Raw genomic sequence first — 70,860 nt, 5'->3', positions numbered from 1 at the left:
TATTTGTTTCAACATTTCAGTCCTATTTGTTTTGTTTTAATTTTAACATCCATCTACATTGTTGCTCCACTCCACAGTAATTGATGGTTAAATGTACCCTTTGTAGCTATTACACTGAAAACATCCTTTCTTCAGAGTTTCTGTGTTCTACAGGGAACATTACTTTTTTGTAAAGCATTGAATTTGTCACTGTACTTATCTTCCATGTGTTATAGATAAGTTTAAAGCCCAGTGTAAGTGCAGACTGATTTTCTGAGCACTACGGTTGTCTTTTCCTCAGAAGAAGACTTGCTTTTTTTTAGCTCCACAGTGTACAGTGAACAGGTGTTCAGATCCTATAGCCCAGTGGGAGTGTGATGTGTGTGGGTGGGTGAAGTTGGGGGGCTTCATCTGCTGTTTTAACATGAGTGACAATACATATGGGCCTAATGTTAACAGAATGTGGTTTGTTTTCCAATAGTTGAGCATACATTGTCTCTGGTTCCTGCACCTTGGATAAACTGTAGGGTTGTAACAGATATTATTATTTACCCTTTACACCAGTGAGAGGCTCCCATTACATGTTCATCCCATCTGTTTTCATCTTCCTGTTGTACCTCTCACTTCGGCTGCCAATAATCACTGCCATGAACTGAGGATTTTTCATACAGGCTTCACAATACATTTGGAGAACCCTGAACTCAGCTGTGTTCTGCAAAATAAATGTCCCTTAGCCCACAGAAAATATGGTATGTGCATGCTGGCTTACTGTCACACGGTCATGGCTTACTGGGATACCTAGTAACCCTTTGCTTTTCCTACTATGACAAATTAAAATGTCCTTTGTGAAAACAGCCTTTTGTATTTAGCATTGAGGCTATTGTGACATAGGTGTGTACAAGCAATTGTAAGTGTTGTACTGTATGTATCATGCCACTAGATGGAAGCAAAGCAAATAATACTTATGTTATTTTAATGTCTAGCCTGAGGAAGAGCTTGTGGATTGAAACATTGCCTTGAAAAAAAATTTACCTATTTTTTTGGAGCAGTGTAATCAGTGCAGAGGACAGTGTGTAGACCTTTCTTCTTGCCCTGCAGTAACATATTTTCTGTCTCGCACCTGGATATCTTTGCCTGGATGTGCGCATTATTGGTCCCTGTTCTAAAATGTGGATGTGCCATGTCTGTACTCCAAACGTCTGCACTATTTATCATGCATGCAAAGTGACTGCATTGTTATTTTATTTCTTTTTTCCCTCCTTTGTCTACTACTATCACCTTCTGCTTTGGAGAACACAATTCCCCCACTGAGATCATTAGTCCCTCTCATCCCTAAATATTGACAGTACTACATTATATTGCAATATTACACAATATATACGGTGCCTTCCCAGGCACAGATGTTACTCTGCAAACTGTCTCTGGAGACATGAATTTTTAATACACAAAGCAAGTTTATAGGCATGTTGTTGCCTATAATGGAATATTTGAGCATGTTTGATGTCTTGCTCAAGGAAATCTAGATATTAGTTGGTGGGACAGCGTTAAGCTTTCACATCATACCATTTAGAATTTCAGATCAAACAAAACCTCCTGTCTGACCAGTAGCATACCAACCTCAATCTGAATGTCCCATCTGACAGATTCCAGCCCCAGAAAACCAATTCACCCCCATCACACCTTTTCTTTGTGATTTCAAACTTGACATTTTGTGACAGACATGGTGTAGCATCTCCTTACTAGGGTTTTTCAAAGCTTCCTTTGATCCTACCCAGTCCTTTCATCTTTAGATCTATAGAAAAAATTCAAGGAGCAAGAGCCAATTGCACGAGTTGTTTGTATGTTTAAATGTAGCCTAGTTCTAAGGTAATTGTTTACTAAGTGGAGTTTTATGCATGACTAAATTGAAACAGACTAATTCTTACATAGAGATTAGCTGTTGCTAAATATTTACTCCCACTAACTTCTTTTTGTAAATGCTGTAGCTAAATGAACCAATGGACAAAACTAATATTAGTTTGCATACGGTATGATCTGTTTTGGGTAAACAGAATATAATAGGTATGCTAAACAGTTACATTTAATCAGGAAACTTTATGCCAGTTACATTTGGCTTAATGAGTAACACACATATTTCTCAGTGTGTGCAGATATAAATAAAACAAAGTAATAAAAAGTAGATTTATGAAGAAATATCTTTTGTGTAATTTTTTGAAGTTACTTTAGCTTGTAATGCTGCAGTGACTTCCTGTTTACATAGTTGATTAAGAGTGTATCTGTCCTAGCTAAGACATTTCCTAAGTTTTAGTGGTGCAACCACATTTAGTAATTCAATAGTTTTAAACTAGCTAGTTACTAAGTTACAAAGGACTTACTACTTACAAAGAACATAGTAATGCATTTATGAACAGCTGATGCAACCCGATCCTGAACATGAATTCACGAATCCTGCAATGGCAATGGCATGATGAAGGCCCTATAGTGACTCTGATTGGCATAGCTGGACAATGACGTTTATCACATAACCCAGGAAGTTTATTGCTGTTATGCTGTTTTTGGAAAATTAGCAACATTGTTGAGCCATAATAATTTCTTCTTTAAGTTAAAGCATTCATGATTTCATTCCACATCTTAGGGGACTCAGTTATCCCAGGATTATTAATGTTTTATAGCAGATTAGATAGTGATAGGTTATTCATTTGTCCATTAGCTATAATTCCTTCTCCCATTATACACTTTTTTTTACACCTGGCTTTGTAGATTAGTTTACGCCAACCGCTTTGTGGTCGTAATTGGGCTGCAAGTACTAATCCCTCAAACAGGGAGCCCCGCCTTTATCCTTTAGTCACAAGATTGTAGACAAGGATTCATCTTTTGTCCAAGGTTTCTTTCCCATCCACTTTGTGTCTAGTAATTTGTCCTCTGCATGTTTTCAACATTTACCGCACCGAAACTGACTAGACTTTAGAGTTAACAAAAAGAAGCACTTACTGCTCTGACATTGCATTGAGTTTCTATTTCAGCAACATAGGTCAGGAAATTTATAAAAAGTGGGTGTCCAGTCAGGTTAAAGACACTATTACATTAAAAGCTAAAAATTGAGATATCAAATAGTCACAATAAATTTAGCCTTTTAATTTTGAGCTTCCCACAAAAAATGCAACTTGCCTTCTTGGCAATTTTGTGCTCAGACTAAACGGAGTTATATAACTAAGGTTCAGGACCAGGACCACGCCTCTCTCACTAATTCAACCACCGGCACCTCATTCAGTTCCACCAATCCAACCATCTGTGCTTCACTCGTTTCATCCACTTGTGCCTCTCTAATCCAATATAAGCCTGTCTAACCCCTTTCTCTCCCGTTTCTCAGTTCTCACATCCCTCCCCCCAAAACCCTGTTTCTCACCTCTTTCAATGGGCAGTACGGTGGGCCAGTGGACAGCACTGTGGCCTCACAGCAAGAAGGTCCCGGGTTTAGACCTCGGTCAGCCCAGGCCTTTCTGTGTGGAGTTTGCGTGTTCTCCCCGGGTTTGCGTGGGTTGCACTCCGGTTTCCTCCCACCATCAAAGACACGCATGCTAAAAATCCATAATTCCGCCAAAGTAATTGTTCCCTTTCTACCACAGGAACCACAGGGGGTTGATAAGCAAGCCGTTTATCGAGACAAGCCCCCACACTGAGTCTCGACCCATGGGTTCCTAGCCGCTCCGGCCACCAAACCTTAAACGACCCCTTCCTCCCTCCATTCTTGACCCATCCCTCTTCTCTCGACACCTTCATCCCTCTCCCCTCGGTCCCTCCATCATAAATACTCCTCATTATCCGAATACACTACCTTTTCATACCTCACATTGCCGTGGTCTTTGTTAGTGAAATGACTCATTGGATGGATGTTTTATTGCAGTGTGTTCAACCCTCATAGCCCATTTCCTATAACAGTGTTCTTTTTGACAAATTCACCAACAGAGCTATGAATAGGGTTGACCAATCATCTTCATGCGTCAGTGCAGTGAAAGTTGATTGCACATTAGGTCAGTCAGGGTAGACTACACAGCCGTTACACACTGCTCTATAAATTATGAGCCTTAAAGGATACGGCTGGTGATATTTTTCTTGTTAACATATCCTATAAAAAAAGTTAACCCACCTCTCAGTATTTTTCTGATTTCCTTAACCTGTCGGTGGCCCTTAACCCCAAGCCCATTTCTTCACTCTGAAGACATAAAACTCTTTAAAGGGCTCACTTATAAATACTTTCTTTAGGGTAATGTGAAAGAAGTGAGATGACTCTCCACCTGCCAAATTCCTACTCCAAAGAAATAGGGGGCAGCAAATCAAATCAGTTCATAGCTGCTGTTAACTTCTAGTGGGTTCAGTTAGCCGTGAAGCAAACTGAAAGGTCCTTTTGGCTGACTGGGCACCAGAACAGCGCAAGCAGGAAACGGAGCCAGGCTCGGCAGCCTTCCAGTGAACACAGCCAGACCGGGACAGAACACAGCCTCTGAGACCAACGGAGGCCAGTTTGATGACAGGGATCAGCATGTAGGGCCAGAATATTTTCACATATAACTTTAAGGGTTTATTTCGACCAAACCAGACAAACCAAAAATAAAAAATATATATAAATATTTATATAAAAACATACTATACATACTATAGCAATCAAGAAACACCAATTGGATGTCTATATTGATGAATGCCATGAGGGAGAATTTGATTAATATGAATCATGTATCATCATGGACACACCATATGAACTGTAATTACGCTGCTTTACAAGCATTCAAATCAGAATCAGAATCAGAATCAGAAGGAGCTTTATTGCCAAGTAGTGTTTTACACATACGAGGAATTTGCTTTGGTGATAAGGTGCTACACTTGGACAAACATACAGTCGTAGAAATATATAAATATGGAATGGAAGAACAACGTTGCAGATATGTGCATTATATGTACAAATGTGTTTTCAGCATCACAAACCTATAGGTCCAGTGCTTGTGGATGCACACGTTGTATCCTCTGTCTGAGTCTCACACTCTGCTTATATGTCACCCTCAGCCTCACTCTCTGCCTCCTCATCTCTCTCCTTCCTGCTCTGAGCCCTCACTTTGAAAACCAGTCTCTCCACCTAACAAGTCCTCTGGCTTTCTCTCTGTGGTGCTCTCCACATGCTGCTGTTTCTCTTCAGTGCTCTCAACACCTGGACCATCTGGCTCTGCCTCACTGTCTGCCTCATCATTGTCATATTTATTTGTGGGGGCAAAATAGGACCTAACGTCCTGTTTTCTCTTGATTTTGATAACCTACTATAGAGAAAAAAAAAAACAACGGAAAGGAATGCAACCCAGAATAGCGATTATATTAACTTCCAGTTGCTTGTTTGATTTAATTTGTGTTGTCGCAGCCTTTGAGCTTACACTTCACAACTTTGAGCTTACACTTCACAACTCTATAATAGCAAAACCGAGGAAAATGTAATGTAATGTTATAGCATCAACTCATGCTAACAATTCATGAAGAGAGAGATTTGAAAGCTTACGAGTAACATGAGTTACTGTTATTAATGTAAGTAAACAGTTAGCGTTAACTGTGTACGCTGGCTGCAACAATATTTCCTGAGCTAGATGTTTTGCCTTGTAACAATTACACAAAAAATACCTTTGCTCACCGTCAATTCTTCGTGGTAGTCTTGCAACATTTTTCTATGATTTTTGCTTCTGGGCAGAGCTGTCAGGTGGTTGGTAGCCTGCTTTCTTTCGCGCTTCTGTGCAGCGTGGACAGTGGCAGTGTAACATCCTAAAGGATTACGACTAGAATGCTGAGACACATTCTACATTATTGTGATAATTGTAGACTTTTCGTTGAGAAGGGGGCAATGGGGGGGGTCCAAAGTCACTGTTGGCCCCCCCCCCCAAAACTGCCACAGCAACGTAGATAGAAATGGCTCATTCTAAGGTAATAAAAACAACGAACAATGGTTCATTATGTAAGGTCTTTATACACTAAACTGAAAGCATGGTTATGGATATTATGTATTTTATGTAAAGATAAAATACAACAACAAAGTTTTATGTGCTGAAGTCCTTCAGGCCAAATGAGAACCAGACCGCTGTCGGGCAAAAACATTGTCAACATCAGAAAGGCGTTTGAGTCATTACTTCACCAGCTGATGCTGGTACTGGTATTATGTTAAAGTGTTGATTTTAGTCAAGAAATGATATGACAGTACATAGCAAATGTGGAATGGTTCTTTTCTAAAACAATGATGCAAGGCAGGGGCATCCAGCTACATGAGAATGGATCTGGCATTGTTTGCTTCGTAACATTCAATTTAGATTTATTGTCAATATACCGATACTCAAGTACACAGCTTCTTCGCTGGTCTCACTTGCTGTAACTTACGTGACCCACATAATATAATAACAATAATCAGAATGTTTGTGGTTTGATCCCCCACTCCTCCAGTCTGCATGTCGAAGTGTACTGAACCTCAAATTGCTTCTGAAAGCAGTGCTATCAGTGTGTGAATCTGTGTGAATGATTTGTTCTTTTCTGATGTGTCTATTTACCAATATGAAAAATATAGAATATCACCACACTGATTCTTTACCAGCCTAACTGATTGGTATTTGATCAAGGTGATGATGTTGCTCCCTATATTTCTCTCACATAGCTGTGTATTTAAAGTAGATGTGGATAAGGAAACCTTTATCTCTGATACAATAAAGATCACTGTGTAAAAGGATGTTGAGGCACACTCAAACATGCTGTAATCACAGTGGCATAGCATTGTCTTGTAAATACTGGTGCTGGTGTTGAAAGTAGTGCATCATTTATGACTCTGTTTCCTGGCTGGCTGAGGAGGGATGCAGGAAGATCAACATCCCAAGTAAGTGCAGCAAGGGAAACCAGAGAGACTGGGTGTCTAGTTGGCTTCAAATCAGTATGGGGTAACTCAGGAGGGTTAGGTAGCACATCACTCAGGAAGTAGTCATGTTTTGTCAACCTGATTGGGTGGAAAGGATGAGCAAGCTGCTGGCCCAGGTATATCTGACTATGGAAGTAAAGACAGAGATGAAGCGCAAAGAAAAGCTCTTGACCTGCTGCTTGATCTTTTTTTTTCAGTTGCTGTTGAAATTGAGATTAAAAGTTCAATTTCCTCTTGACTGTAAAGTAAATGTAGTCACATTAGCTAGTTGTCAAGGACTATGTGTACATTTAAAGGAATAGTTTAACATTCCTTTAAACTAAAACTAAACATAGATCCTGAAATACACCTGGGAAGTGCTTGAAGGAAGAAAAGAAAATGCGTGTGTTGCTTCCACTATAAAATAAAATTTTCCTGAATGCAAATATTGAAACACTGTTACTATTAATTTTATTAGACTTTAACTTTAAGACATTTGCTAGAAAAAATGTAACTGTAATCTAACTTGATTTAGTAATAAAAACATTGATTTTCATGCAAATTGATTACTTAACTAAGTACCTTGAACGTCTCCACGTTTACATTGCAGCAGATTTCAAAGTGCAGTCGAGTTCCTGATAGTGTTGACAAATCTCAAAAGGTCACTATAGATAATGCCACCGTGACATGACAAAACCAGTTACCAATGATTGTACCTCCTTGCATCTGGAAAATGAGGGTTGGGCTGTACCCTTAATGACTTTCAGCTATCTCTGCACTTTATCTGCACAAATGAAATTGGATTAGTCTTTATGGTAAAGTGGTTGAACTGCATAAAGTCTTGAACCCGACAAATCTGCCATTACTTGAAATGGACTTTTACAAAGCAAAAGATTTTTGTTGACTCCTTCCTCTGAATTTAATTTAAGGTGATGCTTTCTTTTCCAAAATGAAACCCTAGGACCATATAAAAACGGCACAGAAAATCACTAACTTAGTGATGAGGTTAGTGAGGCTGCAAAATATGGGCTCAAATAACTCCAATGGGCTCATTCAAGCATGTCACTGCACAAAGAAAAAATGTCCTGCAGTTTGACATACTGAACAGTGTGTGTTAAATGTTTTCAACAACATCTGAGTAAGACAGTAGGCACAGAGAATATACAGTAAGTCATCACTACAGGTACGTGCTGCTGTTGTAGTTTGTGTACAGTAAGAGCAAATGTATTGAATCGATGTGGAGGAACACACCTCCAAGGCCTAATCACTAGTTAAATATGAACTCTACTGGCCATTAAAATTCATTGAGGCTTACAAAGCTAATTTACTGTAGGCAAGAGAATGTATTCAGGCTAATAATATCTCAGTTAGAGACATCATCTGACCTCGCTGACATAATGTGAGAAAAGTGAATGAGTGTATGCCTTGATTTCACCAGAGGCTGAAAGATCTAGTCGAGAGCAGTTGGCTGATTCAGTGCTATGAAACAGCACAATGTTAAACTAATTCTGGAAGGAAAGCATTATTTACACAGAGCCACTGGTCTGTAACACTGGACTGGTTTCAAGCGGCTGTATATACTGTACATAACCAGTACATCCGTGTGGGTTTCATGTAGTTGAGTGCATTGAATTGGCGGATGCAATGAGGCAAACACAAAAAATACATGTTTCTTAGCTTCAGCAGCTGCCCTTCAGTGAGCTACAGGTACGTACATCTGTTTTATGAGCGGTACAACTGGGATAAATGTTGAAAGGAGGCCTGTGTGATGATGCGCTCATCAGACGATGTACTCCTCTCTCACTAGAGGAGATGTAATAGGAGTGGACAGGCCTGGGAAGCATCAGTGAGCAGTGAATGAGTTGGCATTCTCCAGCTGAGAAGAGATGAAAAAATAATACGGGCCAAGTCCAAAAACAATGTAAGCAATAATTTACAGTCAAACCCACACGATCTGTCAGTCAGGGCTGAAAATAGTATTAGACTGAAAACAGCATCAGTATCAACCAACCAGATTAAAACAACAGTATTGTTATGTGTGTAATAATGTATTTCTTTCTTTAAGCCAACGGCATTTGGTTTGTAAGGACAAAGTAACATCATCGCCCTTGACCAGATGTGCTGACTGCTCTTATAACAGCGATGCAGCTTCAGGGTCTCATGAGGATTCAGTGGTTGCAAGATAACAACATCAGTGATAAAATGTTCTGGGCTTACAGATCTAAAGGGACTCCCTTAGACACTGACTGACAGAGACTTGGGCCATCCACTTATTATTATCCTGTCCAACGAATATGTCTTCATAGGCAGTGACACAACAACACAATCCACTTTACTGTACCATTATGGGTTTTAGATTGGTTCATTCTACTAAAATTCAACTGTATCAAATTTAAATAGAGGTGATACTTCATACACAGCAGACTGGAAAGGGAACTATTTGGATTAGTTACCTATATTTTTTAATACAACAAGTGGTACATTGTTGCACAGCTAACTATATGGTTTAAGGCTTTTTTTTACACAGTGAGTAGATATACATCTCACATAGTAGAATATATACTGAAGTTTCATACTAGGTTACATCAATCAATACTCCTCTGCAAACTCTCCCTGGCCAGAGATGTTGGCAGTTTGGCATGACTTAAACCTTCCTCAGATTATCCTCCCAGGTAATCGTGTCCCAGTGCACTTTTAAAGAGAGGCATCCAGGTGGCATCTGTCATGGGTGCCAGAGCAACAGGCTTTTTTTCCTCAGATTTCTGAGCTTGCCATAAATCTCCTGAGACACATCATTTTGGCTGCTTGGATCCCACGCTCATGGCTACAGGCTACAAGAAAGGGTGATGGTTGGAATAAGGATTGCTCAGTTAAGTACTGTACTAATAAAGATAATTGGGATAATAAAGAGTTTTTCCCTGTGGCTCAGTTTTCTTTCAAGGTGTACTTTAGGTATGTTACAATAATGTCTTTGTATGTATGGATTCAGCTTCTAGTAAGCTAGTGAAGTTTCACTTCTTCTGACTGTTTTCAGGCACGGTGTCCCAGTGGATAGCACTGCGGCCTCACAGCAAGAAAGTCTTGGTTTCGAACCTTGGTCATCCCAAGCCTTTCTGCGTAGAGTTTGCATTTTCTCCCAGTGTCTGCTCTCCATGTCCTCCCACCATCCACAGACATGCGCAGATTAATTGGTGGCACTAAATAGCCCTTAGGTTTGAGCCCTGGCACAATTTTTATTTGTATTAAAAACCTGTTGTCTGATTTAAGAAAGCTTTCCTTGGTTTCTTTCTTCCCAGGAAATTACAAACTGTGTTACTCCCCGCAACCCCTGCACATTCTGGGGACCTAACATATCTGGGGGCTCGTCCAGGAGCTCTGAGAAAGGAGATGAGTATATTTATCTGGTGGCAATTTTGTGTGTTGGCATTATCTCCATGGTTATCATGGTAAGTGCTGTTGTCTGGGTGGTCATTGTCAAGCCTTAACTATTAACCTCTCAGATAAGATGCCTTTCAGCCTCATTTCTTATTTTGTCTTTTTCTATTTTCAGAGCAAATCCTGTAAAAGTTCTCAGATGGGGGTAGGCATGATAGGGCTCCAGTCACTGATGTTTTTTGCCTTAGGGCCCGTGTCCACCAAAGCGTTTTTTACCAGCTGAAAACGCCACCTGCTCTTCAGAAAACGCCTAGCTGGGAGCACTAGGGTGCGTTTTGAAGGCGCACTGTTTTTTTTCGAGACACTGTGGTTGCTATGATACCCAATGTCCGTGGAGGTGATGTGCTGCAAGTAAGGTAGGCTACTTACTTTTACTGAATGTAAAAATGTCACCACAAAGTATGTAGGCCTGCTTGCTTGCCTTTGCTCTGCATGAAGAGAAGGCTGAAACATGAGAGCACAGTAGGCTACGCGGGTTCATGAGATTTCACAAGGAAACACCCTCTGCGAGGAGGCACATCGTTTCGTTCAAGATCGGATGTGCTCGGTGTGGTGTTTGTCCCGCACCTCCTGCACTGTGATTGGACGGCTGGGTAAAAAGTGACATTGAACATTTTTCAACTCTCTGCGACTGGAAAAAAACGCTCTGCGCCTCGTCACACTCCTGCCGTTTTTACCAGCTAGTAAAAACGCGGCGCTCCCATTGCAATGAATTGAAAAAAGATGCTGCCGTCAGAAAAAAACGCTTTGGTGGACAAGGGGCTTAACAAGTCGCTTCGTACCCAGCATTCTCCAGAAGACAGATAAGTTAAGTTTGGGTTAGGCAAGATCTGAGGCACTGTTCAGTTAGACTTGATATTTACCTGTTGCATGTGTGACAGGGCTTGTTATAGCTCGTAGTTTTCTGAATTGCTGTGCTTAAGCTGCGGCGTTTTGGTTGTGTTGTTGTGATAACGGCAGCCTTTGATTTGGATATTTTCGTGGCCAATCCAACTCTTGATTCCGTTTGTATGTAGGAAATGTGATTTGTGTGAAATAGCCAAGCATTATGGTATAACTCTCTAATACAGCTCCCTTGCTAAGAAAGAACCGAGAGTGACAATTTTCAGTGGCTTGGTTAGCGAAGGCAGTTTTTGATTTACCTGTTATTGTTGAATCTCCTTGCTTGGTGGCCAGAGCCATGGCAGCAGTGTCGGGCGTGGGCCGCTTTCATTCTTTGGGGTGGGAGGCGGTCAAGCAGCAGCCAGTCACGCCAGTCTTTAAGAGTAAAGAGGCAGAGGAAAAGCCTTTCACATTTCCCCAGTTTGATCCCATCTCTCTCTGGAGTCATTTCCTGGCTGTAGGTTAGAGGCGCGTTTAAAAGTGCATTTAGCTTGTCTTCAACTGAAGAAAGAGGAGAAAGAGCTGGAAAAATCAGCCCCGGAGTTGAAGTCTAGGAATTTGCAGAGACAGCTATGGAGTTATGGAGCTATGGAGATGGAGGCAGATAAAGCTATTAGAACGTGTCAGTGTAAGTTAGCTGGTAAGTCAGGAGTGTTCTTTTGTGGAAGATGGTTTGGTCTACGGAAAGGTTGAAGGCGCTATCGAGAGCGTATGAGCTCTGTGTGTGAGTGGATGTTAGTGGAGGAATTTAAGTGTGTCAGAGATTACTGTGGTTAATAGAAAAGAAAAAGTAACCGCTATTTCATCCGGCGAGTTTGCACGCACCCACAAAAACATTTTTAATCTGCATGATTCCTCCCAATGTGACTCTTCTTTCCACTGTACCACAGAACAGGTGATGTGCATGTGACACTGATAATGATGCTTCGCCGGGTCAAAAGGGTGAGGAACTCTGTTTATTCTTTGGAGGGTCACCTAATTTTTGACTGTGTGACATGTAAACAGCAGGGTCCAGCTTTAAAGCAGCCAAATGGGATAGGGTACGTTAAAAAGTGTCTCCAGTAGCCAGCCACCTCTTCAAAATGTTTCAAACCATCTTGTGTCACTCAAAAGCTGAGGTTCAATGTCCGGTCACTGGTCATTTTTAATGTGTTACTCCCCACAACCCCTGGACATTCTGGGGACGTAACATTGTCCAAATAACTGCAGCTCAAGCACACTACCACTGACACAACACAACGCTTTATACTAACTCGATATAGATGAACACTGTAACCAGCAGTGCATGATCTTTTGTTAAAAATATCATTCATTTGATGGATGCTTTTATCCAAACCCTTATCCCTGGCTCTGTTAACCTACTGAGTCATATTGAGTTCAAGGATTTATCTGATATCACCACCTAGTCAGTGAGTCCCAGAAGTGAGGCAAAACACCAAAGCATTCTGGTCTGTAATCAGTGTGTGCCCTTTTATCAGAAAGCAGAGAAGGGACGTGACTCAGTGCCTTCTAATAATAACAATAATAATGCATTACATTTATATAGAGCTTTATCATGGAAACTCAAAGCACTTCACAGTGAAGTTGGGGGGCTCACCTCAACCACCACCAATGTGTGGCACCCACCTGGGTGATGCACAGCAGCCATTTAGCACCAGAACACTCACCACACATCAGTGTAACGTGTAGCCTATAGCACAGAGGTCACCAATTTGCGGGCCGCGGTCCGTATCTGGACCCAGCCGTTGTCCTCTCCGGACCCAGACCAATAGCCGATTTATTATTGAGAATTACTACCTTGTGATCGTTTTCTATTTTAACCCGCTTTTCTAGCATATACTGTACTAGTTTAGTGGGCCCAGAAATCCAACAGACCAATTGCATGTGTTCCAGTCGTCTCATGTGATGCTGCTCAGCCAATCAAATCTGTTCCTCACTGAACAAGAGAAAGTATGAAGTGGTTTATGAGAGGGAATGAAAGAGAGGAGGAGGTATTAAAACTGTTCAATTGTTAAAATGTTTGCTCCAGTTTGATGTGAAAACTGACGAAATGACTGTTGAAATATTATTTGTCAGTTGTTGACTAAAACATATCTTGATACAATTATACATTAGGCTACTGAATAATAACCAAAATTAGTCGTCAAGATGTTCCAGATCGTTGCTTTGGGAAATTTTCTCTAACTGGACTTTTAATTGAATACCCCTGTTATAGCTCAACGTTAGCTTGGCCACACTGGCCTAATGTTCGCTAGCTAGCTAGAAAAGCATGCACTTGCGGCCATAGAGCACATCAAAACTAAATGCCACTTTTAATACTCTGAAAGCTGCATATAAACGCATTAAAAAGCAATCTAATATTTTACATGAATAAATAACGTGCTGATACTTTTGTAAAGAAGTTTGGTGTTGCTCTGGAGAGCATATCAGCGGACTTTAGAGGGTCATACATAGGAACGTCTTGTAAGTCAGCAGGTATTAAATCATTTAATAACGCAGGCATTTCGAGGAAGAAACTCTGCCTTCTACGGTCACAGATCATACCACAAATTGCATTTGTCATACGAAGTGGACCAGTGAATTAAGTGAGCGACAATTGCAAACATACAGCTTATGTTTACAGAATCCGTATGTATCTTTATGAATTAATTAATTAATGTATATATATCCCTACATTCTACCTAAAAAAGTTCAACATATCAAAACGTGTATATTGTCCTCCATAGCCAACAAAGACTTGATGACACTTACAGGTAATCAACAAGATACTTTTCACAAATTATCACCATCCATTTAAAAATTTAGTTCACGACAATAGAACCCTGTGGTAAAGGCTAAACAGTGTTCTTTAGGAAAAACGAAATCCATAGCACTTTGTTTCCTTCTTTTCGGAGGGCAGCTGTGTACTAGTAGAAGGTATCCAGTCCTACAGTTTTGTCAGTGCTCACGTTTTGCACAGCTAGCAAAATGGCAGAGAGGAGAGCCTTTATGTTGTGGAAGTAAGTAAAGAATTGACCTCTGGTTTCTTATTGAATACTGATGTACTGTTATCTACATGAGCCTGTGTTTTATTGTTTCCAGCTCTGCCGTATATACCTCTGCAGTTTGCAGTCAGATCATTACCAGCCAAAAGGCTGCATAGCTGCAACCTGTCAGGTACCCTTGGTTTCTGTTTACGTTCATGTACTTAAAATAATTAAACTGACACGATTTATTCATTCACCTGTTTTGAAAACACACGAAATAGCTAAGTTGTTAAACCTTTATTGCATTAAGATAATCCTAAATCTAACTACAATTTTCTTTTCTTTTCTTGCCTTAACTAGACTGGTAACCAAACTTTTAGCATCGCACTTAGCATAAATGTTTGCTTTGTAGACATTCATTTTGTGATGTAGAGGGAGCACAAACTGCTGTGATTAGTAGCCCAGTCTCTTGCATGGCTATTAACCTCTGGTGTGTTAAAGATTTGGAGCTCATTTAACAGAATTGTATGACACAGAGTTGGACCTGTTGGAGCAACCTAATGCAACCATGCAAATATATTTACTTATCCAAGGATAGACTGGAGATAAGAGCATATCAAAGACACAATCTTTACGATTCAAGATTAAATCTAATACATTGTCTATTAACTGCGTTACCAATAATTTGGTAATAAGTACTAAACTGACCATTAGCCCCATCACCGTTAATGTTTGTTCTTTGTTGATGCTACACTGTAATTACCGCCTGGAAGTAAATTTGATAAAACATTTACATTTAAACAAAATGCTAAAGCTCATAAGCTATATTCCAGCGACATAATTTTCCTTGTAAGATTTTTTGTTTTAGCAGACACATGCTCCATACCATAGCAAAACACTTGAAAAAAACTTTATAGTAAAGGTGGGATAGGTAACATTGAAGAAACAATAAGAGACAGATTTTTTAAATATATATAATATCCAACCGGGGGAAAAAATCCCTCACCCTACCTTTGGGCCTGCCTCCAAAGCCAGTCAAAACACATTTTCATGTGCAATGAGTGCACGGGCATAGTGTGTGTGTGTGTAGGTAGACAGGCACGTAGGACGTTTTCAATCAGGCTGAAAGAAATGATTGGCTGGGCTTATTACAGGCCTGCGACAAGAATTTCTTTTATTAGTGTAATCTGCATTAAAAGTGAATGCAGTAGCACAAGCCCCCTCCAGCAGTTGTCCAAACATAAACCGGATCTTTAAACCTGAAGAGTGCAGTCAAATGTGGAACTTCTAAAAACATTTGTTGAAACTGTTTTTGTGTCACAATATGACGAAAGAGAACTGTTGGGGAGGGGACGGTGCAGTGAATAAGACACATGCCTTTGGTGTGAGAAACCCGGGTTCAATTCCCCACTGTAACAGATCCACCAATGTGTCCCTGAGCAAGACACTTAACCCCTAGTTTCTCCAGAGGCGTCGCTTTGAATAAAAGCCTTAGCTAAAATTAATAAATGTAAATGTTGTAGTTAAGTCTGTAATACAAAGTGAGATTGACAGTTTAACCAGGGAATGGATTAGATATAATCTGGTGATTTTGTATCCAGTTTGTTAAATCTGTGGTATCTGTAGTATGTCCTTGATTGATTTCTTAGCAAAGTTTGTGGTTCTACTGAACTGAATTTTCTTCATTGTCACGATTTTATCTCTTCATTACCATTCTCTTCCTTACACAAACAATGTTATGGATTATGGCATACAAACAAAGGTCAGCCAATTTCAGATATGATTGCTGTCTGACTGAAATGACGCACGTGGTTCTTTGTTCTTTCCTAAGGGAATGGACTGGATAATGCATCTCTAAAAAGCCCATATTTTATTATTTATTTACCTTTTGCAATTGCCTACTGTTGCTTATGTTTTGAGTGCTTGGAAAACACTTTGTGCTTATTGGCTGAAAAGTGCTCTATAAATAAAAGTATTATTGTTCTTAAATCCTCAACCTCAGAAACCTCAACAGTCATTTGAGGTTTCCTAGTAGCCATGTAGGCAGTGTGTAACCACATATATGACCTGGAAAGCACTGTTGTGTAACCTGACAATCTTCTAGTTTTCATTTATCCCTGAAGCTTTTTCCAGACCCTGGTGCATGTATATTACATATGGCAGACTAAAATGGGAGCAATTTACATCACAATCAAACAGCGCCAAATACATTTACTGTGTTCAGAAAGCTGTTATATAACTCTTAAGTAAGATGGACAGCCTCAAGCACCACACAAACAAAGATGCATCTAAGTGACGGATTTATTTTGTTTTCATACTTATTCTACACATGCATGTTTGTTGTGATTGTGAAATAAACATCCAGTCCAGTCTACAGATAACACTGAAAAAAGGTGAAATAGTTCAATCAGTTCAATAAACAGTATTAAGTTCTGGTTTGTACTCGTTTTTCATATCATCATATTGAGCTCTCAGCACTGAAATGGCAATTTTATCCTCCTTCGCCTCGACTGAACAGTCAGACACCTGCTGTCAGAGGCTCAGCCTGTCCACAGTTGCCCTCCTTTTCACCAGTGGTCATCCCTCTTTTAGGGGATAAAGCAGTGGTAGTACATTTCAAAGACTCTGTTTTCGCTGTGTTAGTTTCCAGGGCTGACATCACTGGGGCTTTGCGGCAGCAGCTCCTCAGCCCCTTGCGGAAACGTATGGCGAACAGGCCGTAGATGATGGGGTCCAGGCAAGCATTGAAAAGCCCAAAGATGAACAGGATGTGGGTGAGGGAGTGAGAGACTTTTCCCTCCAGGTCATCTGGGAAGAACCAGTACCACAAACCCAACAGGTAGTATGGAGTCCAGCAGACTATGAAGCAAATCACTATGACAATGCTCATTTTCAGAGTTCTCATTCTAGCTTTTGGGATGTTGTTCTTTGAGCAACGGAGATGTGGCTCATTTGAGGACACTGGAGGAAAGAAAGAAAGAAAGAAATCAGGTAATAATGGGCAGCTGAGTTGTGAGCATGCAAAGTAATAACTTCAACCTTTTGTTTAAATAAATGCATCATCTTTTTCTGATGCACTCATCTATGTTCTCACCAACCAAACACACGGCTTAGCTGTGAACTTACAGTCCTTTTTTGTCATCCGTTTGGAGATCTGGATGAAGATCCTGGTGTAGCAGATAATCATTATGACCAGTGGCAGCAGGAAGAGGCAGGAGAAGGTGAACATGTTGTAGGCTGTTTCCTGCCAGTGAGTGACAAAGCTCCCCCTAGTGGTGCACTGAGTAAAGTTTGCTGGATAGGTGATGGTCACATTATGGAAAATGAACATCTGTAAAATTAAAAATTCATTAGGATAGCATTTAGCTGGCAGCAATATGATCTGTGCCCTGTCTGTTTGGCGGAAGTGAGATAGAAAGATTAAAGCATTAAGAAATTCTGATATCCCAGTGGTTTGAGCAAAAGCCCAGTATCCCCAGGAATTACATTCATGAAGGTCACATGATCCAAATGCCAGCATTCGATGGAAATGACTAATGTGTCCTTTACCTATTGTGGCAAAAACTAAAGATGTGATTCTCGAGGTGGCTGATCAATTGATTGTCTGAGTTCACATGGGGGAAATTTGCATGTTACAGCAGCATGTTACAGAATAGCAGTAAGTTGAAGTGAAGCAGATAATGAAAAAAACACAGTAGAAATCCAAACATATAAATAATAAGAAATTGTACTAATAATGTAACTTCATACTAGATTATTCTGTGGTCTTACATGTTATGTCATTTCAGCCCGCACAACTGACAGACTGGAAATGAGAAGCTGCTTTTGTCTTCCTCTTTCTGAAATAAAAGAGCTACTGTTTCAAAAAAAATTTAATGGTAACTCTGCCACAGTAATTGTTTTATAGTAAATTTATGAAGGCCTACTGTGCGAAAATGAAAAGTGTAGCAACAGTAACTATGTGGTGCTTAGAGAACGATTGGTTGGTGTTGACTTTCTGAAATATTTAGTCATTTCAGGATAATTTTTCATAATTTTTGCCAATTATTTTTTTGAATAATCAGTTAATAATTTTATCTATAAAATGTCCAAAGATAGTGTAAAAGGGCGCATTATAATTTCCCATAGCCCAAGGCAGGACGTATTTGACCTATTAAAATAGCTTTTGTGCTATATGACAAAATCATTAAATCCTCACATTTTAGAAGCGGAGGACAGGGAATGTTTGGTATTTTTGCTTGAAAAATGACTTAAAATGATTAATTGATTATCAAAATAATTGCAGATTAATTTTCTGGCAATCAGCTGATTGATTTATGACCTAATCATTTCAGATCTAATCTTATTGTATTTGCTATGAGTAGAAAACAGAATCAGATATCAGCCAATTGGCAAGTAGGTTTCACATGCAAGGAATTTGTCTTTATATTTTGGTGCACTGTTACTAACAAAGACAAAATATCGCAATATGTAACATATATTTGTATCACCACACTTCTGCTTTTATCTCACAGCAGTGAAGCATCTATTCTGCCAGGATGAAGGATTCCCATCCTCCTGTAATTCAATGATAGAGCCAGTAATCCCTAGCAGGCCCCGTGGGGCCCTTAAATCATGCATATTTTCGTGCATCTCTAGAAAATGCCACATTTTATGTAAATACTCAGACACATGTAAATAGAGAGAATGATGAAATATGTATGAGAATTTATTTCAAGTAAATGTAAAGCCAGATTTGAATGACCTCTAACATGCGTAGTTTGCCTACAGTTTAATACCTGTATGAGACAGAAAATATATGCAGATCTAATCATCTGTTGCCAGATGTAAAGGTATAGCCTGCTCACTGTAATATGTACAGAGCATGGAGGAGAGGTTTCAGTGGAGCAAGGAAACACAAGAGAGAAACAATCTCTCCCATAACATACTTCTCTCTAATCATTTGCCTCAAAGTGTCTGTGTTTCTTGTCAAACCAGTGTTACCTGGCCTTACCTGAGGGATTGAGAACAAGGCACTCATAGTCCACGCGACCATCAGCATGACCCTATTCCTTTGGCGGGCCATGCTGATGGCCAGAGGGTTGAGGATAGCCGACTGTCTGTCCAGACTAATCACCACTGTGACAAATGCACAGGAGTACATGGCCTGTAGCTTGAGGAACATCAGGAACCTGCAAGCCAGGTCGCCGGCCAGCCACTGAACCGTAATGTTCCAGACTGCGTCCACGGGCATCACAATGAAAGTAACCAAGAGATCAGCTGCAGTCAAGTTGATTATCAGCACTCGGACATGGGATTTGTGCTTGTGACCATTGGCTGCCCACAGCACAGCCAAATTACAGAAAGTGGAAATGCCGCACAAGATGAAGGTAATGATCACTCTGACTTTGGCCGCAGTGGAAAATGTAGGCAGCTGCGGCGCACTGTCCCCTGATGTCCAGTTACAGTGAGGAGCAGGCCGGTCACAGCTGGCATTGAGCTCAGATCCTGAGCTCTGCTGATACATGATGACTGGAGCATCACAACAGGAGGAGGCATTCATTTTCTGACCCTCACCAAGGAGTCAGCAATTTGTTCCGTTACATGGAGGCTGGTGAAGCCAGAGGGAGATAAGGCAAAAATATTTACATGAGCCTTAAGCAAGTTGGTGCAAAAGATTAATCCGCATGCATTTGCATAAAAAGACTACAAATAAGTTCTGTGAGCAGTGGCTGACAGAGAAGGGGCACATCTCTCTATTACCATGCCGATAGCCTCTAACAAATCACATGGTGTATTTTAAAATGAATTACACTCTAATGACAATATTCTCTTATGTAACAAAAAAAGAAGGAAATGGTTTAAACAAATTTTGCTCATGTTTATTTTCTGTGGTGAGATTCATCCTGGTATTTATAATACAAAACATTTCCATTTAGCAACCTTGTGCCATACAAGTCTTGCAAAGAATAAAAGCTTAATAATGACCTCTAATTTGCAAAATGTATTTAAAGATTAAATCAACAGTTAGTACTCACAAAATGAATGATGTTATTATGATGGATTCTATTTTGCTCCTACGTTGAATACCAAAAAATATTTAGAAACCAAAGGGTTATTTAATTGTGTTACTTGTTACTTGACGCGTTACTTCACACTATTACTGCGTACTTCCTCTCTCTCTCTTTGTGTGTGTATGGCAATAGCGCAAGAATATATGTGTATTAATAAATGAATGCAAGAAATAGCTGCAAGAAACTCACATTAACGTCCGTGTTATCTTGGAGCGATGTACTTCCCACATCACAAAGTGAAATCCTCTTTATGGAAGTTCCAGACCCTGCTGCGGCTCCATCTCCCTGCTGGACTCCTTATGATGAGTACAGAGTTTCTGAGTGGTCTGTTAGTCAGTCTGGAGAGTTCGTCTTTTACATCAGTGTTTCTGCGGGATTTTTGCAGACGCATTGTGTACCTTCTCCCTTCGCTGTGCGCGCCAGTCCCCGGTGGGCGCGGCTACGAGCGCCACCGCGTCCCAGGAGCGTCGGTTCAATGAGCTCTAATACGAGCTCTTCTAATTTTAATCCTGTCAGACTAAATGTAATGAGACACCGCAATCCCTGTTAGCGGAATTTTCATCGTGAGACCAAACCTGCTCTTATTAACTGCATTAATTATGTCTGGCAAGCCTATATGCTACGAGTGGACAAAATTACAAGAATATAGGCCTATGTACAAAATAAACTAATGCAATCCAGTCTTAAAGCTGTTGTTTAGTGTTTGTTGACACTAAACAACAGCTGTCAGTGAGCGGTTGTTGAATTTACACTGTAGTCGTTTTTTTAAGGCCATATGTTGTATTGTTGCATGACAGAGCATATCCGATGTGATAAGTTCCATCCGTAACCCTTTTCTCATAGGCTACACAGTGTTCTTGTTTTCCTTGTCAAAGCAGAAACCTCTTCCTGGCTTACATTCCTATTCCATTAGTAGCATTGCTCAAATAAGCAAATAACAGAAAGAATATTTAGAGGAGATGGTCCTCCTCCAGCTGCTGTTTGCCATCTGCTGTGAGGTTTACTGTGAGGAAGTAGCTCAGTACACAGTCTGGTTCCCTCATTGTGTTGACCATCTTGATACAGTCTCCACAGCACAAAGTGGATCATCACAGTGTAAGGAAAGAAATACTTCACTATACTTTATTTTATTTCCAGTACATCTACAATACGACTCAGAGTATTAGGGGGTGGCTTCAAAGTAGTAGTATTATTATATAATTTATATATATGATTGCACTCTTTTACAATTCATTTCCGGGCTGACATTTGCAGCCAGCCACTGCAATGCCTTGCACTAATGCAGTAGCCTACTTGACGTTTAACTGATCTTAATAAGCCAGGCAGTTATATGTAATAGATGCAGAAATGAGTGAGTCTCGTCACACACGCAGTGCACTTGCCCATTTCAGCTCCTCGACACATTGCATAATCTGAGCTCTTTATATGAAGTAACAAAAGATGTCTTATATGTGCCTCCCATAGCATGCAGGCGCTTAAGAAAAAAAGAGGGACAAAAACAGAAAAGGTGCTTAGTGGAAGACATTGCTGATAATACCACAGCAAGGAGTTACAGATTTAGTTCAGTTTATAAAAAAAAAATAGTGCTGATGTAAACCTAGTTATTTTGATATCATTAAAGATGTATAGCTGATGCAAAGTTTGAAACCTTAAGTCTTGTTTTTTTATTTAGAAAAGGAATACTATATTAAGGTCATATTATGCTCATTTTTAGGTTCATAATTTTGTCTTAGAACAGGTTTATATGGTTTCATTTTCAATAAACACCATATTTTTTCTCATATTGCACATTGCTGCAGCTCCTCTTTTTACCCTGTGTGTTGAACGCTTTGTTTTAGCTATAGAGTGATACATCTTACTTCTACAAGAATTTTGTTGGGAGTTGCACATGCACAGTACCTAGTAAAGGACTACTAGCCAATCAGAAGCAGAGAAGGGCGGCTCAGTGAGAAGCTGGTAAACACGGCTTCGGTTCAGCTGTATATGTTCCCCTTACCAGCTTAGCAACATGGACTGGAGCAAGAGTTTCAGAGTGGTGAGTAATTAATCTGTAACAAAAGTATCTTTCTTGTATCTTGTATCACGGTAGCAATTTTATGTCCATTGACTGCCTGGAGGGTAGCTAATCTAATGGAAGGGAGGAGAGGCAGCCAGCGGACTTCTTGTCACTGGGGGTGGCTGTGGGGCAAGATATTGAACCCCGAACTGCCCCTGGTGGCTGTTCCACCAGTGTATCAATGTGTGTGAATGGTAAATGTGATGTAGTGTAAAAGCGCTTTGGTTGCAAAGACTAGAAAGGCGCTATACAAATACGGAGCATTTACATTTACTGTGTGCTGCAGCTCAGAGTGTTTTTCCACCGGTGTTTTTCAGGGAGTGCCTGACTAGCCACTAGGCGAAAATGATGTGTTTTTTAATGTTTTTTGTGACGTTGGCATATAGCGGGAGAAAAGTCGGGACTACAAACGAGCTGTTTTCAGGCAGTTCAGAGCAGAGTTTTCTGTGGGAGATGGGAACACACTTTGGGCTGGACTTTGGGCTTTTTCACTTTGCAAACCTGTTACATGCACAAAAAAGTATATAACTCAATAAAGGACAGGAAAAAAGCCTAAAAGCATAATATGACCTCTTTAATGTTTAATAATTTTCCACTTATTAGACAATAGAGAAGAGCGACAGAAATGATGTTGAGACAGGATGACATTGTGGGAAAGGTTATGACCTGGATTCAAACCAACTAGGCTATGACGTAGACTGCTAAGCTCTCACCGTGCTGCCCTTGTGTTACTGTGGATGACTGTTGACAACATGCTAAGGCATCAACTTTGAACAGAAGAGAGGAAGGAATCTGTTTATTCCCCTCTGACCACAGATAGTGGCACCTGAGCACCAACGCATGAGATAAAGTAGTAATATATGTAATATAAGAGCCACTTTGGTTTGAATCTATAAGGACCTGCATGTCTTTCTGTCTACAAATGTTGTTTTTGTATATGGTGTGCACTGAACACTGTAGTCTGTGTCTGTTTTTAGTTTTTTGCTGAGCTCTTTTTGTTAATGCTTGTTGAGAGCATTGTAAGACCGAAGTCAAATTCCTCGGATCTGTACCTGGTCATTAAAACTGATTCTGATATCATTCAGTTTCTACCGCACCTCATAACAGAAAGTAGTTTTGACATATTTGTTGTATTCTTGGAAACTAAACTAAAACGCTCTTAAACGAGAGGAAATTATTAAACCATCACATATGCTGTTCAGCGAATTCAGTCATGTAAGCGCTCGGTAATTCTCCGTCTTTGTCCAAACTCTCTTCAGAAATTCAAATAAGACATTCAATTACAACATGCTGTCTTTCATCTAGGTAGAATCTAGTACTTCATTTAACCACCACCAACCGGATGAAAAAGGTTCTTTGATAAATAAATGCACATTTTTAATTATCGGACATGGGACAGTAGCCATGGAGAGGATAAAACAGACATGATGATGTGTCACTGCCTTACCTCAGCAACACGCCCTCCTCTATTCAATCCACAGCAGTGGCTTATCAACAGACTAGCCGTTCAAAGGGATGGAGCACCTGATTTGTGCTGGCTGTTGGTTTATGCAGATGTCAGACTATGGGCTACTGTCCAAACAGGCTGTGACCTTCCCAGCTCCACAGACATCAGACTCATTTTCATGTTAATCCAAAGCAATTGTGGTAAGAGCATTAAGGCCAAGTATTTCTCATTGCTTCACTGTGCTCTTGCTGAACCCCCTCCCCTTCCACAACCAACACTTATGATCTGATCTAAGTAAATCCTTAGTAATTGTTTAAATAATAGTTGGCCACAAGGCAAGGCTTTGTAATAATGACCTACATGTGTGCCAGATGGGATTTAACAGACTAAAACCGCTGATATTATATCATAGCATCAGACGTCAGATGTGCACTCGCAGTACATGCCTAAAAACACAAGTGATGAATCCAGTGCTAATCTGACAAACGTGATTAGCCCATTTTATCCCCGATAGCACAAATGTGTACATAGAGGATCTAGTATGAAGATGTGAAGCTCCGATATGTAGTTCCCACCTGCATACGTCAATTTCAATAAAATTTCCTCTACCGTGCATGTAAGTCCATCCACAATAATTTGTTGTTGTTTTTTCAACTGATGTGTAACAACCACATCATATCATTGAATCAATCAATCTAATAAAACCATTATATGTTGACGAGCCATGACTGACCACAGTTGTTGGACAACAACGAAAACTAAATGGCAAAGGTAATACAATTATTATAACATTATTATAGGAAATTCAATACACTGATCAAATTGTTTCAACAGCAACCAGAGTGGATGTGCCTAAAGAAGCTGTTCCACTAATGGACATCAGCTGGTGACGCCTCAAAATCTGACCGTATTCAACCATCCATGTAAAACACTGTAGCAGCATTAATGCAGCGTTTACAAATCCAATCAATCCAATAAATAAACATTTTAAGACTGAGCATTTCATTATCTGTGGACAGGCGATTCCTGAATTGAAGGTCACCTGAATTGAACGATTTTATTGAATAATTTTACATTCAGCCTGCTGGAGCAAAGTCAAACTTGACTAAAAGCTGAGCTGACATGCTCAGCGTAAACAGATTTGCTTTAAAGTGCAGCGTAATCACATTGAAGAGATGGGCGGCCAGGATGAGCCAAGGTTTCTTAGCCTATAACAGGTACTCTGTTTGAGGATGTGAGGAGTTCTCCCATCTTCAGATCTGTCTCTGCTATATTGTCTTTATTTTGCAGGTTTGTTTGGTGCTTTTGCGTCTGCCCTTATACACATAGTGCATTGTACTGTACAACTTACACTTTCCCCACCTCCCTCTATGGAAGCTGTGATGCAGGTACTTGAGGCTCAGCACTGAGCAAGGAACTGTTTATTTTGAAGTGAGTGGACTTTTTGTTCTTTTTTCTTTGGGCTGCACACTTAGGACAGTTTGATAGATGGCTGGTAGTTTTTTTCTATTAGCCTATTTATTTTATATCACTAACCTCAGCTATCATTTCATCATGTTGGGTTATCATTCTGTTTTCAAATGGATACTTGTTTCTCCTATAATAAGTCTTGGTACAGTGACCTTTGACTACCTCTTGCTGCTTGTAATTTTACTTTAGCCTATAGTAAGTGAAGATTATTCTAGTATTTGTAATGTTATGATGTAGAATGTATATCGCACATTACAGAGTTTACCTCAATGACATTAAGATAATCCATTGATAATCCATAAGACATGGATATAAATAATAAAATACTTAAAGAAATGACAAATGAAAGTGAGTGAAGTAAGTTCAGAAGAATCCCCTAACCATCCCAGTGCCTGTGCAATAATATGAACTATACTGCAGTGTACTATATGAACATCTAATGCTGTTTTAGGAGGTGATTGTAGCAGAATGGTAATCAGAGAGGTAAGATAGGTCAAGATGTAAACAGAGCATAAAATCAACACTAGTACATACTGTATTTTATAATCAAAAGAATAAGAATTCAGGATTTAACAGAGTTTATACTTTTTCAGGTCAACCTGGTCAACCTAATGGATGCAATGCAATCTAATCTAATAGCCCTGCAATAACTCCTGCTATTACCGTGTGGAACTTGTTTAGTTTTGGTGAGGTGTTCACACAATTCTGGTCTATCTACTCATTGTAAGTCTGTGTAAAATAGCAGTTGTACAGATGTAGGATAGATAAGTGAATTTCTACGCATCACAGCACAGAGATAGCACTGGTGAAAATTACAAATTATCTTCTAATTGCATCAGACAAAGGACTTGTCTTCTGTACTTGTCTTGTTAGATCTTAGAGCTGCATTCTACACCACTGACCATCACTTCCTATTACAGAGACTTTAACATTTAATTGGCATTAAAGGAACTGCACTAAACTGGTTTAAGTCCTATGTATCAGATCAATCTCAGTTTGTTCATGTTAATGAAGAATCCTCCACGCACATGAAAGTTTGTCACAGAGTTCCACAAGTTTCTGTGCTTGGACCAGTCCTATTCACCTTGTATATGCTTCATTTAATAAATATTATTAGGAAACACTCAACCTTAATTGTTATGCGAATAACACCCAATTATATCTTTCAATCAAGCTAGATGAAACCAGGCCAGTTAGGTAAACTTCAAGCATGCCTCACCACAATGTTGGCACATCCTTTGAAAGTCTTTGCTTTCTAACACTCTCTGTTATATATTGTCTATTATTTTATATTCTGTTCTGTTATATATTGTCCATTATTTTATATTCTATTATATATTGTCCATTATTTTATATTCTATTATCTATTGTCTATTATTTTATATTCTATTATATATTGTCCATTATTTTATATTCTGTTCCATGGAGCTGTAAATAGGACAACAAATAAAGAGGTAAATTTTAGGTCTACCTGCCAGCAGTCTAAGCTGTTAGTCGTCTCTGATGGGCAGTCAAGGATAAGGAGTATAATGAAATATGGCTTCTTCCCAATAAACTGCATGATAAAAATATCTGGAGGGGCCCTCCTTCAAAACAGGGCACAGATGATTAAACTTTTCCTGATATATAGCAAAAAGGTTGTGCTTGACTGTCATGCAAGCTGAACTGTGTAATATAACCCCTCCTGGCAGAGTCAGAGCAGATCCACTAGGCACCAAGTAAGCCTACCTCTAGCATCTGACAAGCCACTTAATAATGGATATTGCCAGTTAATACTTTACCAGTGGATGAAGTGTTCAAGTTTTTATCCATTTTTCAACTTAGCGCTAATAAACTGTCTCTTTTCATTTGTTGTTCAATACAACAGTATGTGCTTCACTGCTGAAATACCACTGTATGTATCGGTCTCTTGGTCATTCCACTACTTTGATATAGACTATTATATAACTATTGGATGGGATGCCATGAATTTGACTAGTGATCCCCTGACATTTTTTCTAGCACCACCATGAGGTGGACATTTGTGAGAAACTAATGGATTGCTATGAAATTTGGACATTTTTGTTCCCTTCAGGATTAATTATAATTACTTTGGTAATCTTCTGACTTGTCATCTAGCGCCATCATCAGGTCAAATTTTAAATGTGTCCATTATTTTGGTTTATGACCAAATTCCTGAAAAAAACTATAATGCCATTGCTGTCAGCCTCTACTGTCCTTAAGTGTTTAGTATTAATTAGAAAATGTTAGCAGGCTAGCATTATACCTGCTAAATGTTAGCATGTTACTATTGTTATGGCAAGCATGTTAGCATATTGACATTAACATTTAGTTATTTTCTATGATCTTGTGTCAACTGTATATGTATTCGTATGTACTGTATGGTTTGCTAGAAGTGTTCAGTAAGCTACATGAACAAATATTTATACTGTTTTCACTGTACATGCCTTTGAATAGTCATGTGTTCACTTACTGATGTACCATATGAAGTGCCATTTAAAAGTCATGCATTCAGGGTGGACAACACATTGACTAATGAAAAGGGTCTTTAGAGAACTATAACAATGGTGTTGAATGTATTAGAGAATTTTCAAACATTGCAAGCTTCCCAGACCATTTAGTTGGTATGTTCCCCTCATTCCTTTTGTGTTGAGTTCCAGCTTTATTCCTAGTGTTAGATTCCTGTGTCCTGAATTGTGTTTTTCTGTGTGCTTTTGGATTGTCTGTTTCTGGACTTTGGAGTTTGGATTTTGATTCTTGCATTAGACTGCTTTCCCAGTTTTTTTTTCATCTCTGCCTGCCTTATCACCATCCAGAAAGTTGTGGTTTAAATAAATTAATGAACTGCATCTGCTCTGCCTCCGGTGTCTGCAATTGGGTCCTATCCTTTGTACTACTGTGTTCCATGCTTTGGCTGTGCGTAACAAAAGCGCTTTACCCTCCATTCCAATTACCAGCCGGATGTACAACGGCAGAAAGATAACTGACACACGCTTTTCAACATAAGTCACAGTCAAGAGGTTTATCTGTGCGTGGGAGATAACAGAAAAAATCACCAGGCATATGGAGTATTTTGCCTAGTACGGCTTTTTGCTGCAGGCGACAGCAGACACACAGAGTAGTGAGTATGCATGGGCACGGACGTGCACAGACATTTTGAGGGGCAGGAGCTAAAGTGAAAAAAAGGCACTTCTCACAATTATTCATTTAAATTGTTGGGTTTTTTTGTTTTTTTTTACAACAAAACGTTAAATATATAAACACAACTCTGACTCCCTTATCAATTTATTTAAATTCCCTCACATTCAAGCAATTGTTTCATACTTGTCTATAAAGTAATCAGTTTACGTCATGGTTTATCACAAGATCAGCCAACAGCAAAGGAAACTATACCACAATGTGCATGTTTTCTATGCTACTAGTTTCAAGTATATATTTAGAATAAATTACTTGACTGTAACAAGGAGAGGGAAATTAAAATTATAGTTTAAATACTTTTTGTTTCAGAAGCAAGATAACCTACAGCTTCACACAGCCAAGCAACAGAATATTGAATTGCCTGAATACATTAATGTATTGATCAAATACATTATTATTATTATGATTATTGCTATTTTACACTTACCGGGTGCGCACATGCACGCGCATGCACGCACACACACACACACACACGCACACACACACACACACACGCACACACACACACACACACACACACACACACACACACACAATAACTGATGGTGACAAAGACAAAGGGCAGGTGCTCAGGCCCCTTTTGATGTCTATGTGTGCACCTGCTCATAGGGGGTTTGGGGATTGGGGGTATTTAACAAACCTGTGACTGAGGCAAAGACTGCACTGTGATTAGTCAATGATGAATCTACACAGACAATAACTGCACAACATGGCCACATCTGAAAGGAATTCAATGAGGAAAAATACATATTCTATTCAGTATCACCACATTGTTATAGTCCCAACCTGCCAGGTTGAACCTGGACACCGTTAACATATTCGGAAAGTCCAGCCTAGGGCACTCAGAGATGCAATGCCTCTAGCAAGCAGGACAATCTGCGCACCCAACGTGTCTGTTTTATCTCACTCTCGGTTCGTGTTAAGAGTTTCCATGCAGCTGGCCACATGTTTTAGAATTTTTGTTTCAGACATGGAGCGACTATCCTCCTGCCTACTCTTCTGGATCCGCAGGGTCTCACTGCGCTCCCTTTGTGAACAAACAGGCATACAAGCGCTCCGCAAGAAAACACCGCTGTAACCATGGCAAAGGCTTCTGTGTGCTACTGAATCTTTGTAACTGTATTTTCTTTATAGACTAGGCCTATAGAAAAAAAGCCTATAGGCTATCTAGTAGATATTATTGAAAGATGTTTGTGTTTATTTTTGTGCTGTTTGTTTTATGGACATTGGTCAGTGAACACTGTAATCAATAGTTTTTTTGTGTAGGCTATAGGAGTTCTTTTTGGACTTCTAAGCCTACTTACTTTCACTGCCTTCACAGTGCCTGGAGTCCAGCACATTCAAATGTGCCAGTGTACAGAACTCTCTCTCCCACTTACCCCTCCCCCATCACTCCTGTGCAGGAGCACTAACGCCACCTGTTGCTGATTGACTGGAAAACTTTCTATGTTTTCCATTTACAGAGCCAGGGCTGTGTAGAAAAAAAAACAGATTTTTTTTCAGACCACACACAAAACGGAGAGCTAGGGAACTGTGAGGACATATTTGCTCAATTTAACAAAAAGTGTAATGGATTACAATCACTTACTATCCTTTTAATTATAACATGATACCATCTCTATCATGGCAGTCAGTCTAATTTGTAAGGACAGTGGAATGTGTGTAGCAAGTTGGGTCTTAAAATATAATACTGTTACGACCCAGCTCGTTAAGGTAAGGCAGTAACAAGTGATTTAGGACTGAGATAAAGGTGGTAAAGGACAACTGAATTCCGGTTAAAGTCAAAGGTTTAATTAAATGAGTTGACTCAAGAAAACACAACAAAAGGAGGCTATATAGGTACTGACAACGAAAAGGTGAAACAAGAGGACCTTGTCCAAAGACAGTTACTCTGCTCAAAAAACACTAAAGAACAAAAGGAAGTCAGCACCTATATGCTTTACAATAATGCAAAGTAAACAAACAAGCAATGCTCAAGCAAAAGAGCGCCCAACACTTGGTGCACTATCACACTATGTGATTTACAGTTTACAATGGTTCAAACTGACTGAAGGCACTTACACAGGCAACAGACAGAAAAGGAAATACAAACACTCTAGATATTCGCTAACTAACAGGGTACACAACCAACCGCAAGGTAAACTGATCACTGGCTCACAGTCACCCCAAACTGCGGGCACCCAAACTATTTGTAGTCCAGCTGGTGTTGATTGGAGAGTCCTGGTTGGCAGGGTCGGTCGAGTCACAGCCACACCAATCACAGACACCAGGAAGTTGGCGGTCCCAGATCCAGAGGAACCAATCCTCGACAGGGACTCACACAGCTGGGATTTGCATGACAGTCAGAAGCACTCAGGAACACAATTACTTTAAGGCAGCCAGCCATGCCTGTAACAATACCCATGTATTTTGTTTCCCTTGTCACCATTAATGTCCATTTACTGCCAGCTTTACTACCATTGGTTTGTCTTCAGTCTTAATAGTAAGAGGCTGCTGTTATTTCAAAAAATCCAAGCAGAGCGAGCAAAGACAGCTGCTACTTTGACTAACATAATATGTCATGCAGTACAGCCCATATTTTTTCTGACAGGATACACAAATGCCAGAGCGCAGCAGTCAAGATGAGTCACTTTGCAAGCGTCATCAAATGGTTCAATATTGTCAATGGTGAGAAATTACTTTGGAGTTGAAACGCTTGACTTGTAGTTATACCATCTTCATCAGATCAGCCATGTATTTGATAAACTGGAACACAATTATATTCATGGTTTCAGTCACCTAATATCACATTTAAAGGATTAAAGAATGGAAACAACCTACACCACAAACTCCGGCCCATTACAAATATGGCCGAGAGTACAAAATCTCCAAATGAGTTTTACAGGGTGGTTCTTATAGAAAAGGAGTGGGAACTGTGAGGGCGTCATGTCCACCTGGTACCATTAAGGGATGTACAGTACATCTTATATGCATATTGTACGGGAATAAATAATGATGATTGTCGTAATTTATTGCAGCACATTAGTTTCCTTAAATGTGGCCACACATTAGTTTCCTTAAATGTTTGTAGTGGTCAAAAAATCCATCCATCCATTATCTATAACTGCTCATCTCAGCAGGGTCGCGGGGGGCTGGAGCCAATCCCAGCTGACATTGGGCGAGGGGCGGGGTACACCTTGGACAGGTCACAATTTCATCACAGGGCTGACACATAGAGACAAACAATGATACACACTCACACTTAAGGGCCACACAGAAAGGCCTGGGAAGACCGAGGTTCGAACCCAAGACCTTCTCACAGTGCTATCCGGCAATTAACCTATCTGCATTTATTTGGATGGTGGGAGGAAGCCAGAGCAACTGGAGAGAACCCACGCAGACATTTGGAGAACATGCAAATCCAAGATACAAAGTCGCAAAAATTGCTGGACAAAAACTCACCAAAATTGGCACACAGGTTGCAAATTCCTCCCACTACTCAGGCAAAAAAAAAGACCTCATGGTGGCGCTATTATAATCAACTTCATCAAAACGGCTTCATTTAGAGACAAACTTCTTTCATTATTTGCTCTCTGGATTCATCGGCATCTTTGCTCCAATGGTCTTCTTCTCTAAAAACAAATTATACAACTTTTTATCACTTTTCTTTAAAACCTATTTTTGCGAACGGTTTTGCCAATCAACCTGAAACTTTGGCAGGATCATCTACGGATGTTGCTGATCAAAAGTTATGAAAAGAATTTTGATATGTCAATCTGTTTTTTTTCCATAAATGTTTACTTTTATGTATTTACGCACAATTTTACATAAATGCCCGTAAATCAAAATTGGCTTAAGCTACTGTCACCAAACTTCTGAACGCGTCTGTTCAGATGCTCAGTCCGGCACTACACTTGCAAAAAGTTTATACCTCATAATTCGCTGCATGGATTCGTACAAAATTCAGTTTGTACGATCTCGGGTATTATTACAAGAAATGGAAATTTCTTGACATTTCTCACTCCTAACAGAAAATCATTCGTACGTCCTAGAGAGCTGAAATCTTTTCAGCACATCCACTGATATGTGACTAAAGTTTGTCTCACTGAAACCTACGATCAATTCAGAAGTCATTCACTCTATATTTTTCAGAATATGCTAAATCAATTCATATCTATATCTCCACAAGTCTTTCTTCAAATGCTACCAAAATCAATGCAGACATTCTCTGGATGGCCAATATCAAGTGTCGCAAAGGATATTTAGATCGGTGTAACAGTGAGTCTGCAGTGATATTCAGTATCTTGCTATAACTTGTACAGTATGCAAAACATTTTTTGCTCAGTTTTGGATCAATTGCCATCAAAATAATTGACAACACACCCAAAACCAGCAGAATGATCTGTGATTTTTTCAGAATTTTCTCACCAACATCTTGACTGTTGTAAGCGTTTAAAGTTTAAACTGACAAAACTATCCATGTCTGGCAAATGTGATGTCACCACCTGAACTCGTAAGAAGGTATATCAAAACTGCCTCTCAGCAGTAGCTCGGTCAGTAAGTCACCTACTCTGTAGTTCCAGGGTTCAAATCCCCAGGTGACTGAGTTAGACTAGCTCATAAGGGGGTTGTTCAGATCAAAGTGAGTCTAAGGTCTCTATTTTATTTGGATCCCGTGACACTTTCTTCATATTTTTCTCTGCTTAAAAGTGTTTGTGCAGCTCAAACTTTAAAACTTGGAAACACAAAGCAGGTGGGTTGAACATTTCACCCAGTACATATAATGACACTCTGATCTCAAGGTGATGCTGTAAATATCAAGTTTGCGTTCCCGCAATTATCTTAAAGTCCAAATTCTCTCATCACTTAAATGTCTCAAGTCATCTGCGTCTGTTCTTCTTCTCTGAAAATGTCAAATGTTTTTCACGACTTGCTTGGATCCCGATCATTGCCACGCTCGGCTAAATTGTTTTTATTTGTATTTTATGCGTTGTGTGAGCTTTGTATTTAGTGTCTTTTATGTATTCATTTATTGTTTTTTTGTACAGCACTTTGTGTCTACTTTGGATTTTTAAAGTGCTCTATAAATAAATTTTGATTGATTGATTAATTGATTATCTGTAATAGGACTAGACTCTCTCAGAGTTTTCAGCACACTGCAGTTTTTCTGCAATGCTCTGCTCTTTTAATGTATTTCTACCATTTTCCTCAGACATTTCTTGCATTTAGTGGAGTTGAGCAGTCAAAATGCATCCCTCCCTAAATGCATTTATTGTCCTAAATGACATCCATAAGATGCACTACCTCATGGATGCTATGCTTTACACCAGTGTCTAACTGGCCTTTCATGTTTTATGTACATTTTAGCAAGTTCTGTGTTCTATTCCCCTAAGCTTCATACGAAATGAAACGTTTTGAATGATCGTACATTTTTACAGTATACAGTGGTGATTTTTCTTGGATCAGCTTCTGAATGTTCAGCAGCCAGACATTATAAACTCTCATTACAAACTCATGCTACAAGCTATGGTGTTCCATAAAGGGGCTATGATTACCTTGGACAACTGATGTTTCTCATACATGCAAATGGTTTCTCCTAGAATTAGATAATACATAGGAGTTGTAGTTTGCACACTGCATTACAGCAATATGAGGGTCACACATTAACATCATTCATTGACTTCTCTTCTATTACTGACTGGGTGGATGAAACTGAAACCACTGATCTCTTGTACTTCTAACTGAAAAAGTCACACAAAAGAAACTAAAATACAAACTATAACCCAGAACCAGCTGCACTGCCATATCCCAAAACATAATCATAGGCCACAATTTAATTCATAGTCAAATTAGCTGCTGTTTTCCAATGCAACCCAGGGAGACAAAGGCAGATTGCTGTTTGCACTTAAAAAGGCAGACCAAATGTTTTTTAAATATAGCTTTGAAAGCGTGATGAGATTCCATAACAGACCATAGCTCTAAACAGATTGAAACATAATTTCATTTTCACTTCTGTAGGTGGTCATTCAAAGGTCTGGAACTGGACTAAATAAACTCTCCTTCTGTGACAGAATAATTTCATTTTCAGTATGTGGATAAAATGAACAATTAAAAAAGGCCCTATTTAAAAATGCTACAGAATAAGAAGGGCACATCTGCAAACAGAGCTTGAGCTGGGGAATGATGAATGAATTACACATATGATGTTTGTCAATTTAAAAGATAATTTTGTCCATCAAGAAAGTTTCAGTTTGTCATAAAACAGTAAAGTTACATGTCCTTTTTGTGTGAAAACTGACATCTCTCGTCTCGCACAATATACGTCACCAACATGTTAAGGCGGTAATGCTAGCTAACGTTCATTGCTTGGTTGCTGCTAGCTAGATACTTACTTTAGCTTACATTAGCTTCAGTAACGTTAGCTTCAGTCATTGAGAGAAAAAGTTACGATGTCACATACGGCACGTTTGGGTTTGTGGTCTTTGTAATAATTTATTTTCAGTCTTATACTTACACAGTTTTACATCAAAATGTATATTTTAAATTGACCATCATCATATGTGTAATTCAGAGCACAATTCAAACAGGATTAAAAAACACTTGCCATTGACTACTGTACATATTTTGTCCAAAGTAATGTCCCATGGTGGTCCACTGGAAGGGGAGGGACTTAGGCTCTCCATTTACATGTCATTATTGTAAAATCTGAAATAAATGGGTTTTTTTGATAGCCTATGTGAAAACAAATGAAATCATTCCAGGTTTTTTTCTGCAGTAAGCAGAGCAGTAAAGGAAACGGTGGACATTTATGAATTAGAAAACCCGGTCTAATTTATTTTTAGCCCTGTCTCACTTCCTTTAGAGTGCCAAAGCTTGTCCGTTGCTGTCTTTTATCTCTGGGAATATGGAGGGATAACTCAGACAGGCTGAGTCATCTCAGGTTCACCCAAACAGAAAAGAAAAGGCTGTACTGGAGGTTTCATGTCCAGAGTCACTGTGACTGAACCACTGGTCCTCTTCGGCACTTAGTCATACAACCCACAATCATTTCAAATCAGCCTCGACATGACTGAAAAGCCAGATGATGGGAGATGATAGACTGAAATAATAATGATGTGGCTGTTTCTGGATTCTCAGTGGACACAAGTCACTTTTTATGACAATGATGTCAGTTGAATCGGGGCTTAAATATAAATATTTTGAGGTCCTAATCACAGCTATGGGAATCATACCTGATTTCAAGTATCACGTGTCTGAAAACTTGAGCACAATCACATGTACTGCCCTCACTAATTAGGCTACAAGATAACATACTGTTATATTTTTCTCATATTATTTTAATATGTTAAAAGAAACACACTGGAATATGAATCAGAAATTGCAGGAATTTTTTGGACAGTTCTAATTGTTTGTGTAGCACAAGTTTTATTATTCAATGGGTAATTATCGAGTAACTGTTAGGACAAAGGTTTTATTATCCAACAATATATGCACAAATCTAACAAGACAAAGAATCTTCAACTGCGCTCTGAGCAAAACGGTAATGTCTGCTTGCTAACATGCTCACAATGACAATGATAACTTTCCAATGTTAAGCAAGTACAATGTTAGTTTTACCGTTTTAGTTTTTAGTACATTTTGCACGTATTTGATCATAAACCAAAGTATTGGGCTAATTAAGATTTTGACCTGATGCTGGTGCTAGGGGGAAAGTTAAGGGGTCACCAAAGTTACTGAAGTAGACCTGAATGTCTGTACCAAATTTCATGTCAATCTATTCAACAGTTTTTAAGACATTTCACTCAGGCTGGCAGTCATCAACCACTGCGCCTATATTAGCTCCTTGTGCCTGATTTACTACAAGAACACCACCTTATTCAATCACACTATTTACCACCCAGTGAAAGCATATTTAAATGTTTGCAAACATAAAAACATTTTTTAATCTATCTGGTTTGTTACGGAACTAAATCTGGAGGTGAGTCTTACTTTGAATTGCAAAACTGAGGATTTAAACTTACCTACAGAGCATACTCTCATGTTCCCTCCTACATCAGTTCAAATCCTTTCCCTCTTTAGAAGTATCTTTTGGTTCTTCTCTTTCGTTAGGCCAAAGAATCCAAGCCCTCTTCCAGAATAAAAACACATGCATTTCCCACAATTCTATGATATTTATAGATGAAAATGTACACACTGAGAACATATTTTGGGCTTTTTGAATTAATATTTAAACAAATACTTACTTTTTTCCGAGATAGTGGCTGCCCCTTTTTCATTTTGTGTTGGTCAGTTGGTGTTTACTCACTTTAAACACACCAATTAGGCAATTGTACTGAACCAGATAGTTCAATGCAGATATTTCAGATCCGAACTAACGTGTTAACTAACCGATCGAGGCAGCGGTAGACCAGCAACCCCTGTGTTCTGTGAGGTAAAATTACTGTTTTTGTCAGGAGGTTGGCTTTAAAGAGAGCTTATGTTTAGTTCCCCAGTCGGAAAGTGCGGTCTGGCGGCAAAGTAAAGCTGTGAAAATATTCCAAATATAGCGTAAACTGTGCACACTGCATACACTGACAGGCTTTTCAGCATCTTCTGAAACAGAAATTCAAATCTATCCTGAAAAAGCATGTTTGGGATGTATAACCAAGGTGGGATGATTTATGTTTATATTTGGGATGCTACTAACATTTAAGGAACTGCATATTTTTGTTTGGAAGAACAGTAATCTCCTGAAGTTAAACTAGCTGTTGCTTATGAGAGGAACTGCTGTGATTGGCATTAATAAAGCTTCCCTTAACTCCACTTGCTGCCCTCACTAGTGAGGTCATTTGCCGTAACTGTTTGGGTTTTCTTTAAACCAATCATAAGACATCATTAAGTCTCTGGCCCAGAGACTGTAAATAGGAGGTGTGGGAACTATCAGATTAAATTCCACACTCTCACAGAGCAGACATGGAGAGCTCTGGTACCCGGATAGACCCTGGGTTAGATTGTGGACTATAAGCCTAAGAAGCAGGTAGGGCTGCTGAGCTTAAAGCTTGTGGTGCACCTTGTGGCTCACGTCCTGCCAGAGCATGGACGGCCCTTGCGACCCTGTACACAGGATAAGTGGTTGACGATGGATGGATGGAATATACTGTCCAGAGAACGTCTTTCTTTTTCTGGAACAATCTTTGTCCATAGGTTCAGAAAGTCCTTGTGGAGGACCAGTTCTTGGAAGATCATTTGTCCGTGGTGCCTGTGGTGGAATACGTTTCTCATTTAGCACAATGTTCAGAAAAATAAAGTTAAGACAACACTCAACAAACAAACAAGAGCCACAAACCACAAGCTTGTGAGAAACTAAACACAAAATGTATAGAACTTGATGACCCACCTCACTTCTGGTGCAGCATCCACCGACATTTACAAGACAGCAGTAAGGAAGCGCTCAGTGAAGCTCCTTCCTGCTGTCAAGACGTGAGCCGCTCCAAGGTTGTCAGCCAACAGGTGCAGGTGTTGTCCCATGCACCCTCTTGCTGCAACCCAATGGTGGCTGAGGAAGGACAAAGACAAGGCAATATGTGACAAGCAAATCAACTGACCATGTTTCATTTTCAATTCATTTGATTTCGTTTTAACGCTTGTGCCGATAAAACGAATGTAGCCTCTTGTCCTCTCTTACCCCAGCCCTGTGTTCAGCAGAGCGCTCATGATCCGACCATGACTGCAGCTTTGCACCATGGCATCTAGTGCAAGATTGACCTACTGCTGAATAAAGGTGTTTGTAGAGCTGACAGTTTCAGCAGCAAGGCTTGGCCTGTTCCCTGTGCCTCCAGGTCCATGGCCTTCTGCAGGTGCTCAGCTAAGGTGTTCATAACTGCGCATGACACGGCTGAGCGTACGTTTTTCACCTGTATAGTAAGAATAAACGTCATCAGTCAAGACTCCAGCATGGACACTCATGTAGGCAACTGAAAATGCATTAAACACAAAGACAGAAATTAAGATACAAAGAAAGTGTACAATACCTCCTTAATGAGAACCAGACACACTTCATGGAGTTTGATCTTCAATGTCTCTGAGTGGTGCTGTGCCAGAGCTTGAATGCTATTCAAGCCATCCTTTTTCTTTATCCTGTACGTTTATGTGACAAGAATTAACCGCACTGTACATTGCTTCAGGAACAACCCGAATTCTGTTCTTACAAAAGATACAAAAACTATAATTAAGTGCAGTTGTATTTTATGCTAAGATGTTGCACCAACTGATAAATGTCTCAGCTCACCATATTCACTGGCTCCTCACTCAAGCTCTGTAAAATATCTTTTGGTATGGTGTATTGATTTTTGCCTTTTCTTTATTGAGTTATATCTCTTTTTTGTGCATGTAATAGGTTTGAAAAGTGATAAAGCCCAAAGTCCAGCCCAAAGGTAATTCCCATCTCCCACAGAAAACTCTGCTCTGAACTGCCTGAAAACAGCTCGTTTAGTTAGTTAGTAGTCCAGCCTTTCCTCTTTAATCTATCTGCGTCACGCAGCATAAAACTCACCTAGCGGCTAATGTGTGGCACGCCCTCAAAAACACCGGTGGAGAAACACACTGAGCTACAGCACATAGTGACAAGTCGTCCGCCGACACCCTCCCTACAGAACGACACGCTCCCACCGTCACACAGACGGCTGCAGCAACAACGGCAGAGGAAAACACAGCTGGAAGGTTTTCATACCGCTTATCTGTCTTTACATTCTGAGTAATACTGAAACATTTTAACCGTAGATATATTTTAAGAGCTGGTGTGTGTGTCGCATTGAACATTACGTCACGGCAGTTGTGTGTGGCATCGCTATGACAACAAGCTACGTACTATCTCTGGGTACTATCTGCAATGGAAAACGGAGCAGGGCCGAGTAGAGTCGAGTCTATCGATTTGCGCTATGGTAGCATATTTTGGCATGGCAGCATAGATCGTCAGAACACCGGCAACAATTCAACGTTTAGTCCTGATGGTAAGATGTGGAACAATGATGTTGTGTGGTTTTGAGTAACTTATACCATCTGTTATGGTCGCAGTCTGAAGCGGATTTGGATCACACTACCTTGTTTCTTACGCCCTTCTCTGCTTCTGATTGGCTAGTAGTCCTTACCTGGGAACTGCGCATGTGCAACTCCCAACAAAGATTTTGTACCAGTAAGATGCATCACTCTGTAGCTCAAGAGCGGAGCGTACAACATATAGGGTGAAAAGAGGAGCTGCAGCAATGTGCAGTATGAGAAAAATATGGTGTTTTTTGAAAATTAAACCATGTAAACCTGTTCTGGTACAACCCCTAAATAAGATTTTGAACCTGAAAATGAGCATAATACCACCTCTTTAAGATCAAATATTTATTGAGCTGTTACAGCAGACTGCTCTCTAGTGTCACTCTTACCAGTCATCTGAGGAGAGCAGCCTGAAGCAGAGACACAGGCTCTTCACAGGGTTGGTCAATGGCTGCAGCTCCACCTTTCTATCTATCATTTGCAGTCTGGAGGCTGCAGTCAATGGCTGTCTTCTTGCCTGGTGAACAGCAAAATACTCTTTACTTGCCTTTCTTCCCATTCAAAGCATTGTACTTAGTGTAGCTACTATAACTCTTCACAAAAGAGTATAAGAAAACCATGAATAATAATAAGTTATTCAGGATGTGTGTAGAAGACTGCTCCGTTGACAGCCTTTGCAGGGCGCAGGAACGTCCCGTGTCAAGATCCTCTTCTGTTGGTTTGGGGAACTGTTGGGGGGACTCAGGGGTCCTCTTTGCAACCTCTGGGTGTCGAGGTGAAGGGACAGAGTTGAGCTGAAAGCGCTCCAGTCTTTACACAATGGCCTCAACATTTTTTGTAGCCGATCGGAGTTTACATCCATCGGTGATCTCCTTGCCTGTAGAGATTATCACATCTACCATTTCTACTATATTTTTAAATGCAGGTGTTGTATCCAAAGGTTTGAGCAAAATATCCCTATGCTTTGTGACTCCAACATAGGGGCTGGGCGATATGGCCAAAAATGTAATGTCGATAAAAACATTTCATACCATTCAATATCGATAATTATCACAATAAATGTCAAATCATTATTTCTTTCAAGTTTAAAGGCTAATTTTTGAATAGAAAAAATATCAGGGATGTAGTAGATTACACACATGTGGACATGTTGTTCAGCAAAAAGCTTCCCTTTCGTGGTAATTTCAATTGAATGGGTCAGTTCTTATACCGTGTGGTCGTGACTCCTGTCTCCTTCCTTCCTTGGGTGATTGTGGGTTTCTCTTGAAGGGATAATAATTTCAGTGGAGTCGTGAGGACGACCAGTGGAAATATCTTCTCTCCATCCAGTCTCCCGAAAAACAACGTCTTTTGACTCTCTATTGAAATCTGAACTTTTTAAATCAACAGCAGATGATCGAATGCCTTAAATGTTCCAACATAACGTAAATGATGTCCTCTCTCAGTGTGATCTGTTTAAAAATAAGATAAATCAGGTGTGAAATGCTGTTGGGTGTTGCAGGTTGGTGCGATTGTGAGTACCCTATATCACCATTCATATAAAATACCATTTCATGGCTTTAAGAAGTTTGGCTCTGGTACCATGTTGCTATGAGGAGAGAGCAGAGTAGGTTCAACATGTGTTGTATTTCCCTGAGGTCACGACACATAGTGGAATACATCTGAATATTTTACTATGTGCCACAGCTTATTAACTCTCGCACAATATTGCATCTTTACATCCATTAATTGAATTCATAGTATTTAGCATTCAACTGTTGCCTGGATCCAACATGAACCAGTGGTCAACGCAGTTGGAGGACATTTCTATCAAATTGTAAAAGCCTTTTTATATACAGTCTATGGTAAAAGCTTATTGAAATTAACTGAATTAAAAGCTAAAATAATGATGTTTACTTAAAGGCAAAACACATTTGGTCCTTTCTCCATTTGTTCTTGTTGCTCTTAAAGCTCATGGTACATGTTAATATATCACAAACTTTATCATGCCGCTATTCAAGTATTGTTGTTACAGCCTAATTTTTGCTGCCCCCAAGTGGCCAAAGAATATATTCTAGCAGGTTTTGAAATCTGTTTAGTCTACAATGTTTTAGTATCCTTCAAGGCTTGTTTCTTTACTAATCCTAGTCTCATGGAGCCAGAGATCTGTGGAACCACTGTAGGCATAACAGGCAGATACCTCTGTGATTTGTTTTTTGAAAACAAATACAGTTTGTAAGGTTTTATGAATTTGTAGGCTAAAAATGACGAGTACTTTTCATTCACTATAACATAGATTAGTATAAGTGTTATAACTAAATTTAACCTGTCATTCTTGTATTTATTTCAAAAATTGTTAAGTCAAACATTTACTCATTATTTATTCAGTGAAAATTTCAACAACTTCTATTGTTTGGTTTGAAATTTCATCAAAATGTGTGTCCACACATATTTCGTAGTACGTGTCAGCTGGTGGTAAAGTTTGTTTAAATTTTAAAATTATTTCAAAATTGAAATAATCTGAAATTTTGTACACATGAGAACATTTCAGAACAAATTATTTTCAACATTATTGAGTGCGCCCTGCGATGGACTGGCAACCTGTCCAAGGTGTACCGATGTCAGCTGGGATTGGCTCAAGCCACCCCTCAGCCCTGGACACAGTAAGTCATTGATGATGGATGGATTGAGTGAAATGTTTTACTAATCAAAGCAGAATAGTTTCAAAATGATGTTGACTAAATAGTGTCAAGAATTTTTGGAGCATTTCTCACCATTATTGAAGTGAGCGAAGAGGCACAAAGTAAGAATATAAGTGTCTCAGATGTTACTTTCCAAAAATATATTCTGAAAATGTTAAAACTTTATATAACATTTTTCCCCCTTTATGGCTGAACTGTGACAAACATCCAGATCAACATGTCTTTGCTTGCTATAATCGTAATTGTTGATCCTTGGCCTTGACTGTTTTGGTGAAAGTACAGCTACTTATTGCTTTGTCTCTCAAGAGAAATCACAAATCCATTCCATTTGAAGAGTAGCTTTCACGTTTATTACACATTAACGCCGCTTTATTTCAGCATCACTTTTTGAACACACATACAAACTAATGATGGTAAACAAAGTCAACAACTACACAAAGTAGTTGCTATTCATGGCAATAACTCAGGTGTGTAATCTATTTGCTCATCAGCTGTTCAATATTAGTCCAGCCCATTCCAGGGCACAGTGATAGCCATTGTGCAAGTGATCCAGCTCCAATTTCCCACATCTCAGGCGCATGTTGCTAAATTCTTTGCTAAACTTGCACTCCCCGTGAAGCAACAGCAGGTCTGGCCTGTATGCACTGCAGCAAGTAGCATGTTGTCACAGTTTTTAGGAAGTAATGGACACCATATTGTTAGGACTCAGGATCTCAATCCAGTAACCATCAGGGTCCTGAATGAAGGCCAAGCCTTTCATTTTACCTGAGAAGTGAATGGAAAATTAACTGTTAACTGTACTAATAAACGTACAAAATACAGAAATAGAAAAAATGTAAACAAGTCTGATTTCCACAAGCGTGTTCTAATCATAATGCAGTGAAATGACAGCACACTGAAGATAAACACATTTCAATTGTAGATAGAGGTACTGAGCAGGTGCTTTCTGTTGCTATGTAAAGAGTCAGTACACGGTAAAGTACAGCCACAATATAGTAAATTAGATCAATAAATAATCATCTTTCATCACTTTACAGATGAGCAAGTGCAAATAATTATGATTACTTGTTAGTTTAGAGTTGGAAATCTGCATTCACTATATGCCTTGCTTTAATAATATTGGGGTGAAGTGAATGAAGCTGAAGCTGTACAGTGCAGGAAAGAAAAACAGTCTTGGAAAATTATGGTGCATTCAAGAATATTTCTGTCCAAGTTGCCTAGAACTGATTTATGTTAATTAACCTATTTCCAGTCATGGTGCAGTGGGGGACGGGGAATGAAACTGTACTAAATGTCATATTTGAATCAAGGGATTTCTTGATTACTTGAATAAATGGTTTCAGCCATAATTTCAATTTGAGTGTATAAACCAACCAAAAAAAAAAAAAAAGGTAAAAAAGGTGAAAAAAAAAAAAAAAGTACTACAAAGACTGCCAAGTTTAATCTATTTAACCCGTCTATGTAGGGCTAGGCGATATGGCCAAAAATTATATTATCACCTTAAAAAAAAGAAAGGGATTTATTTCTTTCTAGTTTAAAATCTTTTTCTCCTGAGTGAAAACTGAAGAAACCAGATGGCTGTTAGTGGTTTTAACTATTTTTTACGGTGAGAACATGACACTTTCCAAACAGCGGATCACTTGATTCAAACCAATTATAATGAATTAATCTTAGTAATATTAAGTAAAATCTTTTTTCAGTCCCCTTTCCTAAACAGAATAAATATCTTTAATCTCTAATTTGTTTGTGGCTCAAATGAATTAAATCAAATATTTACTGAACATTTGTTATATTGTTATTTAGGAAAACTGTATTGTGATAATTATCATTATTGCTTTTTACTTAGCCCTACGTCTATGACTGTCATACTCGCAAACACTTGACATCTTACCATCATCTGGCTTCTTGACAAATGTGACTCCTTGCTCTTCAAACAATTTGCAGGCTGCATAGACGTCAGGAACTGCGATTCCAATGTGTCCTGTCAAATGTCAGGTAGACAAACAGAGACGGTTCACTATAAAAGACACACTACAGTAACACATACCCACATGTCTGCTCTAGTGATCAAACACACACACAAAAAAAGGACCACAAGCAACCGTGTATCCTTAAAAAATGTTTTGCCTAAGATGTTTTAGCCTTAAAATCAAGACTACAGTATGTATAAAAGAGGAATAAATGATAGATGAATTGGTTCTGTGGATGAGCTTTTAAAAACGCTAAGATTTTTTCTATAACTGATAGCTAATGCTCAACATTTAAAACACAGATCACAACAACTAAAATGTTGCTGTTAAACAGAGTGTGTGTTTAACATTTTAACTTTGTGTTCTGGCATTTCAACGTCCATGTAAGCATGCATGTTCATGCAATCATTTATTGAAGGCCTTTTCTTTGGGACAACAATGTCTTGAACTTGTAAATCTCACTTTCCACGACACTTGGAAAAATTACATTCCATTGGTCTTTCCTGTCTGTTAGCAATCTTACCAAAGCCACGTGGATCTGAGTTTCCATTGTGATAAGACTGGCTCTCGTCAGACTCAGAGCCCCAGTTACTGAAAGACAGGAGGGACGAGACGAGGAATACAAGAAACATGAGCGCAAATGAAGAGAAGAAGAAAGAAGGACCGAACGTCCCGTAAGAAAATTATCAGGGAAATCAGATACAAACACATATTCTAATTGGAGCTTCTACAGTTATTAACTTGCAACTCTAACGGTAGCTCAAAATACTTGAGAAGCTCGACAAACACACTGCACAGTAAGCCAATGGTGGAATAGAAAAAGCAAAAACAGAAACATTGTTGTTCAGCGAACTTAACCACAGACGGTTATTCTGGAAGGAAATTATTCTGCATGTTACTTCATGTGCAGTAAAGTTAGTTTTTCTCAAGTGACTAAACTAATTCCAGGACATAGACCCTTACTGTGTCAGCTCAATGGTGGCTCTTCTAGAAAAGGTCCATGCCGTCTTTTCCTTCACATCTGCAGGAATCTCATTCTTGTCCTCATAGCCCAAGAAGAAGAGAGAGAAACGCATGGAGGGGAAGTCAAACTTTTGCAGGAGCCTGGAAGATTTTGCACACCAGAGAGAAAACCCGACTTTAGTCACCAAATCCAGTTTATGCATTAGAAACAGTCACACACACATATACACTTTAATAAGAGTTGAATTGAACTGCACATTAAACTTAAGCCCACACTTATACTCACGTCATGCCGAGGATTCTGGTGTAGAAATCTAAGGACTTAACTGGATCTTTAACCCGCAGCATAGTCTGCTGCATCATGAAATCCTAAGACACAGAAACACAGTAACAGAGCTTTATACACACACCACACTTTAAGCCAAGTGGTCTGCAACACTATTAAGCAATCACAAATATTACAGGATGGTGGGTTAACATTTCTTTACAATGTTGATGGAGCAGAAATTCTAATTTTCCAGGATGTTGCATTTGAATACATTAAAGGGCTGAAAGTGAGCACAACTAAAACCAGGTCTTCCCAAGAAGAGAAACAACAATTTTAGCAGCTCAACATGTGAATTTGCATCACACTGTGTTGGAAAATGGAAACACTGCTGGCTCTTTTGTAGGCGAGCCACACAGTTGGTTAGCCAGAGTTTACTCAGAAACAAATTGTGGCCAGTCATCAGCCAATACACAAATAAATAGTTATAAGCAGTTACAAAAGTATGCACGTTGGGCCAACATTAAAAGGGTGGTGGCCTAGTCAGTGGATTTTCTGTGATGTGAATGCGCATATTCTGTGCCTGAAAGTAAGTGTAAGATATGCCATTTTTTTAAACAAAAAGATCTCTCTTTGGCTCTGTTGGCTGTGCCTGAATTGCACCACAGGAAAATGCATGAAACCCATGACCAAAATAGTAATTGTGTTACTTATGGATGGGATTATGTGAAAATAAACAATTCCCCTTTTTGCTGGGGACCCCCTGAAAACCCCTCAAGGGCCCCTGGGGGTCCCCGGACCGCACTTTGAGAACTATACAGTCACAGTTCTACCATCTAAGCTAAATGCATTACTTCTGTCAGGGCTTCAAAACTTCAAGAGGGTTAATGGGATGACACAGATGTAGTGCATTCAGCCATATTATGGTGAATCTGTGATGACAAACTGAGCAAACAAACAGCAGATCATGCAGCAAGACATGTCGGAGAGGTTCCTATGGACGTCTTCCAGTACTATCTTTTATTTCTCAGGTTATAACGCGAACTGCCAAAAGTTCAACTTTTTGGGAAAAGAGGCCTGCACAAGAGAGGGAATCTCGGATGTCCTGTCGATGTGGGCAGCAGAGGCACGTTAGCTCAAAAAGTGGCATCGGCAGCAACTACTGATTGTTTTATTCCTGTGTTATATAGGGCGCACACTGTCAATGTATAGTGGAAAAAGCAGGCAGCACAATAGGAGGGAAGTTGAATGACTGGCAGTAGCTGGACAGGTTAAGTTAGCTCCAGCAGCTTATGCTTGCAACACTGCTCACACAAGCCATTTGCAGTCCCGCCACAGCATGCGAGTATATTTTGGTCTGACCGTAACGTTACCTAAATGCCAACTTTCTTGTGAGTACGGGGACGATAAATTGCGTCCCAGATTTTCCACCAGGTTCTTCTCACACGACAAAGTTCGCCTGTAAGTTAGCTAACGTTACTTACGACAGCCTACAATAAAACCACCACTCATTTACCTGAAATGTGTATGTCGCTGAAACGCTGGTCATAAGTCTTGGCAATCATTTTCAACAATGAACCGAACTCCCTTGACACCGGGTGACCAACGCGTAACTTAGTTTGAGGAAACGTGTCCGATAATGGACGCAGCGCGCATAGCTGGTTAACCTGTCTGGGAGTCGTTGGCCTGTTTAGGTGGCTGACTTTGACAGTGCCTGGAAAAAGATTAGTTTAACTTCAAGAGAGATAACAATCATCTTACCTTAGTAATTGGGTTTCCATCTTTACAAGCTGTTGCCGCTGCCTCGTCTGACAGACCTTTGTCGCTCATTTTTGCAAACAGACGGTTCGGGGCGGACTGACAGGGAGCAGGATTCCGCTGACATCTTCCGGTACCACCTTTCAAAATAAAAGACACAACTGTCATTATTACAGGGCGACACTTCAAAAAAACCCTTAATGGATATTAAACTCCTTTATACTTAAGGCTGATTTGATATTGCACATAGAATGGCATATTAAATAAAAAACATATGCTATCAACATACTGTAACTATTAATCCCTGGATTACACTTAATGAAGCATGTGATCAGTTTGTAAAAAACAGCAATAGGAAAGATTAGGATGTAGGCATGATAAAAATACTAAGGATGGTCGTAATAACCTACAACAGCATAAATACAGGGATTTATACAGTTTGTCACCATGAAAAATGTTAACCCAAACACATCCCTCATAATTAAAGATGCACTGTAAAATAATGTGAAAGGGAGACTGTGGGATAAAAAAAATCACTGAATCTATAAACTATGAAATACAATGAGCGTGAGCCTGGTAAGGCAAATATTTTGAGACCTCATTGGTTTGGCATATTTTTATGGTAAAGATTCAACATGCACCCTGAAACACAGTTAAAAATTTGACTTGCGTGCAGCACCAACATTTCTGTTTTTTCCAAAGGTATGCACTTTAAAGAGTTTTATCAAAAAGCCCTGTTTTCAGAGGACATACAGGGATAAGCCACGTTCATAATTATCTGGAGAATTGTGGAAATGGCCCAAGAGATCCTCACCCTTATGACGTGTCACTACATTGGTCATGTAACCAGATCCAGCTGCTGTTTGTCCTTCACTTCAAGTGGAAGGAAACGAACCCCTCTGGTCTCCACACATTGCCAACAATTTTATTTTGAAAATACAAACAGGAAGTGTTTATTTTTATGTTTTTTGGACTTTGTATTATGTAACCAATGCACAATGTGCAGTTAATACCCTGCACATTCCACTACATACACACTGGTAGCAGTTTATTAGGTACATCTGCACAATCTAATGCATCCCAATATAATAACACTGTAATGACTCATCCCCCAGTTTAATATCTCCACCACTCTTTATCCAGAATCCAAAACAACACAGGACAGTTGGCCATCAAAATTGCTTTATTTTAGACAACTTGTAGAGTGTTGTATTCTTTAATGGGAGAGAAGCTTCAGAAGGCTATTAACCATATACAGTTCATTACAGCTTTCCATCATTTGGTCTGGTGGATCTGAGGAATTTGTATTAGCTGTGAACCATACTGTACATGCTGTAACCAGTCACAGAGGGAGGGCTGATAAAGCTGTGGGAAAAACCGCTCAACTACAGGTCCGGATACCTGTAGAGTTCCTGAGACCGTTTGGCTGAGATGGGACATCTGGCAGGCAAGGAGTACTTTTTTTCCCCCCGGACAGCAGTAGACAATATGTTTGTCAGAAAAATGTTTTCATCAGTACTTGTTTTTGAGAGTTTTTCCAGACTTCAAAAGGAACCAAACCCACTCGTTCACAAATGTTGACAGCAACTTAAATGGATTTTCTTCTTGACAGTTGGTAACATAAGATATTAGATAAGTAGATTTATAATAAATATCACTTCAGAAGTGGTTTTCCAAAACCGACCAGCTGCTTTGACCATTTTACTTGCTATGTTTTGAAAGAACTCCAAAAGATGACTCATTGCGTGTTGACAAACCTGCCAGACGCAGGAAAGATTTAACACTTCCCTGGTTTCTGGTGGTACTTCCCATCCTAATACAAACCACTCATGGACAGTTGGTGTTCATGACCTTCAGAGAGTAATGAGAGAAGAGGCGCTACAACCTTTTTCTCTCACCTCCAATTTCTTTCACGTGTGTTATAACAATGTTAAAAAAAACACAACAAACAAACAAAAAAAACATATTCCCATTCTAAAACCCCACAGTCCAGTCCCCTCCATACCCCTGTTTAACATAGACACCTACAAGAAACCAGGTAAGAAGAAACAAAGGAGACAAAGTAGGAAAGCCCTTTTCGACTGATGTTCATCCTCATGCTCCAGAAGAGCAGGTTTTTAGTAGCTGCGACCGAACAGGGTGTAGTACTGGGCAGGCTCCTTGCCGCTGACACACATCTGACCAGGCTGCAGCGTCTTCAGGGGAGAGAAGGGGATACAAAGGCTCTTTGCTCCCATGGACGGAGCTCCAGGCTCCAGGTCCTGGTCCCTACAGGAATCAAATACACATATGCAATAAGCACGTGTGTACAGATAATGACATGTTCCTCAAAAGGTTCAGCAAAGCACTAACTATCACGTCAGACAGTGACATGTTGGACGTACTTGGCAGTGGTTTTCTTGATCCAATCCTCGCACTCAATTCCTCCACAGAACGGGATCTGGACAATCTATCAAGCAAGACAAATGTATGATCAGTCCTTTACTCGGGTGAGGACAGAATGAAATGTTTTGTGCTTAGTGTGGGTTTTTTTACTCACCTTGCCCTGGTCCAAGTGTTTCTGGAACTGTTCCATCGTGTCTGCAGCCACCATGTTACTCTTCAGGTCGTTTGAAGCTCTGACAAACACAACACACTTTCATCACACATTTCTTGTATGTTTAGGAACACTATGTAGGCATCTTGTCATTTTGCCATAATGGTGTGTGAACTCCTGTAGGAAATTTCTGCCTTTTGCTAAAAAGAGGGAGAGAACTAAAAAACGTAAAGCTGCGGTCCAGACAGATAAACAATCAGCGGAAACTCCATAAAGCTTTATGAGGGGGAGCTGCAGAGTCAGGTGATAATTCTCTGCAAGTTCACATCACTACGACGACCACTCACATTACACATCATGTGATACACTGTCATTAAAAATATATAAATTATAGCCACTAATTTACACCCAGGTAAACCACAGTACTGCAATATGTGTAATACTACCTGTATCAGTGTTTTTGTGCTTTTACAACCAGTGCACTTATCCTAAAGTAGTGACAGTAGAAGCACTGAGCAATTTTTATGTTACATGACCAGATATGTCATACATTTCAAATACAAGTGTATTTTATTACACTGAAAACAACTTCCAGCTTTCATTTACATGTATGCACGTTTATGTAATCTGTGTGTTTGAGTAAAGGTCTGACCGAGGTGAGAACAGGAGACTGACAGTGTTTTTCTTTTCCTTTCAGATGACACTAACGCCCACAAATTCTTTAGGTGGGATTAAGAGCAGGCAGGTCAGGTTTCACTGCAGATTTTCCCCCATCCTCTAACAACAAAAAAACATGCCTTTTCTGTGGTCAGTTATATTTGACTGTTTATATGTCAAGATATAATAAAAAAGCCCTGTGCCAGCCAAGTATAGTGTAAGTCTGACCCGGGTGTGTGGTGCTGCATCTTACTTCTTGAACAGGTTGTTCTGGATGTCCTCCAACATAGCGACCAGCCTCTTCTCCACCTCAGCCTCTGGAATTGTCACCTTTTCGCCCGAGTCTCTCCTCACTGCAACACACTGATGCTGATTCACATCTTTAGGACCCACTTCAAGACGGATAGGAACTCCCTGGATGATAGACACAGACAGACACGGACAGCTCCCGTCATTATCAATGCTTTCAAAAAAAGTGTTAGCTTTTGTGACTTGTTGACTTTTACCTTCTTTTTTTTAAAAAGAAAATTGTTTCTTATAGTTGAATTTATGCCTTCAGGTAAAACACTTAATTCACTACCACCACCACTGTTATCATCATCATTTTATTTCTGACCTTGAGTTCCCAGTGGTTGAACTTCCACCCTGGGGAGTAGTTGTCTCGGAGGTCAGTCTTCACCCTGACGCCAGCATCCAGCAGCTTGCTCAGGTATTTAGAGCACTGGGTCAACACCGCCTCCTTGTCCTGCTCTGGCAGGGATGCAGTGATCCCACATGGGATGATTACAACCTGGAAAAGCAAAGAGACATTTTAATTATTTAGTGTATGCTTTTTTTCCCCCTGCGTTTATGAAGTCTTCATCATAGATTGGCCGTTTACTTTAGTGGGGGGGGGAGTTGTTCTTCATATAAAAAGAACAGAATAAAAAGCAGATGCCTTGTACTTAATGGGTGTATTGTTACACATTTGTTAATTGAAAAATAAAAATAATCCATCAAGTATATCTACTGTAGTTTTGTGTGTGTGTGTGTGTGTGTACCTGCAGGCAGGCGACCCTGGGTGGCAGTACGAGTCCCATGTTGTCTCCGTGGACCATGGTGAGGACCCCGATGGTCCTGGTTGTGATTCCCCAGGAGTTCTGGAAAGCCAGCTGTTTCTCACCCGGCCTCTTGGGATCCTCAAACACGATCTCAAACATCTTGGAGAAGTTCTGACCAAGATGGTGGGACGTAGCACCCTGAGGAAACACAAAGCAAAGCAGAGTGTAGGATGACTCCATGGGTTTTTTCTTTAAAACAATTTGCACACTGCTGGCTCAGTGTGATTGGAGGAGAGGATCAAGTGAGGTGATCCAGTATACCACAGTACCTGAATGGCTCGGCCGCTGGCAGAGATGAAAGCCTCCACAGTGGTGGTGTAATCTCCTCCTGCAAACTTCTCCTTCTCCGTCTTCCTCCCCTTCACCACAGGGATCGCCATCAGCTCTTCATACACCCTGGCATAAAGGTCCAGGATCTGGAGCACCTACAAATACATAACGTGTAAAGCACACAGAAACTTACTGTTTTGTACAATACAGCAATACTCATTTTAGTACCATAACTGTACTATTATGCATTTCAAAACCAATTCTAGTGTATTTTATTAAACATAATGGAGAGAAAAGTGCTTGCGGTAGTTGTAAGCCAGTGTTGCCAGGGCTGTTACCTCCTCAGCTGCCTCTTCCTTGGTGGCAAAGGCTGTATGTCCCTCCTGCCACAGGAACTCTCTTGTCCTCAGGAAAGGCTGGGGGTGTTTAAACTCCCATCTCTGGAGGGAGGAGTGGGGGAGAGAAAGAGATGAGAATAAAAAAAAATGACTTCAGAGAGGGGCCAGTCTTCTGTGTACCAACTGTCTTCAACAAGCTTGTAATCACAAAGTAAAGATGCACAAGTAAGAGGTAAGGAACAGGAGTTGTAGATGAAGATGGTGTAGATGTGACTGTAGGAGGATACTGACCACGACATTACACCACTGGTTGAGTTTGATTGGCAGGTCTCTGTGGGACTGGACCCATTTTGCGTAGGCAGGGTACATCACTGAAGCAAAACAAAACAGACCACAGGTTCATAACCACACACGACAAATCAGCAAAACCACGCAAACAGCTACACTAAGAACAAGATAAATGTTTAAAAAGCTGTTTAAATAAGGTTTATACACGTCTCTGTTAATATATACAGACTGGTCTGCTAAAAGTTGTGGTTCAGACCTGTCTCACTGGTGGGTCTGACAGCAATGGGCTCAGCCAGCTCAGTCTTTCCTGACCGGGTTACCCAGGCAACCTGACAAAAACAACATCAAAACCATTATATGATTATTTATGTTTATAGTTCTGGTATTTTCAATGTGTTTTTTTATTTTCCTCAGTGGTGCAATCAAAGCCTTTTCCTTCCATGACGTTACTTTGTCCATGGGAGGATGACGACATAAAAAAAACTAAACAAAAAAACAGGTCCTTTTTACCTCCGGAGCAAAGTCTTCAATGTGGGACTTCTCCTTCTCCAGGGCGGCCTGAGAGACAAACATGGGGAAGTAGCAGTTCTCCACACCCAGTTTCTTGATCTCCCGATCAAAGAAGTCTTTAATGGCCTCCCAGATGGAGAAGGACCAGGGCCGCAACACGTAGCAGCCGCTCACATCATAGTACTCAATCATCTCTGCTTTAGTGATGACCTGGAGGGGAAGGAGCAACGTTGCATGGAAAGGGCAATTTTCAAAAGAAATTTCAGAAAAGACTCGCCTTTTTTTAGTGTTACTATAATTTAACTCACCTGAGAGTACCAGTCAGCCAGGTTCTCCTCTTTCTTGGCCTCCAAACCCAACCTGTCAGGAGACAGACAACTAAGTTAGTGTGATGCAAACCTTAAAGATACTTTAAATGTAAATGTGTGTGACGGAATTTTTATTTTGTTAATCACATATTTTAATGCATTAAAAACATTCAAAACTGTATTTCAAAAAGAGTGTCTGTTTTACTGTATTAGTGTGTTCTCTACAAGTTGTTGTATTATCTTCTGGCTGAAAGAACTATTTGTCAAATTAAAAAAGGCAGTAGTGATGGAACACTGCCCAAACACAGTGGCAGGGCGATGTGTCAGGACAGGCCTCCTTAGTAAGTCTAGGTGCAGGTACAAGATTACTCCGGAGTGCATTCAAACACACAGCCATTCCCAGTCCAACCAACCATGCAACTCAAAGCTCACATCAGCTGCTGTCAAGCTTCCTACTGCTAACTGACAAAACAGACAGAGCTGCACGGTAAAGGCAAAAGCATAATCCCCGTTATTGGGGCAACATTATGAGCATGATTATTAGTCTTTATCTGAGGAACAAAAGTTTTTAACAGTACTTTTTGCATCAAAACCTTTATAACTTTAGCAGGTCTTCAGAATGAAATGGTTTAAGGACACTGCTGTGCCAAATTTCTGTTCTTACTATGGAGAGATAAACATGCGCATTATAAAGGTCTATATAGTATATATATTAGTTGTGCAGCACTATCAAAGAGTGATAAAATTTCATCCTTAAGGCTGACAGCAGACCACAAGCACTGATCAAGCAAATGAAAAACACATCAACCATTTAAAACTCACCATCTGAGTACAACCCCCCCCCCCCTCTTCAGTCGTTAAGCTACAGTAGCAGTGGGTTGAGCTTACAGATGATCCATCTTCAGTGTCCAGGTAACAAATCCAAGTCTGTCCCCACAAAGCTCCAGTATTTATTTAAAGGCTAATATATACAATGCATGTATGGTTTGAATGAAACTAGCCATCAACTGCCAGTTACTGTATGTTGTGTGTTTTGTGGTAACAATTCCAACACCTCCATACAACACAATGCATTTTACTAATGAAGCATCTCGTTTAACTAACTATAACGTGCTCAAAACAGAATTCCGAGAAAACAGATCAGTTTGTGGCATTTTATTGGTTCAGACATTGTTTTTACTCTGCTACCAGTCAATTTCAGGCAAATCATTTTCAGCAGGACTAACTGTAACTGCCATATAATCTCGCCATACATCTATTCTACATGCATACACTTTTGTTCAGCCTGCAGAGCCTTGCTCCACAGGTGGGAGGAGGGAGAAATATTTCCACCAGTCACTATAGTTAGAGACACCAAAATAAAACTGAAAATACGCTGATGTTTTGAAAATCATGTAGTATGAGGTCAAGTCTGCACTTAAAGCAAGAGAATGAAAGAAAGAATTCCAAGTGGAAAAGTTGACTTTAGATGCAAAAAGTAAAACATTTTGTTCCTCAATATCCTTATAATCATGTTCACAGTATTTATTGTAATAAAGGGTTATCATTTTATCTTAAATCGGATAAAAACTTGTCACTAAACACTGTGCTGGCTGGCAACATTTCAAACTGCAACCAGATGAAGATGGTTTATCGTTGTCTGGATCTACTTCTTCACCTCTCCTTTAATCTGTTTCCAGTCTCTCACCGTGTTTGTTTCTTAGGTCCTTGACCCTCTCCTGAGCCTCCTGTTCCTCCTGAGGCCTCCTTGCCCTGACTGGTTTTGTCTCCTTTTCCCTTCTTCCCTCCTCCTCCTCCTCCTCCGCCCTGTTTCTCAGACTTGTTCTCCCTCTCCTTGCGGTTTTTGTCCTCTCCTCCAGCGGCTCCAGCAGCAGCCACTGGTTTGTATTCCTCTCCAGTAAGCGTCTTGTACTTGGTCTTCAGGTCCAGGAGAGTCTTCACGGCTTCATCCACCTGGTCCTGAAATGAAAGGACAGTTGTAGTTTTTTTTCCCCTCTCCAGTGCTAGGTGTATTTAATTCCAACCTGTGATTGGTTCCTTACCTTGGGGGCCTTCTCAGACTTTAACTTTCTCACCAGTTCTCCCTGTTGGGCCACCTGAGAGAACAGTTTCTGGGCCTCCGGGGAAGAATTGGACTGGGTCACACAAGAGTTGGACTTGGTTTGGGCAGCGCTACCCGGGGCTTGTAATCCTGGTTTGTAATCCTGTCCGGTCTGCTGTTTATACTCCACCTTCAGAGCCAACAGCTGCTTCACCGCAGCATCTATCTGATCCTGATGAACAGCCAGCAAGAACAGAACCGTTCAGTTATGGCAGCAGCAACAGTTGCAGGACTACTCAACAATATAAAGCTGCTGATGGTAGGGGAAACACTGGTAGCAGATGGATATGCAGTAACAGCTGTGACCATGAAATCTCACCTTGGAGGCCTTTTCAACCTTCAGTTTCCTGACCACTTCTCCCTGCTCAGCAACCCTCTCATAGAGGTTGGTGGCAGCAGGAGCAGGGTTGGGTTTGTTCTGGACCGGGGCAGCGGCGGGGGCTTTCTGAACTGGAGCCGCTCCAGGCTTGTAGTCCTGGCCTGTGGCCTGTTTGTACTCCGTCTTCAGGACGAGCAGCTGCTTCACTGCTGCATCAACCTGGTCCTGGGTACAGAGGACAAGAAAACTGTGACACACTTCATAGCCATTTTTATAATCCTCTAACAGCACATGTGCATAATCGACATTAACAGTGGGCAAACATATTAATATGCCAATGCATGCAACTATGAAAATCTTGATACTGACCACATATAAGATTATATACCTTAGCTAATTTTCACTATCATTGGCCAGGCTTAGCTTTTCATCAGCATTGGTGTTTGTGCCGTCTCTTTTTAGAGGAGGTTAGACTTGCTGTTGATGCCCCACACTAGATCTTGTTTCAACCTACATTCCCTAGTGTTGATACTGTGCATTTTGTACATTGTAAGTTATTAGTCTGCCCCCTTTAAACACCTGTTCACACATGTTCTAGTAAGACATGTCTGAAGAAGTCTGATCTAGGGAAGTCAAGACACAAGCAAGTGACCCTGATTCCTTACCTCTATGAAAATGTGTATTGCATAGACACAGTGGCTGGTGGAATCAGAAAGTCAAAAGTTATTTTGACTTTAGAAAAAGGTTGTTGTTGTGGGAAGTGTAGACCAGTGATTCTCATTCAGCAGTCCAGCTGGCTTCCCCTACAAACTGGCTTCTGATCTTCAATATTGTACCATGAAATATTCGTAGCTAAAAAAAACTTTTACGTACCCCCTGATGAGAATTTAACTCTCAGAGACCCAAAAGCTAACCTGCTTCACGTATGTGTGGAGGATGTGATTTGATCAGATTGTGTGACCAACAGTAATCAGATTCTGACTAAAATGTTGCTAAATCTCAATTGGTGCATAGAAGAAGGTGACACTCTCACTGAGAAAAGCACAGAGGAATAAAATACAAGCAAATTAAGAAAACAATATGTTCATTTAGGATCCAATCACTCATACTCTCTCTCACTACTCTTCTTATCTAGCCACATACAGTGCAGACACAAAAGTCAAACACTAAAGTAAAAAAAAACAAGCTAAACGTCCATTCAAAGTCTCTGAGACAACATTTGGGGGTCACTGACATTGATATTAAACGGTAAACTCATGAGACAGATAGTTTCAACTGAAATTTTGTCTGTAGTGTGATCACTGTAACTTTTGATTTATTAGCGTCTTAGTCATCTAAGAAATGTGTAGCCGATAAATCTTTTAAAATGGTGATCTAGTCATAGTGAAAATTGAAGGCTACTTGTGGTATTATGCTGATATTCACAATTATACTTAACGCCTTTATAAGCGCTGTTTTTTTTTATGTATTAATTTTTTTTCTATCACTACATCTCTACAGTCTATGATGTTGCATCAGAATACCTTGGGGGCCTTTTCAGACTTCAGTTTCCTCACAACCTCCCCCTGTTGTGCAACGCGCTCATACAGGCCTGAGGGAGAGGAGGAGGAGGAGGAAGAAGAAGAGATGGTGGTCGGAGGTGAAGGAGAAGAGGAGGCGAGAGTGGGAGGGGCCTTCCCTGGTTTGTAATCCTGACCCGTCAGCTTTTTAAACTCCGCCTTGAGAGCGAGGAGCTGCTTCACTGCTACATCAATCTGGTCCTGGTACCATCAACAAACCAGCTTATGGTTGCATGTAGATATGGATCAATTTGACTGGCATGCACATGACATGGGGACATGAGCGATGACTGGACAAATCATTTGGGAAACGTGCAGGGACTAGCAACTACACAAACGACTCTGGTCGCGTGAATTCGCCGGACAACGAATGGGGACACGAGAAATGCCAAGACAAATCACTCAACGCAATATCAACGGACGGACAGATGGCTTGGGACATGAGTGCTGATTGGACAAGAACAGCGATTGGACAAACAGATGAGGACATGATTAGTAATTTGAAAAATAAATGCCCAGGTACCTTAGGTGCCTGCTCCGCCTTCAGTTTCCTGACCAGCTCGCCTTGCTGGGAAACACGGGTGAACGGGCAGGAGGTGGAGTCTGTTGATGTGGTGGGTGGGGCTGGAGCAGAGGTGGGAGGCTCCATGCCCGGCTTATAGTCCATACCTGTCTGCTTCTTAAACTGTGCCTGCAGGGAGAGAAAGAGAGAGAGAGAGAATGGGACTGCAAATCAATTGATTAATTTAGAGTCTATATTTAGTTTAATTGCTTTTATAGTAACAGCTGACGCACCTTTAGAGAAAGCAGCTCCTGAACTGCCTTGTCCACTTCGTCTTTAGGAGCCTTGGCAGTCTTTAGCTGGCGGACAGTTTCACCTTGTGCTACAATGCTTGAGAATAAGTCACCGGATGAGGTTGAGGCAGGCGCTGGAGCAGGGGTTGAGGCAGCCTTGGCAGGAGTGGCAGGCTAAGGGGAGAAGTAAGGCAGATTTAGACAAGGACAGGAAGAGCAAGAAAGTGACAGGTACCAGTTTATCCACCGATGGAATATTGCGCAGAAACCGACAACAGCCAATGAGAGCGAGCTGACGAGGAAGTGTTAACCACCAGAGGTTGTGTTTTTGCTCGCGCTATGAAATGTCTAAGCCATGCATATTCCATCTTCCCAGTCATGACATCTTTCAGTATTTGTCTTTTTGCGTGCATAGCACACACACAGGTGACAGTCAGCCTCCCGTAAGATTCCAAGCCCCTGCCACTCAAAATTGTTTAGTAAAGTGTGTGGTCCTGCGTCTTGACTGAATCATCTCGTGTGCGAGTTCTTACGATTGAAATATTACAAATTGTTTAAATCTGTCATTATGTCTGTGGTCTCCCACGTTTTGAAAATCCTTGAGTGAAGCACCACGCAATAAATTGTTGTTTCAGCTTGAATACTGTTTTGTTTGCCCCTCACTGTACCCACCCAAAGCCTGAACACCATTATAGAAGGGATACCCAGTCTCCATTGTTTGCCTGGAAATCTCCTCCAACTAAGAGCAGATCAGTTTAAATCAGCACACAACTTACATCCACAACTAGCAGAAACAAAAGATCAGAGTGTGCTTGTGTCAAAATAATTAACAAGCTTATTTGAGGAGCGGGGAAAAGTGCTGGTTTCCAGTTGAACTAGGGTTGGGCCGATAGACCCCCACCCTCCCAGCAAAAAAAAAAATCTAAAATTTTCACACCCTGTGAAAGCAGGTTTTAATGACCACGAACATTCTTCTTATTGTTTTTAAGTATGCTTTGCACCTGCCTAGTAATTCTCTTCTCCCACACTGCACCTCAGGTAAACGACTTTCTTATAATTGTTATGGACGATTCACAATAACTTTTCCTTTCCTTTTATCAAATACTTAAAACTCAGAACTGTATAGCTGTTTATGACATTTAAGAGTTGATTGTGGAAAGGTATTTGATATAAAACACGTGCAAATATGGTTTAAGACCATATTAAAAGTTGACAGAATCTCAGAGAAGACCTGAAAGCCCTCCCTCTGGGGACATGCCCCAGGTAACAAAAACACAGCGCCTTGAGCTCTCTCTTTCTCTTATGCTCCGATCTCTGCTCCTTGCGCCTGCTCCCCAGGCGTGTCGCTCCTAGCAATGCCAGCAATCAAGAGTTCGGCCCGGAAAGATCTCCGAGACACTTAAATTTTCTTCTGTCTCACAGCAGCTTACTTGACCATATTCACAGGTCTCGGTGAATTTACCTTTTGTTTTGTTTTGTTAAAGTTATCAGACCGTTTAAGTCACGCACCTTTGAATTCAGAAACAATTAAGTTTCTTTTAAGCTTTGTTTCAATCGAATTAACTTCGATAAACTTAACTGGGATAAACAACACCAAAACCAAAATCCTGCATTTTGTGGCCAAGTTGATGTCCTCTAGCTTTTAATCTTTTGGCCTTTAGCTGTAATCCTTTAGCCTAAACCTCCTAGCCAAATTTAACTTAAAAGTTACGATCATAACTTGCGTCCATTCGTCTCTTATTCCCTTAGAATCAAATTCTTTCCCACAATAGACCTACCTATTCACATTGAACTCTATCAATCTCATTGATTGCATCCTGGTTGTTTAGTCATTGTTTTTATGTCTTCGATATATTTAACCTCACTTTGTATTCACTTTAGTTAGTTAATAAATTTCACCCTAATCACAGGAACTGTGTATGTGTACTGTTCTGCTCCAGGTCACTGCACAGAGAATTCACCTTTTGATTTGAGACTGACTGACTGATTAAACTGATTTAAAATAATTAAGCATTTATTAACAAGCTGATCACTAGTAAAGAATTGTGTAATTATTACCTAAGGCGTCCTGAAGGCCTTGGGCGAACGGAAATTCAGGTGGTGCCCCAAAACGAGTGCTTAGAACAATAATATTTCCGAATATTATTATTCATAACTTTACTTATTTATAGTTACAAGGTATGCTACAAACTTCTGGATGGGGGGTTTCTTCAAAAGCACTCACTGTGTTTTTGGAGGCCTTGGTCTTGCTCTTGTCCTTGGATCCAGCAGTCGGCATCTCCTTGACGTGTCCATCAGGAATGTAGAGCAGGACACAGGGACTCTCCTTACAGCTGTTAGGACTGTAGTTGTTAACCGCAGTTAGACACAGACAGTGGGACGATCAACATAGTTAAGACAGGAGAAGACTGTGATAGTACTGGGCAAAGCCACATGTTGTGTTTGGTGATCTCAGTGAACTGGGGTGGTTCAAACATCTTACCTGACTGGCTCATAAGGCTGGTCGCAGATGTAGAAGCCCCGTCGCTGGAGCTGGATGATGTCACCTTTCTTCAGGCTCTTCAGACAGGGATCTCCAAGCATCTTCTCCTCCACCTGAGAGAGTGAGAATGAGAGAGTCAGCAAAAGATTAAAAAAAATGACCACCGCAAATGTCACGCACCCCCACCGTGAAATTAAGAACATACCTTGCTGTTCTTGTTAATGTACTCCTTGAAGTCGTCGTCTTTGGTGATGACGGCTTTGGTGATGAGTGGGTGGTAGGTGACGCAGATGGTGGGCAGCAGTGGGGCGCTGGCTGTTTCAGCCAGCCATGTGATCTTTGTTGTCTTCTTGTAGTCCTTGTTCTCCAGGTTTAGTCGAGCCTCCATGGACACAACCTTAGCATCAGGCCCTCTGAGTGAGTAGCGGGAAAGGGTGAGAAAATCGTTACCTTAACGACAACAACAATGTGGATTAGCTGAGCAGTGATCCTACATACCTGTTGATCTTGGTGATGATGAGGTTGCCCCAGTTGATGAAGGTGACCATCTCTCCCTCTGTGAAAGTCTCAGCATCGGCTCCTTCAACCAGAACTCGAGGTCCGTACCAAACCTTCTTCATGCCCACCTCTGTGTTCTGGAGGGACATAGAAAATATATGTACTTGGTCACAACTGAGGTACCAAACAGGGCAAGAACAATGACCTCTAAAAGCTCCATGAGTCCAACAATTAGCTCAGTGTTATTTGTAACCAACAACCACTGAACTGAATCACTATTCAAAATCATGCGTAGATTAGGGGTGGGAGAAAAACAATTGATTCTTAGATGCATCGCGATGCGGACATAGATAATTGATTTTTGACATTTGTTAATCAATTCAGAATCTTCTAAGTGTTAATTGATAAAGTAATGTTCACAGAACACAAAAGTTGGAACTCTCTGAAGTGCGTCCGTGCAGCATCTGTGGTGCGCACATAACAGAGACCAGTGTCCCCGCTGTATTCGATGCATTGCGGCACTGCTGAATGAATGACTGCTGCTACTAAAATTTCTCACGCTTATTAATATGAATGCGTAGCAACTGAGTTTCGCTCGCACAATGTGCGAGTACCGTAACACGTGTAAACAGTGGGCAACACCGCTGGGCTGCCTCCCTGTGTGTGTAGCGAGGAAGTGGGCGAGCTAATGAGATGGTGAAAGTTAGTGAAGGAAAATATTTAAGTTACTTAATAAGTTATCAGCCAGTAAATGTATGTGTAGGTCACAGTGTGACCGTTAATAAAGTCTGTTGTTTCCCCCAACTACTGGATAAGTGATGCCGGTTAGCGTGAGTGATCCCTGTGCAGCATGTGTTTTGGCTGCTATCCAAGTTAAAATTAGCTAAATTAGTAACGAAGTACTATTAATTAGTTGCGTGTCATTACTACCTACCTACCAGGGTTGGGAAGATCAGATAGAAGCAAAGACTAAACTGGTGTACAGCTGTGTCCTGTACATATACTGTATGTTACATCCTGACAGTTAAATTATATTTCATTTTTCAGCGGAGTCTGAAAGCTGGTTGTTAAATAAAGGATGGTGCTGACTAGGAGGAGCGGAGCCTAGTAAAGTAAATTAGGGATGCAAAGTAGTCCTTTCAAGCAATTTAGGAGACGTTTCTTTAGGATTTTAATGGGCAAATTCAATTCTTAGTAATTATCCCGATATCACATAGGAAAAAAAAATTAATCAAGATGCACCAATAATTGTTTTGTATTTGCATCGCAGCCCTCAAAAACGTAATCGAATTGAATCGTGAGGTGCCTAAAGATTCACTCCCCTAGTGTAGATACTAACAGGTGAGGTGCTTCTTGAAATGTGGAAATTTATCTTCAGCCTCCTGTTAACTTAGTGCTTTAACACAGCCTGTTGTACAAGGGCACTCCATTTTCACAGTACTAAATATCTGCACCACGCAAGAGTAGTTAATGTAAGTCCTACAAGTAATGCAAGTAGAAAAAAAAAAAAGTGTTATTGAGAAAGAAGTTTCCACATCCAAAAAACACTTGGTGCTGGACCAAACAGGAGATGTCATGGCAAAAATTTAGCATCTGCTCACAGTGTGTTTTTATTTACTGCTGCAGGGCAACGTTTCCATCAATCAGATCTACTTCAGGCACAAACAAACATCACAAGTATAAGGCCTGCTGATTATATCGCATGTTTGTGAGTATGAGACGGCTAACCTTAGGGTGTTTGGCCACTTCCTTGATCTCCTCTGTAGCCTCTGGGACGGAAACAGGAACCACATAGGAGCTGGACAGAGCCGTGTACCTGGGAGCTACCGGGTCAATAACCTAACACACACACAAACAAAGACAGACACACACACACACACACACACACACACAAACAGGTCAGTAAAGGAAACGGCCGACAAGGGGCTTTATAACAACAAAATGCTGTGTAATGAAAAGACAAAACAGAAAATGATGCAACTTTATTCAAAAACTGTTTTCTTTGAAAACAAAGCACAAATAACAATGTGATACTAAAATACCCCAGCTCAGTAAGTACAAATGAAGAAAGTAAGACACACAAGGAGAAAGACAAGTGGATAAAGTGTTTTCATGAGAGAAGCGTGATTGTATACAAACGGCTGCTAATTCAGTCACAATCCACTTTCACTATTTTACCAGCCGAGATCACAAGGAAGTGTTGGTGAATACACACACCACTTCACAGTACAGTAGTGGTAGACATTTTTGGTTTGCAGGCCCCAGTGGAAACACAAATAGTCTCTAGTTCTTACTAAGGATGGGCATTTCAATCAGAAATACTCTCTGTTGTGTAATTGTCGCTGGGAACTAGTCGATCATTCTCAAGATTGTATGCATGCTGTTTCAGAAAATAAATAAAAAAATCGGTTTATTAACCCACAGGTCTTATAGCGTCAAACTTTAAATATTTGTGTTCTTGACAGATTATTGGACCAGAATTAGCAAATTTAACTAACTAAACTTGTGAATGTAATGTTGGTGATTTAGGAAAATTGTGTGAAGCACTTTTGAATCTCACATAAATAAACAAACATGTTCAATTAAATGGGCTATAGTCGATAAATGAAGAGGAAACGTCTCAACTGCTGCAATGGACTAAATGAAAGGAATAGATGGAGAGGAAGACATGATTCAACACTGGATACGAACATCTTCATGAAGTACTGTCTGACCTTTAAAAATGTTTTTGTAGTTTATGCAACCAGTCTGTGTTGTAGAGATAAATCCTACTAAATCTAACCATCTCATTCCCTGGTTCTAAAATCTGTCTAAATCACAGAAGGGCTGCAGGGCAGAGCATCTTGTGTACTGTAAGTAAGGCAATGCTGTTTCACTGTAGTCCAAATTATTCCCATAACTGGTTTGTTGTTTGGTATAAGCAAATTGCATTTCCTGTATTGTCACGCTATCGTGATATCTTGTAAGTTTTTTTACTTTTTAATACTGCATTAGTTTTGCCAAAATGTCTCGTGTTTTTTGGCACAGTTTGACAGAACACAGCAATCTGTTCACTACGTTTACTTCAATTTTGATCATAATCGCTTTAAAATCAGTGGGGATGGAGAATGGTAAGTGATAAAAGCAACAAACGGGTAAAGAAAAGAAAAATACATGGTGTGCAAGAGAGTAACACTGATAGTTTCATCATATTACTAATTTTTGAGCTTTCACAAAGAGGGGAAATTCAAAGCTGTAGAGATTTCAACCCAAAATAACTAGTTTACCAACCACTTCATTAAATCCTCTCATTAAATCCTCTACTGCATTCTCCACAATTAGGTCAGAGATCACCTTTAAAATAGCACCTGGGAGCTGGTAGAGTCAGCATCTTGCTAATGGACATGTCTCTCTGACCTACTACTACACAACTCTGCTGCCTTTTGCTTTTTAATACTTTTAGTTCTTTGACATGTAAGCAAACGTGATTAGGATACACCATACACACTCTGAACATCTGTTTGGCTGGTAAAATAGTGAGGGCTGTTGGTGGATTTTCAGATAAACCAGCCCATGATGAAAGCAGGGAGGGAGTGTGTGGAAATGAGCAAGAGGGGGAGGAGTACCTTCAGACAGCTAATTGGCAGCTTGGAAACAGAAGAGTGAGATGCTGTTTAATGTCAGATACAAGGAGGGAGGAAGAGAGAGAGGAAAGAGGAAGAGACACATTTACACAGAATGGACTGTTTACATAGTTTTCCCTCTCTGCTTTGTCCTCAATACAACTGCTACACCTTCCTGTTTTTGTCTATTTTATTTCCACCTCCAGCAAAGCCCAAATATTTACTCTAGTATGGAACATCATGCTAAACTTCTTCAAGGATGCTAGTCTGTTATCTAGCGGTTCCCCTTATCAGCAACATATCCACCAGGCTAAGGAATCCCAAGGCTAATTACAGAAATGGACAACTAAAATACAAATTAATTAGATAAATAAACGACAAAAACAAAATTCTGTACACTAGTCATCTAATGAATATTTAGAATCTGTACTTTTTCTATTTTCCAATTGAATAAAATGGGACTGAAATATCGGATAATATGGGAATGTAGTGAAATCTAACATAAAAGGTGCTACCGATAGTAGGGTTGGGCCAATAGATGATGCCATCGTACATCGGCGATGGCTGACGGACATCACGACGCTGACCACGAACATTCTTATTATTGTAAGTATGCTTTGCACCTGCCTTGGAATTCTCTTCTCCCACACACTCACCTATACCTCAGGTAAACACCCCGGTTGGCCCCGCCTCTCTCTGTCTCTCTCTCCCAGTCTGCTCCATTTTCTCCATCAGCAGTATGTTTTATAAAGTCGCCTAAAAGACTGAGAACTTATCTTTTTCCCTCGATACGTTTCACGGCAGCAGGTGAGCCGCACATCGGTCTTATTAATGACATAGCCTATGAAATAAATGAAACATCTGCACTCTGTGCGTTCACTGTTTCTTTACCTGGTCCGTGCGTAAAATATCCACCGTGACTTGTAACACAATAGTCTACCAATTTTTTTTTTTCCTCCAAGTGAAGTCTGTGCGAGAACACATGCACAGAAGACGACTGCTGCCCCCCCTGCACGCCCGCGCACCCGATAACATCATCCATCCCGATATTTCATTGTAGATATCATCCGATGGAAATTTTGTAGACATTGCCAACCCTAATCGATAGAAATCTGGCTTCAAATGTTACTAACATTAGCTTAACATTGCAAGGACTACTGACTTTAAACCTGCTTCCGCTTGAGCTGTGAATATCAAAACAAAAGTAAATTATGATTTGTTAAAGTTTTCGGTGTTAACATATTGTCACCACAAATGTAATTAAATTCACTTGTTGCTATTTACACCTGTGTCAGTAGTCACCTGTGTGGGGCACAACTAAGCAAACTGTCCATTTATTAGCTACACAGATACAAAACATGAAGATTTACATAAAGTAAAGCAGTTTGGTGAGTTATATGTACATGGCTGTTTGCACTTAAGAAGTCTAATGAAATCTGTAGAACTTCCCAGTTAATATCGACATGTGTCTTGGGTAGACTAAGGCATGTAGTTCTGGATCAGGGCTAGAAACTAAAGATGGAACTGGTTTTAGGAACCACAGTCGAGTATACGTTAGTTATCTTTCATTTGTTTTGTTATTCCTGTATGATGCTGAACTAATAACACGTGTACAACCGTGTTCACTGAGCCATTTCGCTAAATATTGGAACATCTAAAACAAACAATTGTGAAGAACGTCCATAACCCCATTTAAAGGTTCAGTGTGTAAGATTTAGTGGCATCTAGTTTCTATTTTCTTTAGGTATATTTATTAAGACATTATATTTACTTAATTATTCAGTAAAACCATATGTTATTGTGACTTGGCCACTGACAGACAACATGGAAAATGTAAGCCAAGAGTGTGAAATACTGTCACTGTTTCTGCACCACAGTCCATTCATTGTAAACCACACATTAGTTAAAGTTTATACAAACACTGACAAGGGGAACTCAATAATTGTCTCTGTGATTATGTATCCTCGCCAAAACTGCCCGCCAGTAATAATATCTGACCCGCTGTCAGATTATGGTGCTTTAAAAGCAGCAAAAAATATAAATAAATACTTTGATAGCGTTACTAAAATAGATCTCAGTCAGGGCAGCAACAGTTACTCACATAATCACTTCCTCTTTAGTGGTTTTGCCTACAAAATAAAAGCACGAGAAGCTTGTTTACTGTATTTCATTCATTGTATTTGGAGTTGAACTGAGCTTTTACTTTGAAAAATTCTGAACAACAGAATTAAAAGAGTCTGTAGCCTGCTTGACATGTCTCTGAAAGAGCCGTCAGAGAATGTGATTCCACTAACATATTGCAGGGAGGGGGAGGGGGGTTACTTCACCACGACAGCCCTATCCATGCGTATGAAGCCCTTGGCAAAAACCGAAACAGCTGCTTGCTTCTTAATCTCAACCTGACGCAAAATGTCATCCCAACCTTTGTTAGCTGCATCCTTACAACCGGTCTTTAACTCCACCAATCAGGAGTGATGCCAGACTAGCCTTTCAATTGTATCAAAAATATATTCAAACTAAGATCTGAAACTAACTAATGTCTTCTTTCCCTATTTTCATATAGGCATTTCGTCGAACCACTTCTATAACATTTCTTCACTCTTTGTTAATGTATAAAGTATTACCTTCTACTGTACTTGGGGATGAAGCAGCAAGTGCCAGCAAGGAAAACCACACAGAGGAAGCAACACAGATGAAAACGGTAAAAAACAAATGTGGGACATGAAATGAAGGAGCTGGTTTGTTTTTTGAGTCTTCCCAGGTTATTGGGGGCAATATGTAGAGCGGCGGCGGCGGCGGGGGGAGGGGTAATGAGGCTGGAAACCAGGTAGCAAATGAAAGCATTTAACAGAGTGACAACAGCAAAGCACAAAGAAGCCATGCCAGCAGTGAACCAGTGGGCAATTCTCTGAACCATTGTCAATTATAGAATTGAGACTGTAAGGTTTGTGTCATAGTCATTCATTATATCCCCTCTTTGTCTAACATGCAAACTAGGTCAAACAAACTTAAAATTAGCCCTTGAATCTTACAAGCTGTAAATTGTCTGATTGTTTAATTTAGAATTTCACCCAGTCAGTGGTCTACTACAGAAGGACAATGCTGACTGTGCTAAAACTTAGGGCTGAACGTTTTAATTGTTTTCAAATGGAAATTACGATTTGAGTCAACGTGATTAGCTAATCGTGAGTAGTTTGGCCTGCCTGACTTTGCTGACTGGTTCAGATTTTGTTGACTTGTTCAGTTGTCCTTGATTTTTGTGCTTCTAGCGTGGTTACGTAGGCTACATAGTTACAATGTTTCTTTCTTCTTTTTGTCTGTTTTAAATTCATCTGCTCTGTGCTGCTTGATGTGGCTTCAGTCAAAAATAGACTAGCAGTGAATACTGAACTTTAGCTAAACTTTAAAAAAAAAAAACGCAAATCGAGTCATAATCGCGCTGGATCTGGCAGAAAATTTTTATTTTTTCCCCCAAAATCGTTCAGCCCTACTAAAAGTGCAGCTAATTCAAACGTCAGAATCCTTTTTATCACAATGTATGTAATAAAGCAAGGTTCAGACAATGAAATGAGATAAAAATGGAGGAAAATGTACCTTCTTATTAAAAGCCCAGATCTTGTCCCACTCCATGTTCACCACTGACCTTGATCCACCCTGGAAGGAGTCGGATAAAAGAAAAAAACATTTAAACAAACACAAAAGCCTTATGCACTCCACGAATGCAATAGGGAAGTTATAAATTCCTTGATTTTGACATTTGACAATTCATCTTTTTTAAGGACGCCTTATTAGTGCAGAAGACTGTGGCATTCTGCACACATTCAAAATATACTAAAACAATTTAAGTTTGTGTGACAATCAAAACAAATAAAAAAATATTTTAATGCCTTTTCAGGACACAACTTGCTAAATTTTCTCTAGTCTGGCAGAGAGATAAGAATGTTTCTCATATATTCTTTATCTCCAATCATCAATCACCATCTTTGTTTGGTATTCCCTGACCACCTCCAACTACAACAGACATACCTGGGCTGCGATGAACTGTTTCAGACCCTCAACGGTCATTCCTCTCCTCAGGACTCCTCTGACAGTGGGGAAGCGAGGGTCATCCCTGGAGGACGAGATGAGAAAAGTCAAAAGAGAATATGGGGGTAGAAAGGAAAGACAGTAAAGGTAGAGAGAAGAATGGAATCAATACTGGTGGAATTGGGACACACAGGGAGGAAGAGGGCTGTGAGAGACCACAAAAAAGTAGTGAATTACATTCCTAAAAGCCACACTGCTAAGCATTGGTCAGCAGATAAATCAAACTAGACCTACCATCCATCAACGTATCCCTGGTCGACAAACCAGGTGAGCTTCCTCTTGGACAGCACTGTGTTGTTGAGGTTGAGTCGGGCATACTCCCAGATGTAGGGCTTCCTGAGGCGCAGAGCGTCGATTATCCAGTAGAACTGCTCGTCACGATCGTGGTACTCAGTGGTCCTAAGAGCATGGGTCACACCCTCTAAACTGTCCACGATGGGACAGGCAAAGTCATATGTTGGGTAGACTCTGGAAGAAGACAGGACAATAAACATTGTTAGAATATTTAAATATGACCAATGTTTGATACAAATATTCCAGTAAGCTAGTTTTCCACCCCTGGATGTATTAAAGTAAAGTACTTGTAGGTGTTTCCGGTGCGAGGGTGGGAAGCGTTTTTGCAGCGGAAGAGGGTGGGGTCTCTCAAGCAGCCGTTGTTGGAGTTCATGTCAATCTTGGCCCTCATGCAGCAGGTCTGACCAAACTCTGTCCCAGCTTTCATCTCCGACCACATCTTCATGTTTTGTTCCACCGCTAAAAGGGTGAGAGACAAGGTGCATGTTGTAGCTTGTAGCACATTAGTTTCAACAGTCCCTATGACTGGCAATCATGTAATGTTTCCCCAGGCGTACTGTTATTTCTGCATTTGGACTCAGTGCGCTGCTCCCTCTCCTGCTTCATCTGCTCAGGAGGCGTGTTGTCGATGTAGGCCTTGCCCTCAGAAAGCAGCTGATCAGCAAACTTCATTATGGTGGGGAAATGGTCACTGGTGTAGGTGAACTGGTCTGGATGGATCTGGAGCATGGCAACATCTTCCAGGATCACCTGAGAAGAAATAAAGACATGCAGAAATATGAGCACCCATTTTGCCCCCCCACCTGAATAATAAAAAGACTTTTGTGATTTCTTAAAAGTAGTTTGGTTATAATGATTAATTCACAATTTTCACAACTGCATTTTTTCCCCATTTGCTTAGAGATCTGAATGTTTCACCTTCTCAAAGTCCTCCTTTTCTTTCTCGGGGTTGGTGTCGTCGAAGCGCATGATGAGCTTGCCTTTGAGTGTGACCTGGTAGTGTTGGTTAAGCAGAGCAGCCTTGGCGTGGCCAATATGTAGGTATCTGGCCAAAGAGATACAGAAAAAATGGTCTCCCAATGCACACTTAGGAATCAAATGACCATGTATAATCTTAACATCTCCTAAACTTCACATCAAACCTTACCCACTGGCCTCAGGAGGGAATCGAACCACCACCTTGCCCATCTCAGCTCCTGGCAATTCCACAAACTTGCCAACATCCTTGGAATACAACAAAACAGCTGCATTTGTTTCATAGTTATTTTGTCCCTTTTTTACTCCCCACAGTAAGGTAAAACAAAACTACACTAGGCTTGGACGATCTTCTCAGCTGCAGCTAGGTACAGCGTGCTAACCTCGACAACCCAGCTGTATTCTAAAGTTGCTGAGTGAATCAATGCTCTGCATGCAGCTCCACAATGAATTATTATTTTACTCATATTAAACAGTATACAGTATGTAGCAGTTAGCGTTGAGATTGGGGCTTGTCATGTCGCCACAAATCAATGAATGGGAAACACTGCAGTGGGGTGCAGATTCTGGAGATTGTTTTTATGTCATCTTAGTTCTGATCATGAGTAAGTTAAAATTGCCTTAATATCGGCGCATGAAAAACAAATTGTTTATCATCTTTTAAATCGTCGATAGCTGATCCAATCCCCATTCGGCACAAACCTAAATTATGCACAAACATAACCAACAAATGAGTCTGTGAAGACTGAGGTGTGTTTTTTTTTTTATCAAAATGTAGTCAGTTTAGTTTCTATACAGGGCAACAACTTCTGTTGTTTTTGTTACCATATAAAATACTTTTCACACTAACAATTATATTTACTTTTCTTTTTTCAGTACACTGAGCATGAACGTTCTAGGTCAGCCCTGTCTTGATACACATCGATGATCTTTTTCCGCAGATGTTTTAAGAATAAAATCTCAAATCACTGTTTAGCATCTAAAATTGCACTTACATTGGACTTGCCCATTGGAGGTGTCTTGCTGGTGTATTTGTCGCCCACTGCAGTGAAGGGAACCTGTGAGCTCAGGAAAGAGAACCATCGACTGACATGGGAGAAGGATTTGCCAT

At 40.2% G+C, this 70,860-nt stretch overlaps 3 protein-coding genes and 2 long non-coding RNA genes across 8 annotated transcripts in view; 1 reads left to right on the top strand and 4 right to left on the bottom strand.

Moving 5' to 3' along the window:
• Window positions 1-10,643: 10,643 nt before the first annotated feature.
• Window positions 10,644-18,040, top strand: LOC123959497. Of its 3 annotated transcripts, none has more exons than XR_006822314.1 (5): window positions 10,644-10,677; window positions 16,813-17,008; window positions 17,080-17,160; window positions 17,322-17,390; window positions 17,958-18,040. It is a non-coding gene; the product is annotated as an uncharacterized LOC123959497 (long non-coding RNA). The 3 variants fall into 3 exon arrangements; XR_006822316.1 differs by having other exon boundaries at window positions 17,322-17,419; window positions 17,958-18,039; XR_006822315.1 differs by lacking the exon at window positions 10,644-10,677 and adding an exon at window positions 12,123-12,145.
• LOC123959496 (putative gonadotropin-releasing hormone II receptor) lies at window positions 16,500-20,728 on the bottom strand. Its single transcript, XM_046033584.1, has 4 exons — window positions 20,412-20,728; window positions 19,163-19,759; window positions 17,296-17,500; window positions 16,500-17,130 (listed from the first exon to the last, which is right to left on the bottom strand). Exons 2-4 carry the CDS (start codon window positions 19,709-19,711, stop codon window positions 16,688-16,690), a joined length of 1,197 nt encoding a protein of 398 aa, XP_045889540.1. The 5' UTR covers window positions 19,712-19,759; window positions 20,412-20,728; the 3' UTR covers window positions 16,500-16,687.
• A 15,049-nt stretch (window positions 20,729-35,777) lies between these two features.
• LOC123959083 lies at window positions 35,778-39,099 on the bottom strand. Its single transcript, XR_006822213.1, has 5 exons — window positions 38,904-39,099; window positions 38,383-38,488; window positions 38,037-38,265; window positions 37,749-37,907; window positions 35,778-37,610 (listed from the first exon to the last, which is right to left on the bottom strand). It is a non-coding gene; the product is annotated as an uncharacterized LOC123959083 (long non-coding RNA).
• A 3,303-nt stretch (window positions 39,100-42,402) lies between these two features.
• glo1 (glyoxalase 1) lies at window positions 42,403-47,888 on the bottom strand. Its single transcript, XM_046031898.1, has 7 exons — window positions 47,846-47,888; window positions 47,035-47,171; window positions 45,295-45,377; window positions 45,009-45,149; window positions 44,569-44,636; window positions 43,967-44,056; window positions 42,403-42,840 (listed from the first exon to the last, which is right to left on the bottom strand). Exons 1-7 carry the CDS (start codon window positions 47,871-47,873, stop codon window positions 42,749-42,751), a joined length of 639 nt encoding a protein of 212 aa, XP_045887854.1. The 5' UTR covers window positions 47,874-47,888; the 3' UTR covers window positions 42,403-42,748.
• A 308-nt stretch (window positions 47,889-48,196) lies between these two features.
• eprs1 (glutamyl-prolyl-tRNA synthetase 1) overlaps window positions 48,197-70,860 on the bottom strand; it is a 27,460-nt gene continuing 4,796 nt past the window's right edge. The window contains exons 5-35 of one of the 2 annotated variants that reach the window (XM_046031896.1): window positions 70,745-70,860; window positions 69,922-69,998; window positions 69,693-69,819; window positions 69,332-69,524; window positions 69,062-69,233; window positions 68,715-68,948; window positions 68,421-68,505; window positions 67,989-68,048; window positions 62,521-62,631; window positions 60,793-60,929; window positions 60,500-60,707; window positions 60,295-60,407; window positions 60,037-60,154; window positions 57,813-57,986; window positions 57,541-57,708; window positions 56,982-57,218; window positions 55,459-55,683; window positions 55,081-55,311; window positions 54,726-54,997; window positions 53,039-53,090; window positions 52,731-52,940; window positions 52,477-52,549; window positions 52,224-52,303; window positions 51,933-52,034; window positions 51,594-51,749; window positions 51,265-51,462; window positions 50,841-51,014; window positions 50,478-50,638; window positions 49,571-49,649; window positions 49,416-49,480; window positions 48,197-49,299 (exon numbers count right to left, since the gene is read on the bottom strand). The exon at window positions 70,745-70,860 is cut by the window's right edge and continues 21 nt beyond it. In XM_046031896.1, coding sequence (XP_045887852.1) covers window positions 49,149-49,299; window positions 49,416-49,480; window positions 49,571-49,649; window positions 50,478-50,638; window positions 50,841-51,014; window positions 51,265-51,462; window positions 51,594-51,749; window positions 51,933-52,034; window positions 52,224-52,303; window positions 52,477-52,549; window positions 52,731-52,940; window positions 53,039-53,090; window positions 54,726-54,997; window positions 55,081-55,311; window positions 55,459-55,683; window positions 56,982-57,218; window positions 57,541-57,708; window positions 57,813-57,986; window positions 60,037-60,154; window positions 60,295-60,407; window positions 60,500-60,707; window positions 60,793-60,929; window positions 62,521-62,631; window positions 67,989-68,048; window positions 68,421-68,505; window positions 68,715-68,948; window positions 69,062-69,233; window positions 69,332-69,524; window positions 69,693-69,819; window positions 69,922-69,998; window positions 70,745-70,860 — 4,559 coding nt within the window. In that variant the 3' untranslated portion in view covers window positions 48,197-49,148. The remainder of the gene's footprint in view (window positions 49,300-49,415; window positions 49,481-49,570; window positions 49,650-50,477; window positions 50,639-50,840; window positions 51,015-51,264; window positions 51,463-51,593; window positions 51,750-51,932; window positions 52,035-52,223; window positions 52,304-52,476; window positions 52,550-52,730; window positions 52,941-53,038; window positions 53,091-54,725; window positions 54,998-55,080; window positions 55,312-55,458; window positions 55,684-56,981; window positions 57,219-57,540; window positions 57,709-57,812; window positions 57,987-60,036; window positions 60,155-60,294; window positions 60,408-60,499; window positions 60,708-60,792; window positions 60,930-62,520; window positions 62,632-67,988; window positions 68,049-68,420; window positions 68,506-68,714; window positions 68,949-69,061; window positions 69,234-69,331; window positions 69,525-69,692; window positions 69,820-69,921; window positions 69,999-70,744) is intronic. The other variant, XM_046031895.1, reaches the window with a different exon arrangement.

The sequence above is a fragment of the Micropterus dolomieu genome, linkage group LG20 (assembly GCF_021292245.1).
Source record: "Micropterus dolomieu isolate WLL.071019.BEF.003 ecotype Adirondacks linkage group LG20, ASM2129224v1, whole genome shotgun sequence".
Taxonomy (NCBI): domain Eukaryota; kingdom Metazoa; phylum Chordata; class Actinopteri; order Centrarchiformes; family Centrarchidae; genus Micropterus; species Micropterus dolomieu.
The sequence above is the reverse complement of the archived record's forward strand: the minus strand, read 5'-3'. Positions and strand labels throughout refer to the sequence as shown.

Bases quoted from the DNA above. Each gene is read 5' to 3' on its own strand.
- glo1 (XM_046031898.1), bottom strand. From the start codon at position 47,873: ATGACCAATGTAGTGACACGTCATAAGG. The intron at 44,637-45,008 runs GTAAGGGTCTAT...CCTGTCTTTCAG, and splicing joins GCCACCATTGAGCTGACACA to TAACTGGGGCTCTGAGTCTG. The intron at 42,841-43,966 runs GTAAGATGTCAA...TTCACTTCTCAG, and splicing joins TGTCAAGAAGCCAGATGATG to GTAAAATGAAAGGCTTGGCC.
- LOC123959496 (XM_046033584.1), bottom strand. From the start codon at position 19,711: ATGAATGCCTCCTCCTGTTGTGATGCTCCAGTCATCATGTATCAGCAG. The intron at 17,501-19,162 runs GTAAGGCCAGGT...TTAATTTTACAG, and splicing joins CCTTGTTCTCAATCCCTCAG to ATGTTCATTTTCCATAATGT. The intron at 17,131-17,295 runs GTAAGTTCACAG...TCTTTCCTCCAG, and splicing joins ACGGATGACAAAAAAGGACT to TGTCCTCAAATGAGCCACAT.